General features: G+C 39.2%; 2 protein-coding genes across 15 annotated transcripts; both read left to right on the forward strand.

Moving 5' to 3' along the window:
• Positions 1 to 5,049: 5,049 nt before the first annotated feature.
• On the forward strand, positions 5,050 to 18,833 carry eif4h (eukaryotic translation initiation factor 4h). Of its 4 annotated transcripts, none has more exons than XM_079608868.1 (8): positions 5,050 to 5,207; positions 11,558 to 11,748; positions 12,039 to 12,103; positions 12,326 to 12,425; positions 14,147 to 14,236; positions 15,150 to 15,299; positions 17,077 to 17,192; positions 18,339 to 18,833. In XM_079608868.1, exons 1-8 carry the CDS (start codon positions 5,143 to 5,145, stop codon positions 18,342 to 18,344), a joined length of 783 nt encoding a protein of 260 aa, XP_079464994.1. In that variant the 5' UTR covers positions 5,050 to 5,142; the 3' UTR covers positions 18,345 to 18,833. The 4 variants fall into 4 exon arrangements, with proteins under 4 accessions (XP_079464994.1, XP_079464996.1, XP_079464993.1 ...); XM_079608870.1 differs by having other exon boundaries at positions 14,147 to 14,218; XM_079608867.1 differs by lacking the exon at positions 18,339 to 18,833 and having other exon boundaries at positions 17,077 to 17,231.
• A 2,933-nt stretch (positions 18,834 to 21,766) lies between these two features.
• rffl (ring finger and FYVE-like domain containing E3 ubiquitin protein ligase) lies at positions 21,767 to 49,394 on the forward strand. Of its 11 annotated transcripts, none has more exons than XM_079609647.1 (8): positions 21,836 to 21,970; positions 22,612 to 22,668; positions 38,163 to 38,351; positions 41,636 to 42,019; positions 42,815 to 42,880; positions 46,123 to 46,333; positions 46,519 to 46,542; positions 46,855 to 49,394. In XM_079609647.1, the coding sequence occupies exons 3-8, from the start codon at positions 38,175 to 38,177 to the stop codon at positions 47,034 to 47,036; spliced, it is 1,044 nt and encodes a 347-aa protein (XP_079465773.1). In that variant the 5' UTR covers positions 21,836 to 21,970; positions 22,612 to 22,668; positions 38,163 to 38,174; the 3' UTR covers positions 47,037 to 49,394. The 11 variants fall into 11 exon arrangements, with proteins under 11 accessions (XP_079465767.1, XP_079465774.1, XP_079465775.1 ...); XM_079609646.1 differs by having other exon boundaries at positions 38,166 to 38,351; XM_079609644.1 differs by having other exon boundaries at positions 21,853 to 21,970; positions 22,601 to 22,668.
• The last annotated feature ends 5,696 nt before the right edge of the window (positions 49,395 to 55,090 follow it).

The following is a 55,090-nucleotide window of genomic DNA, read 5'->3' on the forward strand; positions in this document are numbered from 1 at the left end:
TGATATCACCCTAGATAGATAGATAGATAGATAGATAGATAGATAGATAGATAGATAGATAGATAGAATATAGCCTGCAATAGAAATGTTATATAGATAATATAGATAATGATAATAACACCACCATATAAAATTCAACATCAATATAGTATTCAAAGCTAGTTTAATTAAACATTTAAATTCAAATGTGACAGACCTAGTAGCTAATTAGCATCAATATGCATAGTTACACATTCTAGTAATAATATAATTTTTCACTTCCAGTTTCTCTAAACTTTTTAGGAGTCCAGGATTCAGCATTGGAAACAAGCCTGAGCTTCTCTTACACGGGCTCTTCTCAAGCACGACTCTCTTTAGCATTCTCTGCTCGGTGCTGTTAGCTTGTCCCTCATCAATCTCAAACATTCAAAGGCTGTGAAAGGCTTTCAGCGCTATAAAGTGCCCTGTTTCCACGTCAATCAATCACACATCTCCAGTGCATACTAATGAAACGCTCAGCTCACACACAGGAGTGTTTTACTATCCGTTATCACTGCGGAGGACACAACACATCACTGAACTCTCTATGAGACTTGTCTTTGGCAGCTATAGCATTAAAGACAAACAACAACCGCATCCTCCCACATCTCTAACGCTTGCACGCCCTTTAAATACAGAGTCAAGAGTTTCCCCCTCCCCCTCTGGAGTGGATTTGTGCTGTAATTCAGTAACTGTCGATGTAAAAAGAGGTTACGGGTCCAGAAGATCATGATGTGGGAGGAAAAGCAGTTTTGCTCCACCCAACGCATGTGAAGTTTGCTTTAGCCTGGCGTGTCTGAGCTTTCGAACATCACATCGGACTCTGTCTCCATCCAGTGGAGGTTTACTGCAAATCATAACCGTGTATGATATTTTTTCATGTCTGTCCACTAGTGTGCTTAAAATTACATTGGTTTTGCAGTTTTCAAATCAATAATATGTGTGTGTGTGTGTGTGTGTGTGTGTGTGTGTGTGTGTGTGTGTGTGTGTGTGTGTGTGTGTGTGTGTGTGTGTGTGTGTGTGACCCTGGACCACAAAACCAGTCACATGGGTCATTTTTTAAAATATTTATACATAATCCAAAGTTGATTAAATAAGCTTTCCATTGATGTATGGTTTGTTAGGATAGGATAATATTTGGCCGACATACAACTATTTGAAAATCTGGAATCTGAGGGCGCAAAACACATTGAGAAAATCGCCTGTAAAGTTGTGCATTTATGTTCACGATTGTGCTGCATCCACTCACAAAAATAAATGTTTTATATATTTACGGTAGGAAATGTACAAAATATCTTCATGGGACATGATCTTTACTTAATATCCTAATGATTTTTGGCATAAAAGAAAAATCGATAATTTGGACCCAATGTATTGTTGGCTATTGCCACAAATATCCCCGTGCGACTTGTGACTGGTTTTGTGATCCAGGGTCACATATATATTGGGACACCCCTCCAAATAATTGAATTCAGGTCTTCTAATTAGGGATGCATAACGATTAATCGCGTTTGCAGAATAAAAGTTTTTGTTTACCTCATATATGTGTGTGTACTGTGTATAATAATGATGTATATATAAATACACAAACATGCATGTAGAATTTTAAGAATTTATATATAGAAGTATTTATAATTATATATAATATAAATTATATTTAAATATAAAAATGTATATAAACATGTAAATATTTTTTTAAAATATATACATGCATGTGTGTGTATTTATAAATACATCATTATTTTACACAGTACACACACATATATGAGGTAAACAAAAACTTTGATTCTGTAAACGATTAATTGCGATTAATCGTTATGCATCCCTACTTCTAATCCCTTCCATGGCCACAGTTGTATATAATCCAGCAAATAAAGGCATGCAGACTCTTCTACAAACATTTGTGGAAGAATGGGTCGCTCTCAGGAGCTCAGTGAATTCAAGCGTGGTAGGTTGCCACCTGTGCAATAAGTCCATTCGTGAAATTTCCTCACTACTAAATATTCCACAGTCAACGGTTAGTGGTATTATAACAAAGTAGAAGCAATTGGGAATAACAGCAACTCAGTCATGAAGTGGTAGGCCACGTAAAAGCACAGAGCGGGGTCGCACAGTATAAGTCGCCAACTTTCTGCAGAGTCAACAGCTACAGACCTCCAAGCTTTGTGTGGCCTTCAGCTTAGCTCACGAACAGTGCGTAGAGGAACAAAAAACGGGTCCCAGGCACTCAGTGGTCTTCAACAAGTGGTCTTTCTCAGGGCAAGGTAACGATGTAACAAGGTAACAGTGCGTAGAGCTTGAATGGATTGCCATGGCCGAGCTGCATCCAAACCTTACATCACCCAGTACAATGTGTCGGATGCAGTGGTGTAAAGCAGCCGCCACTGGACTCTAGAGCAGTGGAGAGTGAGACGTGTTCTCTGGAGTGACGAATCACGCTTCTCTGTCTGGCAACCCGATGGACGAGTCTGGGTTTGGCGGTTGCCAGGAGAACGGCACTTGCCTGACTGCATTGTGCCTAGGGGTGTAAATCAGACAGTTCATCATCACGATACAATATAATATTCTCTCAGCCAGCGATACGATATTTGCCGATGCCTAAAAAAATCTGCGATACGATTACGATTCGATTCAGGGCTATATCGATTGATTTAACGATATTTAGATATTATGTGCAAAGTTTACACAACCAGTTACATTTTTGTTAACTCACAAATGCTACCAAAATATATGACATGAAAATTTAATTAAACTCTTTGAAAAATGCACACCATTTCCGAGTCCATTTGCAAAAACAGATAACTCCGTTCTTGTTCATTTTCATAAATCATGTTTTTTTTTTTATTATTATTGTGTTTTATTTATTGTGTTTTATTATTGAACGAATGTTTTGAATGAATGATTCAATGACAAATCAATTTTTAACAGTCACTTGTTGCCACGACGCCACCTACTGGTGTAACAATGAAATTGTTAGAATCAATATTTGAAGTGTTACGAGCAAAATCAAGGACAGTGACGTCGCCCCACCCTGGAGCCAGGCGAGCCAGCGCCTCCCGTGGGCCACCACCTGTAGGAGGGACCGTAAGGGGCCGGTGCATAGTGGATTGGGCGGCAGTCGAAGGCGGGGGCCTCGACAACCTGATCCCTGGACACTGAAACTAGCTTTAGGGACATGGAACGTCACCTCGCTGGTGGGGAAGGAGCCTGAGATTGTGCGTGCGGTTGAGAGGTACTGACTAGAGATGGTAAATGGTAAATTGACTGCATTTATATAGCGCTTTTAACAGACCCATGGCCACCAAAGCGCTTTACATATTGCCTCATTGCTCATGGACACCGTGACACTTGGTCAAGTGGAACCGGGGATAGAACCACGAGAGATAGTCGGGATCACCTCCACGGGCCGAACGGCAGTGCAGAGTACCCGGCCCTCTTGCGTCTCTGGGAGGGGTGCTGGAAAGTGCTCCAACTGGGGACTCTGTCGTTCTACTGGAGGACTTCAACGCCCACGTGGGCAGAGACAGTGACACCTGGAGGGGTGTGATCAGGAGGAACGATCCCCCCCCTGATCTGAACCCGAGCGGTGTTCAGTTATTGGACTTCTGTGCTAGTCACAGTTTGCCCATAACGAACACCATGTTCGAGCATAAGGGTTTCCATCAGTACACGTGGCACCAGAACACCCTAGGCCGGAGGTCGATGATCGACTTTGTGGTCGTTTCATCCGACCTCCGGCCGTATGTCTTGGTCATTTGGGTGAAGAGAGGGGCGGAGCTGTCAACTGATCACCAGCTGGTGGTGAGTTGGATCCGATGGCGGAGGAGGAAGCTGGACAGACTCGGCAGACCCACACGTACTGTGAGAGTCTGTTGGGAACGTTTGTCCGAGTCTCCTGTCAGAGAGATCTTCAACTCCCACCTCCGGCGGAGCTTCGACCGGATCCCGAGGGAGGCTGGAGATATTGAGTCCGAGTGGACCATGTTCTCCACCTCCATTGTTGCGCGGCCGCTCGGAACATTCTCCGCAGTCCGAGTCCGAACTCAGTTCAATGTGGTGACTCGAGAACTACTGCCATCGGTTCAGTGTTATTATATTACCAATTTGATACTTTGTTATACATTCTTTTGCTCAGAAAAAGACATTATAAAAACACAAATCGCATGCCCGTCACTGAAAGAGTCAAGAGTATTTAATAGTAGCCTACTCGTTGTGCACTGAACATTTATTCGCTGACCGACAGAACAAAAATGTCGTTCATTAGTTCTTCATCAGTCTCGTTGGAGACAGGATGAGGAAGAATTGTGAATGTATTAGAAATAACTGATGGCCATAAACATTCTTGAAATGACAGAAGTAGATTATTGAAATGCATAATTTAAAGGGTTAGTTCACCGCAAACATTCTATACCTCTATAACACTTTTAGTTTGTTAAAGTTTGTAGCTGTCTATAGAGGGATAGAGAGTTTGCGTATTTTATCAAAAAGGTCTTCATGTGTGTCATAATTTTAATTTTGGGGTAAACTAATCTTTTAACACTCTTTCTGGAGTTTATTTTTGCCCGCAAATGTTAACAAGACTTATTTAGGTTGCAATCGACTTTTAACGAAGCCGGTAGAGTGAAGGATACAATTACTCGTGTGCACATTTTTCGCTAACTTACCACCGTAAAAGAAATGAACTGTTTTCATCAGTCTCTGAACGAATTATTATTATTATTAATATTGTGTGAGCAATATTAATAATAATCGATAATAATAATCGAACAAGCGAAACATCAATGCATTTTAGATGCATTGATGTGTCCCACCTCTGGTTACACCAAAACAATAAGCGGGTAGATCCACGTTAGATCGCATCTCGAGTCTACTCGCCGTTGCCAAATCGAAAAATCGTCCAAAATCCTTATTAAAAATCTGTATTTGGATATATCCTCCAAAACCAATATACACACGTCTCATTTTAATATTTCTGACCTATATAATCTATCATTATTCAAATATGTTTTATAAAATGTCAAGTGTCATGTTTCAGGCACACCGTGGACAGCTAAGCCTCGCAGCCGTATATTTTGGGGTCCTTCAGCGTCAGACTGCTGCTTTCTCTGGACAGCATCTTCGGCAATGGCGGATTACGATAACTACGATGACCGGGATCGGGCTTACGGGAGCTTCGGCGGAGGAAGAGGGTAAGAAACCCGCATCTGAGCAGCGGTAGAGCTTGCGTGAGAGCGTATATGACAGGAGGAAGCGGGTCTGTGCGTGTGAGCGCAGTTCTGCGGGAGCTCGAGCGAGTGTAGGCCACGCAGCCCCGCTATGATGAATGGAGGCCGGGCACGAAACTCAGCCCACATGGGCTTCATGTCTCGCGGCAGACTCCGCATTTCACTGTCCGTGGACGTTATGTGAAGCATTCCTGCTCACTTATCTCCATTGAATATGATTATTGATATCATAATTGTATTGTTTTAGCAGTGCGACAGCGTGTTTTAGCACGATCTGCACTGGGCCTTGAAGAGGGGTCTGACTGACTCCCCTCTATATATATCACTCCCGGTTCGCACGGTGCGTTGCTGTTTACGAGGAGTGTTATTCCTGAAAGATACCCTGGTACTTTCACCTTTTTGGACATGCACTATGGTTCTCTTCAAAATACTTTGGAGAATCGTATAAATGCCACGAAAGTGACATGAAAAACGTTACAGACATGTGCATTTTGTTTTAGTTCCCGCTCACGTTGTTCTCGGATCAGCAGCACAAGTCCATGTCCAGTGTAATAAACACTTGTTTATTGTGTTTTCCCTCCATCAGATCAACCTGACGGCATGCAGATGTCTTTACTTTCATACGTGCACGCTGCCTTTCACAGACATACGTGACATTTACCAGTTATTGAATATAGAAACAGAAAGCAAGTGCCTGTTTGATGCATGCAAACCTGTCAAAATGGGTTCTTTACCTTTTGGTTTCCCTGATCATGCTACGATATTGATTGTTTATTTATATATATATATATATATATATATATATATATATATATATATATATGAACAATAACGTAGCATGATCAGGGAAACCAAAAGGTAAAGAACCTTATATCTATATAACGCCCACCTAGAGGGGAAAAAAGCCTTTCTCTGCTGACTGCCAGTTATTTAAGTATATATAGTATAACATAACTACTAAAATGATGATTACCAAATTCACGATCATTACTGATGATGCACACTGTATAATACAGGCAAGCAGATTCGCCCAGAACATGAACGCAACATCCTAACTTGCACTCTAAACATTTTCCCATAGAAAACCACTAATGAAAATGCTTAATGCATCAAAACATTGATATTGGAGGACCAAGTTCAGTTAAACATACTCCGTACTAGGTGTGTGAATCGTCTCATGATTCAATTCAATTACGATTTATTATCATGTCAATGATTCGATTTGATATCGAAATGCGTTGCAATATTACTGCACATGGCTACATTTTCATCAATGAATACAAGCAGTCAGTCAGATATATGAACTCCCTCATTTTATCTGCTACTAGAAAGTACACTTTCTGAATGTAGTCAAACAAAACTTAAGTCTGACAGGAGCTAGAACTAATAAATGCTAAAAAAATGAATGAAACCGTCAAGTAGTGACTTAAGTTACAACAATGCTCACACACACTCTGTACATTATAAAAGAGTGGGTGCATTTTTAATTACTCGCTTTTGCGTTTTGCCTCCCGCCATTTTATGCTAGTGAGACAAGCGCGTATCCGTCGAATGACGTCAGAGAAACATATGTCGGCTATAACGGTCTATTATTGCATCGATACAGAATTGTCCACGTTTGTATCACGATGCTTCATAGAAATTATTCATTTCAACGCCCCTACTCCGTACTGACAAGCAGATGCTCCCAGAATATGAACGCAAAGTGAAAAGTTTCATATAAATAAATATATATATATATATATAAATAACGCTTATCGTTCGGTTTAGTGCATTGCTTTCACATTCTGGGCTCATCTGCTGGCTTGTTATATAGTCATCATCAGTAGGTTGTCCTGAGTTTGATCGTTTAACATCACGGTCTTAGGCCCTGTTTACATCTGGCATTAATGTGTTTTTGTCGATTGGATCACAAGTAGATGAGGGAGACACGTTCCCGTTTACACCTGGTGTTTTAGTCTGTCGTTTTTGTCCACTTTCAACCACATGAGCGTCGGCGTGGGAATCTCTAGGCACCTCACGATTCGATTGCGATTCAGAGGGCAGCGCGATGCTTTATTTACAATATATTTTAATAATAAAACAAATGGAAGTGATTTGGCAAGTCAAGTGTAAGGTTACATTTGCCAGCATATGTCCCAACATTGCAAAGAACCAGCAGGAAAATAAATGTGTGCCAGTGCTAGCAGCATACGTGTAGTCAATGAATACAAACTTCAGCATATCTCTGAATCTCTAATTAGGGATGCTCCGATCCACCTTTTTTGTTTCCGATACCTGCAATTCAATATCGGCCGATACCGAGTACCGATCCGATACCAGGGCAGTTTTTTTTTTTAATCAAGTAGAATTTCTATAACTCTGTGTGTTGAACTGATAATCACTCTTTTGTGTGTTAAACACAATCTACTTAATACAGACAACTTCATTACAAAAAAAAAAAAAAAAAAAAGACCATAATCTATGACAAAAAATGCTATTATAAACTAGAATAGTGGATAATTAAGCAGTAAAATTTAGTCTAGAAAAATCACAAGTGCTCAATAATTGTATTAAATCTGAACATAAAAAAACATTTAGGTGGGAACAAATATGAGAATAAGTAACACTAAATCTGGTAAAACGTTACACATTGCTCTTTGTATTGTTGTAAAATACATTCATGAAAAACAAGATAACAAAAATCAAAAAGATTAATTATTTTATAGCCTACTATAAAATTGAGACATGTTTTAAATGTATAGCACAGCGGTTTAATGAGGCAGCAACATGATGGATAGTACAGAACTATACAGAACAGTCTATACAGAACTAGTCGCTGTATTGATATGAAAAGCGGCGCACAACGCGTATGCGCATCCCGAGCGCAGAACGATGCTCTTGAAGCAACGCGAGTCACAGCGCGCAGCGCGTCGAGTCCACATTGAAGATTTCAAAGCACGAAGGAAAGACATATTGATGCGTAGAGTATTATACAGTATCTATCTAAGCAATAGTTTATTTATTATTTTCTTTTAACAGTTTTAAATGTCATTTACTGTGCGCGTGAAGAACAGTTAGCTGCTATAGTGCTCTGACTCCAGTGTTGTGACTCGTGAGAGACAGACACCCGGTAGAAAGTAGTTAAGGTACAGCAATAAAGTCCGGCAAGATAAAGTTGTTTAATGCAAAACCATAGAGCTTTATCTACAGATCAAGTATAATTATAGTAACATTGAATCATCTTGGAGAGAGTTGTTCATCGTGTTGACTCGTAACCGAACGCGACGCTGCTTGATGCTGAATGGAGAATGACTGACAGCCGCAGCGGAGGGAAAAATGTACGTGATCTTGAATTTAATGACTTAAATATTAATTTATATCTCACATTATACTATATAATGGCTTCAGAACACTTATAATATAGTGCAGGACAACTTTATGGTGCTTTATAATGTTTTTGTGCCTTTTGTGGGGCTTAACAATAGCACAGAATAGTATCCGCACAATATCGGATTTGGATCGGCCTCGTCTGACCGATACCCGATCCAGCAAAAATGTCAGTATCGGAGCCGATACCGATACTGAATATCGGATCGGTGCATCCCTATCTCTAATATAAAATAATAGACTTCTATCCAACATCCTTATGTTATTGTGAAATGAGCAATATAATCCTTCAGACGAAAATGAAATAAACATTTTGCTGTAGCAAAATCACAAACGGCTTTCATACAAAACAGATAAATATGTACCAGCAGCTCTCATACATAAATAATGATTGTGGACTTGAGCATATTCTGAATAATTAGTAACATACAAAGCTGCTCTTGTACACAAATAAATAATAAAGAGTCTTAAGACTTGACTTGAAATTGTTGCTGTATACCACAATCTAAAAAAATAAATAAAAGTAAATGAGAGCACAGTCAAAGTGTAGCTTTTTGTGACTGGCATTGCACTAATACACACTAAAGATGTAAACATGCGTATAACGTGTGTGTAACAGATCTATTTACAGCATAAACAGATTGATGTGAAAACTAAACGATACAGAAAGCAGCTCTCATACAAAAATACAAAATGGGCCACAATGAAATTATGCCAATTTTCCATACGTTAGCTTTTAGCGAAAATAGTTCACACCATAACTACAGTAATTTAGAAGAGATTGAAACCTGTGGCGTTATATTAGGAGTGGTTCGTAACTCGAATTTATTGGCGACAATATCAACGTCGAAATGAATCTGCAGCAGTCAGGCTTTATTATTTCTTTATTATTATTCTAATGTTATGTGCTTTGAGACATGAGGTTGTTTAAAACCTTCTCTCGTCTTGTGACGCTTTGAAAACTGCTGTACACGTTCATGTGTTTTGAAGGAGGCGTGGCTTTAGAGAATCTGAAGGGAAAGGGGGAATCTCATGCTTTCAAAGCTAACTTGCTAATGCTAACCGCTCTGAAAATTGCCTACCCTACCTTTAATAGCAGGTTCAAACTGGGCCTCAATGCTTTGACACTTTAAGTGTTTTAGACCATCAGTTCTATGGATGTTTTGCCCTCCTTCTGTCAATCTGCCAATTTTACACCGCTATCATATGATCTCTCCAAGCTTGATTTATTGTCTGTCATAAGTAAATGGGTCAGGGTACCATGGTACTCCCATCTGGCCACTGAGCCAATGCACCACCACAGTACTTAAAGGTTTTGATGTCAGATGTGTTCTTGGGGGTTGACGATGATGATGATTTCTGTGAGTACCCAGTCACAGTAATCTATCATTAGCCGAGGACGGCACAGATCTGGAAACCTCCGACGTGCTGGGCTAAGGTGGAGCGGAGAAGTCACACTATATGCTTGTTTCGGGCCTGACACCAGAGGAATGTCTCTGGCATACTGGATCCCAGCGGAAGCTCGCACAGATTTGCTTCGCATGGAATTGAATCTACGGTTACAGAAAGTAAATGAACACACACTGTTAAGATACATTTTGTTCAAAGCACTTTCCATCTGTCCGATAGCTATTGCGTTTGTCACTTTTTTCACCAGTGATAGACCGGCATGCGGGCCGAGCCAATATGACATTTGGCCATTTTGAGAGTATTGGACTCCGCTGGTAACTGTCCACTATGTAGACTAACAGAAGTGTTGGTACACCCTCATGCCAGTTTCAAAATAAACACAAGCCTGGTCAACAGATATTGTTTCAGTAATTCCTCTTTCCAGCACTGTGATTACTCGAATACTTAAATGTTGGTTTGATTTCAGCCTTTTTCATTTTCTATCATTAAAGTGGACTAATGCTTTTTTTCAACTTTGAAAAGGGGCTGGAAAGTTACAAAGCACACAGTCACTCCTCAGGGAGTTCATTCTCTACATCAGTGTCAAACTGTTTCTGAACTCCCTGAAAACACTTCCATTATAGTCTTGATTATTCCTTGAGATTAAAGTCTTCCAGGAACGAACGTCACAATATTCCTCATTTAAATAATTTTCACCCAAGGCATGCACCAAATAAAGGTGTGTGTGACTGTGAGGACTGGTTAAGTTGCATTGGTAGTGTGTTTCCAAAACAACAAGTTCATAGCGGTTGACCAATTACATCACGCTGTTCGAGCCGACCAATCACAGCACACGGTGCTTTTCGGAAGGAGGGGCTTCACAGAGACCGGAACTAAACAGACACAAATAAACCAAATCAAGACTTTGTAAATGTACAGTTACCTTTGAAGATCATTTTGCTGATTTATTTTGATTAGTAATGGCTTATAGTGTTTTATTATTGTAATTTAAATAAAATATTATTATGCATACATCTAATATGAAGGTTAGACTTCATGTCTAATATGAAGGTATACACTTATGAATTAAAAAATGCCAATGGAAATCTGTTTTAAGGGTCAATAATGCTTCTTAATTGAAAATTAGTTTCTGTCACTGATGTAAAGATGTATAATATCATTGAAAGTATATGCCGTTGGAAAAAAAAATCTACTGGTCAACTATTAAATGTTAAAGAAATGTGTATCCGAACAGAAGCAAGGTTTTTGTACCACAGATTATTGTGAGCTCACTTAATATAGCAGCACACATGTCTGATTCAGACCTTCAGGAGAAGTGCAGGATGCTCCTCAGGGAAAACACCCATCCACCACTGCGGTTCAGCTTGACTCATTCCTGTTCATGTGTATGTGAGGCTTTTGTGTCATGTATAATGCAGAATCACTGGATGAAGGATCAACCGATGATTCACGTTTATAGATCAATAATTGAGCCGTATTCCTGTTGTTTCTGGAAGATGTGGTGTTGACCAAGCTGTTTGTTTTTGGGCTTGCAGACCCCGAGGCGGCGGCGGTGGCCAAGGCGGACCCCGAAAGCAGAAGGAACTTCCCTCAGAGCCTCCATACACAGCGTACGTCGGCAACCTGCCCTTCAACACAGTGCAAGGAGACATAGATGCCATTTTCAAAGACCTCTGCGTCAGGAGCGTCCGACTAGTCCGAGACAAAGAGACAGACAAGTTCAAAGGTGGGCTGATCTATGCATGCATGGTTAATGTGGGACCGTGCTTGCTTTCTTTCTACTCATACTTGGTTTTAGGAAAGCATTCAACTTTGTGCTGCCGACATGGATTGCACCTCACAATGTGTGGCTACTAGTTTATCTTGCTTTTGCACAATGGGAAGGATGTGGCTCAAGCAATGGCCAAGGGTTTGATCCTAAGGGGAAGCACATGCTGTTAAAACATATTTTAATGAATCGAACATCAATTTGAATAAAGGCATTTTGCTAAATGGTCAATTGTTTCCTTGCTCCAGGTTTCTGTTATGTAGAGTTTGATGACTTGGAATCTCTAAAAGAGGCTTTGACGTATGATGGCGCTGTAAGTCACTTAATTACACTATTTGTTCAGTTGTTTATCATGTAATGCAGAAGTCATGAATGCACCGTTCAATAGTTTGAGGTCAGTGATCAGTGAAGCACCACTGCTGTAGAAATGTGAACACAGCTTTATATTCCCCCTAAAAACTTAAAACCGACCCCAAACTTTTGAACGGCGCTGTGCTGTGTGATATATTGTGTGTTCCTGATTGCTCTTTTACAGCTACTAGGCGACCGATCTTTGAGGGTGGATATCGCTGAGGGCCGAAAGCAAGAACGCGGCGCCGGAGGATTCGGCTTCCGGAAAGACGACAGAGGAGGAGGTACTGTGTGTGTGTGTGTGTGTGTGTGTCGAATACTTCTGCCAGTTATTCTTCTGTTCGTGCGGTTTAATCACATTGTAACATGCTTTTCTGTTGATATTTGTTGCATGTTGCAAGATGTTTTTCGTTTAAATATATTGTTTTTGAGTCTCAGAAAAATGAGCAATGCTGGTGGTCTGGTGTTATTTACAGTAGAATTGAAGCGTTCCTGTCACACTCTGTATAGACAGTGTAAATAGTGTTTTTCATTAAAATATGATGATAAATTGCATCACCCAGTCTTCAACTCATCACATTTATTAGTAATAGTCTGCATGAAATGGCTTTTCACCCTATGGACCCTTTTCACACACTGTGATGATGCGTTTCCTCAGTTACTAACATCGTTAAATCTTGCAAATTTTTATTAACATGTAATGTCATAACTCAATATTTCGATGAAAATTACAGATTTTTGTCTGCTGGCAAATGCAACTGTTTTTGCCATGATGAAGTAATCCTCATATGGCATTAAAAATCTATATTACTACTACTGACATGTAGCAGATCATTTAGTTCGGTTAAATTTCGACTGCAAACTCTCATTCACTCTACTTCTATTCCTCATAATGCTATTATAATGGGATTTTGGCAATATTTTGATGAAACTTTACCTCATGTATACAATACTTTGATCAACCGAATGCAGTTAAGCTCATAATCGCATCAACCGTAAACGCAATAAACGGGCGTGTAACACCTTAATCACATTATTACTGCTCTGACCAAAGTGCGCGTGTGCTCGGACGTACACGGATGACGTGTTCACACAACTTTGTAAATGAACTGTGACGTTATTCTGAAGTATTGCCTCCACTCTGAATCGCTGAACTGTCAACATAACTCTGGTCGGATAAACTAGCAACACAACGCACTACTTTGCTCATCTTCATCCTGAGACGGTCGGAAGAACACAAGCGTAGGCGACCCCAGTTACAGCGGCACCGAATAATATCCTATACGTCCATAGAAATGTTTGCCATTTGACGCAAGTTGATTAAAACCGGTGGCCAGTAATGTAAAAATAACCACACTTCTTAACGAATTATCAGAATAATAAAAATGGCTTGTAAACGGGAGCAGTTTTGCTCGTGTCATGTAAACATCTTACTGTGATTTAAGTCCTTATTCTCATTATTGTAAGAAATCGCATTATTGGTGGTGCAAATCATAACATGGTTTTACTCTTATTGCGAATATAAATTTTTCACAGTTGCTAAAAAACTGACCTAGAATTGATTTGATAGCATGTGCATATGTTTACAACGTGCATGGCTTGTTTGATTTTTTTTTTTTGACCACCAGTCCCTTAATGCTCAGTAATACTTTGTGTGTTCTGTCTCTTATTCTGAACTGTTCTGCTTGGTTTCCTCGCTGCTAATACTACACAAACTGCATTTCTTCAGCTGGGCTTCTCACATTCATTGTTCATTTTCATCTTTAGATCTTTTTGTTCTCTTCTGTTTTTCACCCCTCGATAGACAAACTCTTTCTAGCTGCTTTTCCTTCCCCTCTAACAAACGGAGGGCTTTCTGATAGGCCAGCCGGTGTCTTCCTGTACGCAGTCTTGGCTGATGATCTGATTGGTTCAGTAGACGCGTTATCTGGGTGGGCCTCTCTTTCACCCTGATCTCGCCTTTGAATTGTTGCCCCTATTAAACAGCCCCCCCTGTCCCTTTCAGGCCGTGGTGGCTCACGTGGGGCCCGAGGAGGGGGACGTGACCCCAGAGACGACTTCGACCAGTCTGGAGGAGGTGCGGAGAGTGAAATGGGCAAGAATTCGATCCTTTTGGGCTTTGGCTCTACATACAATTATTTTTTCTATTTTTTTTTTATAGCAGGAATCTGAGGACACATCTGTTGTAAAGCTTTTACCACGGATAATTCAGAAGTGTTCCTCGTTTGTGAAAATGCTCTTAAAACATGTTGACGAATAAATATACTCAACGAACGCCTAGTAAGCAAAGGGAGCGCGAGGAACATTACGCCTTCGATTTATGAATGATATTTTAGGACAAGATTTTGGCTAAGCTGTGTTTTTTTTTTTTTTATGAAAATTTATGACAAAATCATTATTATTGTGACATTTTTATTACAATTACGCACTGTAATGTGAGTGCAGTAATGAATGTCTTGTCTGTGCACTTTATTATTATTTAACAACGTTAATAATCAGCATACATTCAGTACAACGTGCACTTTATTCCACATTACGACATTATGTATTTGTTTTTGGGGTGAAAAATAATTGACATTGTTTTTGCGATTTTTCACCCTTTTACAGAAAACATGGTTAACTCTCGTTTACAAATTAAGGGAGTCAAAAAGAAAACATAAACCTCATAACCCCGAATATTTCCCAGAAATACATGTAACTGACCCACGGGACTTGCATTACCAGCAGGGTACTTGGTATTGTTTTGTTAATGGCTTTTTCATAGTTAATTTCACATTGATCTCAGGGACTCCATCTCATTGCCATCAGTCATGTTGTCAGCGGAGTCAAATTTCCTCCCTAATTGAAGTTGTCTATAAATACTGATCTAGGATCAGGCTTTCCCACAGGTCTTAACTTCTTGCCCAGAGCCTTTCCTGGATCAGTATTTTTGGCACAACTTTGCAGCGGATTGGGAGAGTGATGCACCAGTTACTCATGCATTTCCTTTCCGCTTCCTTTTCCCACAGGATTTCGAGATGATGACTTCATGGGTGGGAGGAGTCGAGGAGGCGGGCGCCCGGCGGACAGAAGGGGGGGCGCCAGCATGGGACGCTTCAGAGAGGGGGGCGGACCTCCTCCCCGCGGAGGCTCGACAGACTTCAGAGAACCTTCTGACGGTCTCGCAGATTTATTCATTCTCATGAGCGCAGATACACTTATATGTGTGCTTTAAAGTCAACATGAAATCAATATGGACCCCATTTACTCCATCAACAGCAGGAACATGTGAAGTCTTTTAGCAAAATGCTCTGATTTTCAGCTGTACACCAATCTATACCAATTTATTAATATAAATAGCTAATGTTACCTTGACACACAATATACCTGTACCGGATCTCGAGTACTTTTTGATTTAATATTAACTTTGACACCTAATCTTTACTTAAAGTTAATCCTTTAAAAAAAAGTTCAACAAAATATATAGCAAATGTAAAGTTTTTATGTCTAAATTTGTAGATTTAAAGTTGTTTGTTTTATAACTAAGGCAAAATAGTATAAAATTATTGGTGTAACATTACAATAAGGTTTAATTGGAGCATTATGAGCGATGAGTAATACATTTGTTTCAGTATTTATTCATCTTTGTTGATGTTAGTTAATAAAAATACTCTCATTCATTGTTTGTTCATGTTCGTTCACAGTACATTATCTAATGTTAACATACAACATTTGATTTTAATAATGTATTAGTAAATGTTTAAATTACATTGACTAATATTAATAAATGCCGTAGAAGTATTGTTGATTATTTGTTCGTTAACTAATATTGTTAACTAATGAAACCTAATTGTAAAGTTTTACCAATTAAATTATATTAGCCATTTATCAGTTATTGAAAATATCAGAAATCAGAATTTTTATATTTCTGCATCCACAATGTCGTTTGTTCAATTGTAATGGAAAATAATGGGATTTTAAAAAGCTGCATTTTATCCTAAAATAATCCTATTGGTTTAGGATATATTGCAGCTTTTCTAAAATCTTAATTCATTATTGAATTAATTTTTTATTTAATGCCAATAACCTTTATACAGTTGAAAGTTTGTAGTTTCCAGCAAGTGGAGGCTCAAATAAATATGGCCTCTTTTTTTTTTTTCATCCACTCTACAATTGACTTCACAAACTCTCATTCACATTGGCCAATGCCTACTTGTAATGATCCAGTCAATTGACCCTTTGCATGGAGTTTGATTGACAGGTGATCTGACCAATCATACTTCGCCATCCGCCATTTTGTCCGACAAAGCGGTTAGGAGAGTTAGTAGATTAACATGGGAGGATTTGAACTTGAGAAATGGAGTGTACTGACGCCTTTCCACGGTTACAACAACATTACTTCTTATGTTCATTCATGTTTATTTGATGCTATAAATGAACTAGAAGGAAGAGATGATCGGTTCACGAGCAGCTTTAACTGAGGCTCTACAGCGATCTGTCAGACACATTAAAGAGCCACAAAACTGTATTTATTGTTTACATTTCTTTAAAAAAATTACCAAATTTGAAAGGTGAGACTTAATATATCAAACCTAATATAAAGAGTAACCTAAAAGTAAGCTGGTCTGTCCTGTCTGTCGGCGTGTTGTCAGTCTCCTCTGCTCTGTGATGTATTTTTCACTGTGTGAGAACATGGTGTGTGTGAGAGCGGCGTAGCTTGTCGGACATAGCAACAGTAACTAAATGGGGCGGGTCTTTGCGAACGGTCAATTCCCACTGAATCAAATCGTTTTGCCTAACTTTTCCCTTTTTTATATGCTGTTCACTCAAATCTTTCTGCTGAAGTTAAATGGGTTGCAGATGCCATTTCATGTTGAACTCAAGTTAAGTTATTGACACTACCTAAGTTACTCAACAACAGCATCTAATGTCTCAATTATGTTGTTTTTTCCACAGAGGAAAGAGCGCAGAGACCAAAGCTACAGCTGAAGCCGCGTACAGTGGCAGGTCCCCTTAACCAAGTGGCCAACCCCAACTCGGCCATCTTTGGGGGTGCCAAACCCCGGGAGGAGGTAATTCCCAAAGACATTCCCTAAGAGACTGCAGCCTCCCTCACCGCTCCAAAAGGAAGGAAGGAAAGAAGGGAGGGATAGAGAAAGAAGGGGAGGGGTATACGGGGAGGGTACAGGGACAACGACGACAGGAACACACACGTATCATGCCAACGGGAATGCGATAAGGCCTCTATCATTCCTATGAACGGAGTCACTACTTCTGATCGTGCGACTTTATATTTATTCAACGGAAACAAATACACGAAACCACGCCTACATCGATCGATCGATCGTCATGACACCGGCGCACACCAACGAGCAGCTCGTGAATGCATGGCCAAACACTGGTTTTATGTCCACCTTTGCTTCCCTGTAATTGGTGCCTGCTCTGTCCTGTAGTTTTCGTCGGGGGAAAGTTCTTTCACATCCTTGGTGAGATTCGAAAGTGTTTTTTTTTTTTGAGCTGTTCTCTTAAATGGAATGGAAACTGGTTTTAAATGTTTGTTTTTGGGCTTGTTTTATAGACGTAGACTAAACTACACACGCCGAGCCTTTTTATCGTGCGATTAACGCCGCCGTTTTGGTTTGTGCGCTTTTATTGCGGGGCAGCTAGCTAACGTTTCCATGGTTGACATTCAATTTATATTAGCGTTCGCGAAAAGCAGTATTAGGTTTGTTGGATTGACCAACCATTTTGTTTTGCATTTTTGTTCTTTGGATTTTTACTGGACTGCACCTTTACAAGTTTTTTTGTTTGTTTGTTTTTGATGTGGTTTAAAAAAAAAAAACGGCACGAGCTCCTTCGCGATTTCAGACGACTTTTCCGAAACGCGCACGCAAAACCTTCGACCGCACACTGGAATGTACATGTGGTGCTTGTCCTCTTCCCTAGTCCTTAGCGTGTCTGTATAAATTGGCGTGCCAAAGCACAACGTAGTCCAGTTGTACAGTCAGTGTTCGGTTTCGTAGCCGTGCATCTTACGATGTTAATCGGTAGATCTACACAAGTTCGACCCACCGCATTCTTCATGTTAGTGTTGAACTGATTCTAATATTGCTTTGTCAAAATGTTCATGTGCAAATGTCAACTTTTCACCCTCTCCTACAATGGACCCTGTGTAACCACTCTGTTCTTGTTTTGTTTTATGTTTCCGTTCTCCTAAGAATTAATATCTGTGTCAGTGTGGCTGCATTATTCCGGAAGGCTATACTGGATTCTACTGGCTTTGATCACCATAAAATCTTTCAAAGACTTCTCCCAGTGACACGCAGGCAGGGGCACGAGGTGCTGGTCTCCTCTCGAATCCAAACGAGCCCTCATCCGATTGGCTTAAAAAAGGCATGTGGAGGTGGGGGCTCTAGAAAGGGGGCGGGGCATAGTCTTAACTCCGCCTCTGCCTGTCCTCGCTGACTCCTCCCACACGCCTCAAAGAACCCAAACTTGGAGGACAACATCTCCTGGTCGATTTCCATTGTGTTTAAGGACTTCAAAATATCTCTCTCCCTCTCCAAAGTATCTTTGTGTTCCGAATTTGTAGACACGCGGACGTAATTGCAGCCGTGTGCTTTTTATATTTTGCTCTTTAAAATTTCTTTACTGTATTTGAAAATTAAAACGTTGAGCTTGATTCTTAATTAAACCATTTCACAGTGAAGAGCTTTTTTTGAATCTGTTTGAATTCTTGCGTTGTCTTTCCGAAAGATTTTCCGAACCTGACCAAATCTGGCTCATCCAGAGCTTTCAGGAACAATGTGCCACATGTATTTCATTCACTTAGAAGAGCAACATGCATGCATGATAGGTTTGGTTGGTGACACATGGGTCTACAGCGACATCCACAGCTTGACGGCATTGTATTTCTTTCCAGGACAAAAAAAAAAAAAAAAAAAGTAGAAACTATGATCCATAACACCATCAGTACTGCCTTTCCATATGAAGCGTATTGAACTGCTCGCACATTTCCAGACACGCCGGTGACGCCGGCCGCTGTACTTTCATCTCCTAGTGGATCGAGTGTAGAGTCCTCATGGGAAATCCATGTCGCAACCCTTCTCTTCACATTTTACTGGATTATGAGGAAGTTCAAAATTGTTTTCCTACTGTACTATAGAGGTCGGCTGTTTTTATTCTCTTGTTTTTCTTTTCATTTTCCTACACTGTTTATGGCAATAAATTGTATCATCTTACAGTGTTTGAAATGAATGTTTTGACATAGGATAATGGGATGAATTTATTCTGTGTCCTGTGAAGCTATATGGTGTTTGAGTCATTTAAAGGAAAAAAGTTATTTTACCCAAATTTCACCTGGTAGTTGGTTTTATCACAGCAGCTTCAAGTTTTGGGAAGTGTGTCGTATGCCTCAAGAACAAGGTAACTTACAAGACACAAAGTCTTATCTTCGTTGGGTCGGGAATGGTCTATACACTGAGTCAAACACAGGAAGTCTTTATTTTCAACATAGGAGACACGTGATGAGTGATTGTTTTGCATATGTAAAGAATAAAAGATTTGAAGAGGAGACTGGGTTTGGGGTGTCATGTGATCTAAATCCAAAGAAATACGGGGAAACAATGCTCTGTTGGGTGATTCTCACTTAAGAAATGTCTTGCTTATATTTCACCGTAAAGAAGAAAAAAATCCTTAAAAAAAAAAGAGTTAAGGTTAGTTGAAGGACCATGGTGATAACATTTTTTTTTTAGGAACTATACTTGTATGATAGTGCCATATTTAATTTTTGACGAGTGAAAACAACTGAGGGAGGTCATATACAATACTCTACGTGCGAGTTGTTCTGCTGACAAAACATATTTCCAAAACTACTCAATTGACAATATGAAACAGTTTGAAAGCTGTGAGATTTGAAAATGACGTGATCTAGTACCGTTCGTAGCGTCACAGCGGAGTACAATCCAATATGGCGTCTGCCCTGACTAGACCCACAGCAGCGCCATCTTTGATTTTTAACGGGAACGAAATCGAGGCTGTGTGAGAGACAGGCATCTCTTCAGTGGGTTATACTGTTATTTACTGTGTTTTTGTATTGGAAATATCTTTCCGAGAAATTTCAGTGGACAATACCCCAAACAATGTGCTCTAGCTAGGGGATTTAAGCCTGCTTTTTACAGCATCGATATAGAAAATACGGCAAGTCTACAGCCTCACTTGCATAGGCTACCTGTCATATGGCGCGCTCTTATAAGGTCTATTACTGAATTGTGAAAATGTATTTAATACAATTTTACATAACTTAAGATAACAAATTCTGCCTAGATGTAAAAATATTTGTATTTGAAATAATAGGCCTACGATTTTTATTATTATTATTATTACAATGATAGCCATGAACATAATGTCAATGCAAATTGAGTTGTGCAAAATAGAATTTCTACTTAAAAAATAGATACATATATTTGGTGCTATGACCTGGACAGGTTTTGCCAGATGCATTGTTGGATATGCTTTTCTTTACCTGTACGGTGACTCGTGAAGATAATATCTAATATATCAATTTTGACACATGAACAACAACATGCCTGTGGTCAAAATATCTGCATCACACAACTCTTGGGAAAATCAAAATTGTTTTATTGTAAATGATTAGTCCAGATTATAAAATGTGTATCGAAAAAAAATGCACATTCATTTTTATGTGTGGTGATTAATGGAGTCGCATATAGGCTTTAGGTTATTTAATCAGTAATATTTAAAGTTTAGGAGTAAACGAGGGCCAATCTCCAGTCAATCTTCCATACAGTTTTCACTTTCTATTTGATTTCAGCAGAGGTCGCTGCCTTCTGCCTAATGTAGCCCAGATCGTAGGAAATTAACAATGTCGACAATGAGTTCGGTGTTGTATTTAAGCTATCATTAAGGATAGACTTTCATGAATATACTCTGGTCATTCTCAAACACTGCAACGTTTATAATTATAAGTTGATTATTTAAAAAGTTGATTGTTTGCTATAGCCTATACTTCACATTTGTAATTTTATATTACTTCCTGGTAACTGTTAGGAATATCATAGATGACTAATTATATATGACTAATCAAGATGGAAAGTAGCTTATTATTTAAGATACAAGAAAATCTAAAAGATTACCAATTTAAATAATAAAGTGAGAAATTAAAACTTGTATGACGTCCATTCTTTTAAATGTACATCTAATTTTAAAACATCTAGGATAGAGCCAATTTGTTGGGTACAATGTTTATAATTAAACTGATATTAAAGTTTTCCAGGTATAAATCCAGAGACGGGATAAATTGTGATGTAGTTTTCTCAGCGCTGGCCAGAATGGACCAATCACAGTCATTTGCGGTTAACCGGTACTTGAGAGGTAGGTAGTATTTCCAATTGTTGGTCAGGTACCAATTCGTTGAATAATATATTATTTAATAGATTCGTTTTAGTGTTAGAATATCTCAAATAAAGAAAAAAAAACATATTTTTTTTAAACGGCAGGTGCTCCCTAGAGAAAGTCTCACAGATTATTATTTTTTACAAAGAATTCCCAACAACAACAACAACAAAAATCATATTAAACCGACCTTATTTATTTTATATTTAATGGTCAGTGGCTCGTAATGGGTGCGTCAAACTAGTCGATGAACGACGTGCGCGTTCTCGTGTTTTGAAAGAAGACGACGTGCGGTGCACGCGCTCCAGTACCTCACTATACCAGAGAGTCACTAACGAACTTTGCGTAATTCGAAACACCAAAAGTGTGTGAGTTCTTTAAAAAAATAAGGAGTTTTCAACGGCTGCGGGTTTCGAGCGCCTTCGTTTAATTTGAGGTAAGTTTAATAACGTCCTCGAGAGCAAGTTAGATATGAAACAAACTCTGCTCTCTTTCACTTTTACTCACATTAATATATCTCTTGAATGTTTTGAACGATGTAACAGTTAGCTGCTAATATAAACGTCTTCCCTGTACTTTTCCCCTTTAAGTTAAACTCTTTAACGTTAGTCTTTTTTTCTGCGCTCGTGACCGTGTCGCATGATAACTATGTTACTTCAAAAAATATATATAAAACTAACGCTAGTCTAAAGTTCTGATACTCTAACGTTACTAACGTATAAGTTAGCCTACTAATACTGTGAGGTGGTGAAAGTTTGTTTTAGTGACTATAGCTTGAACTATTATAATCCTGATTATAGTGCTTAGTATACACACTTTGAGTAAGTGTAACGTTACATACTATATCATTCTAATACTCTACGTAACGTTAGTGTGTAAATGTGTATATGCTCTTTATACTTTTCTACGGCACCATTTGGACTTGGTGAACAAAAGTTTTCCTGTTTTAAAGAGGAAGCTTCTGTGTGATCTGACACACGGATGTTTGAGGTTGCCAAGTCATTGTGTGTGTGTGTGTGTGTGTGTGTGTGTGTGTGTGTGTGTGTGTGTGTGTGTGTGTGTTGAGTTGCGAGGTAGATTTGCAAACAGAGAGGAAGGTGTGATCCAGATCCTCCATTGCTTCCTGCGTAAAAGGTGAAGGTGTACCAGCAAATCCAGTAAATGTTACTCATAAACTTGTGTTACTGTGTCCTTTTTCTCTTTATAAATGTCAATGGCTTGGGTTATATATCACTGAACGTCAGAGGATACACACCACTTACTCCTTTTCAAGGTATGAACAGTAATTCAACGTTTTATCCTGAAAGTACATTAAAAGTGCTATTCATACATGCAATTACTTGAATACACCTTTTTGTTTAAAAGACAATGGTTTCATTTGCTGAATTTAAAATAATTAAACTATGAAATTCTTCAAAAGAAAACCACATGGCATAATATTTTATTATGATTCATTATATTATATACAGAAATATTGGAAATTATATAATGGAGAGGATCCCTGCAGCCCCTCATGACTCAATAACTTAATTTTTTTAAATATCAGATAATTTTACCTCTAGCTACGGTATATGAGAAGGCAAGTTTAGTTCAAACCAAGGTATAATTATAATATCACTTAAAATGGTTTGACTCCTCAAAAACATTATTGTGTTTTTGAATTAATAATTTGATATTTAAAAAATATATATTTTTATGTTGAAAAAATAATAATACGGTAGTAATAATAATGTGTAAGAGATAGTGATGCACCGACCGATTCTTCTTCTTCTTTTTAACAAGCAAATTGCAATTTTTTCCTTTAAGCAAAAGTTGTTGTTTATTTGCTCCAGGCCAAACTGACCTAAATATATTTAACCATTTGAAAATTAGAGGCAAACACTGAATTTAATCATGATCCAAACAAAGATGCTACACACATGTAGCATGAGCAGTTTACTTTTTAATTATTATTATTATATTGTATGATTTTAAGGGTCATGAACCGCTAAAACACATTAGTGAGATGTGAACAGATGCAGTATGGGCTACTATACAGCACATCGCTGAAAACACTCAAAGCATTCATGTGATCAACAAGTGGAAATTGGTTATTTTTGCATTTTTCAGAGCAATTTGGTTTTGAAGCATTGTCAGGGAATGCGAGTGATTGGCTGCCGGTGTTGCGAGCTTACGTGAATATTCATGAGTTTCCCGGACATGCGTGTGTGGGACTGAGAATTTTTGTCCTCTTCGTATTTTACGGATTGTTTTAATAATAAGTTATTATTGCAAGTTTAATGGATTATAAAAAATAAAATAAAAAAGTAAATAGTTTCAATTAGTGCTGTGTTGAAAAAATCGATTCACCAATTCTAAATCGATTTTCATATTAATTTCTAAAGATCGATCCGTAACTCAGAGGATCGATTTAATAACAGGCCTACATTTTCCCCATAAACACACTGAGACACGGCGACCGGCGGCGCTGCTAATGCGGTGGCTCTGAATCCACTTGTTGATAAGAAAGGAGGAATGAATCGTTCACATAGCGCGTTTCTTGCGCGTGCAAATTCGTTTTCTAGGCAATGGTTGCATAGCAACGGCAGACGCAAAGGGAAAGCACGCGCTTGTTGAGAGGAGAAAGCGGTGCAAACTCGTGCAAACTGCGCTCTCCATGATGACGAGGAAGTATCATCAAATAATTAATTGATTTCTAGCCCTTGCATTAGCTTTACTACTAGATATATTCATTGAGATGAGAAATAAAAAGCCGCCCTGTACAGCCATCAGCTGTTCGGCCGAGCTTTCCATGTTGTTACGGAAAGACCGCTGGTTTTTGTCACATGACCTGTTGAGATGCATTGAAGTGCTTCTCACTGAATTTGCACGCGCATAAAACGCGATATGTGAACGGCCCCTAAAGTGGTAAATAGTTTAAAAGGCCTTTTAAATATGAACGCAGTTTTGGATTAAATAAAAGGACAGTCAATTAAGTCAAATAAAACGTTTTATCTCCTGTTTAGTTGGTAACACTACATTAAGACACCATTCATTAACATTAATGCCTTATCTAACATCAATACATTGAGTGAACAATACATTTTTACAACATTAATGTATGTTTGTGAATGTTATTTAATACAAACACTTGATTGTTCATAAACAGTTAAAACTTTTGATTTTAAAAATATAAGATCGGATCAGATCGGATCGAATCGAATCGAATAATGATAATCGATTCAAGATCTTGAGAATCGGAATCGAATCGATTCTTGAAATTTGAATCGATACCCAGCACTAGTTTCAATGTCGTGCAAACTTATCCATAAACTTTCATTGTTTATATCGTTTCATAACCGCTTATGTTTTTATTAGTTTGCATGTTTTGTGCATTCGTCTGTGACTTCACTTTGTTTATAGGATAAATCACTGCAAACTTCAACTTGTATAGATTATACACCTTTATACCTTCAGATGCTTTAAAATTAGTGTCTGTTACTAATTATTATCATTTGTTGAATATAATAGCTGAAATTAACCTGCATATTTATCTGTGGACTAACAGGTTTTTTTAGTATAATAGGCCTATCCTGGTGTGATTGTTCTTAAACCCGTGTTAATTTTGTAAATACATGCCGAATAACATAAGACCGCACACAAGCATGAATGCGTTGCTTACTTGCTTTAATACAATTTTGATGATACAAAATTGTATCTAAAGTGTAAAAATGACATTTGATACAACTAGGCTACTGTAAATGAGGAAAATTTTTGGTCCCACTTTATATTAAGTGGCCCTAATACCTGTGAACTTACATGGTAACTACATGTGTACATAGTATGTAACTACAGTGTAAGTACACATTAGTACATAGTATCTACAGCTGTAACATTTGCGTAACTACACATATGTAACAACCCTCAGAATGGTATGTGTAAGTACAAATGTGTAACAGGACATTGGTAACAACATTTTTTCACTTCAGTAAGTACACATGTGTAACAGTAATTATGTAACTACATTTTGTAACAACTATATGTAGCCTATTTGTTGTTCCACTTCCAAATGCAGTTTTAGATACTGCAGTTACAAGTTGGAATACATGTATTTATGACTGGCAGGACTAATGTTGAATTACAACTAAAGTTTCACCTTGTGATACCAGTGTTACATGGTAACTCCTCAGGAACTGTCCACTTAATATAAAGTGTAATTGTTAAGGTAATTGTTGTGTACATCAGTGTCGTTACATGATAATTCCATAGGAACTGTCCACTTGTTGGAAATTAAATAAATGTATACCCAAACTGGTAACTGCAGTATCTAAGACTGCATGAGGAAGTGGAACAACAAATAGGCTACATACTGTTGTTACAAAATGTAGTTACATAATTCCTGTTACACATGTGTACTTACTAATGTGAAAAAAAGTGTTGTTACCAATGTCCTGTTGCACATTTGTACTTACACATACCATTACGTGGGTTGTTACATACGTGTGGTTACACTAATAATACTGTTGTAGATACTATGTACCAATGTGTACTTAAACTGTAGTTACATACTATGTACACATGTAGTTACCATGTAAGTTCACAGGTATTAGGGCCACTTAATATAAAGTGGGACCAAATTTTTTATTTTACAGAACAGAATAAGCAACCAATTTGATGTTCACAAAAAAGTATATTTACAAATAGCCTATGCATACTGGCAAAATAATGTAACAGATATATATTTTTAAATCGGTCAATACTGTTCAAAAGTTTGGGACTAGTACGGTTCTTTATGGTCACCAAGACTGCGTTTATCTGATTAAAAAAACACACAATATTGTGAAATATTTTTACCAAACAGTTTTCTATTTAAACATTGTTTTCTTGTGATGGCAGGGCTCATACTCCAGACTTCAGTGTCACATGACCCTTCAGAAATCATTCTAATTTACTTATTTGCTGCTCAAGAAACATTTACATTTCTGATTATTATCACAGTTGAACATGGTCGTGCTGCTTAATGAAGTGTGGGAGTCATTATACAGCATCTACTTTCAGGATTCTTTATTTAATAGCAAGTTAAAAGTCAAAAGAACAGCATTTATTTGAAATGGAATTACAGTCATGGCCAAAATTGTTGGCACCCCTGGTAAATATGATCAAAACTGGCTGTAAAAAAATAAATCTGCATTGTTTATCCTTTTGATCTTTCATTCAAAAAATTGCCAAAATTCTAACCTTTCATTGAAGCAAGAGAATTGAAAGTGGGGCTAAATCACATTATGAGATAAATGTTTTTCTCCAAAACACGTTGGCCACAATTATTGGCACCCTTTTATTAAATACTTTTTGCAACCTCCTTTTGCCAAGATAACAGCTCTGAGTTTTCTCTTATAATGCCGGATGAGTTTGGAGAACACCTGACAAGAGATCAGAGACCATTCCTCCATACAGAATCTCTCCAGATCCTGCAGATTCCCAGATCCATGTTGGTGCTTCTTCTCTTCAGTTCAGCCCACTCATTTTCTATAGGGTTCAGGCCAGGGACTGGGATGGCCATTGCAGATCTTGGTTTTGTGCTCAGTGACCCATTTTTGTTTTGATTTTGATATTTGTTTTTGGATCACTGTCCTGTTGGAAGATCCAAACATGGCCTGTTATAAGATTTTGCTGCCAAAAAAGCTATTTTTTTGGTTCCTCTGTCCATAGAACGTTTGAAAAGTACCTGACACAACTGGCACTTCAAACGGGACGGGTTCTATGGTCAGATGAAACAAAAAAATTGCTTTTTTGGCAGCAAACACTTAAGATGGGTTTGGTGCACACAGGGATAAAAAAGTACCCCATGTGTAAAATGAAATACTCTGCTGTATCTTTACTGCTGTGGGCCTAATTTTCTGCCAGAGGTCCTGGACATCTTGTTCAGATGGCATCATGGATTGGATCAAATACCAACAGATAAAAAATCTAAACCTAACAGCCGGGGCTAGAAATCTTATAACGGGCCATGTTTGGATCTTCCAACAGAACAGTGATCCAAAAACAAATATCAAAATCAAAACAAAAATGGGTCACTGAGCACAAAACCAAGATCTGCAATGGCCATCCCAGTCCCTGGCCTGAACACTATAGAAAATGAGTGGGCTGAACTGAAGAGAAGAAGCACCAACATGGATCTGGGAATCTGCAGGATCTGGAGAGATTCTGTATGGAGGAATGGTCTCTGATCTCTTGTCAGGTGTTCTCCAAACTCATCCGGCATTATAAGAGAAAACTCAGAGCTGTTATCTTGGCAAAAGGAGGTTGCAAAAAGTATTTAATAAAAGGGTGCCAATAATTGTGGCCAACGTGTTTTGGAGAAAAACATTTATCTCATAATGTGATTTAGCCCCACTTTCAATTCTCTTGCTTCAATGAAAGGTTAGAATTTTGGCAATTTTTTGAATGAAAGATCAAAAGGATAAACCATGCAGATTTATTTTTTACAGCCAGTTTTGATCATATTTACCAGGGGTGCCAACAATTTTGGCCATGACTGTAATTTGTAACATTATAAATGTCTTTACTGTCATTTTTGATCAATTTAATGCATCCTTGCTTTCTATAAAAGTATACATTTCTTAAATCATAGTGATTCCAAACTATTGTCAAATCTTAAGTGATGAAAATGATCCAACAAAGTATAAATGTTTTATGTTAAGTCAAAAGTGCCTCTATTTGAAGCCCAGTTCATAACATGCATGTTTATGACACTTTATGACTTGTAAAGAAATGTTGACCGAGTGTTTGTGCAACAAAATAGATCATCATTTGTATCAATGATCATCGTTGCGTATCATCCAACACACGGTGAAAGCAAGAACACATGACCGAGAGAAACATCAGGTTGCAAAATGTTTATTAGGCCACTGACTGATATGGTTGTGGACTTTATTTCAGTCTAAAATTCTCAGTCCCACACGCATGTCCAGGAAACTCATGAATATTCATGTGAGCTCCGCCCACTGACACCGAAAATCTGGTAACACCGGCGCGATTCGACGTCAGCCGGTTCTCAGTCTATTTCTAGGGCAGTGGTTCTCAACTGGGTTGACCATGGGACCCACATCCTCCCAATGGTCAATTAAATCGCGACCCAATTTTTTTTATGGATAATTTATATAGTCTAAACATAAAATTGCCTTTTTTATTTATTAGCCTATTAAACTGGTTTACTGAACAATTTGTGTTTGTTCTTAAATTAATCCAGTTATAATTAAAAGTTTCTTAAGGATAAAAAAATCTCTGCTAATGCAGTAAACAATATAGGAGCCCTTACTTGTACATTAATAACTATAAGGTGAACAACAGAGCCCAAACTATTAGCCTAAATTCAGTTGCTATTTGTTTTTATAATAGGCTAATTAACACTCAAATAACAAATTGTATTCAAACATGTAAACTAGGGCTTTGACTTTTGCCCAAAAATCATATTCGAAGTTCGTTTGTTTATTATTATTAATATTCAAATATTTATTAATAATATTTTGATCATTAAATGCCGCTATGGCTGGGCTAAGGGGGCTTAAGCCCCGAATGTTTAGTAAAGCCCTGAATATTTTGTTGCCTTGTCTTTCTCATAGAGCAAAACAATTAATCAGAAAAACAAATGTGAGTAAGATTACAGCTGCCGCGATTACCTAATCATGAGAAGTGCATATTACAGTTTTATTAATATTTTCCCCTTTGCATTAAAGGTACTTGCAACGTGCTTTTGCAGCCAATCACAGACATGTGTTGAACGCATTGGCCAATCAGAGGCGTTTAAATGAGTCGCTGTCACATCTGAAGATGTGTTTTGCACGAGCTCACCGAGTTCTACACTTTTTCGCAAACCTGTCATTATTATTGACAATAAACTTGAGATGCAAATAAGAGATTCACGGCAGTGTATTTGATATTATTGATCTTGATGCTGCTCTGACTCGCTCCATTACGCACCCACGCTCTGTGTGTTGTTATGATGACTAAAAGTTGAGCGGTCTCTAGCTCATCAATGTCAGAATGATTAAAGAAGCCGGGGCTTACCGTTCACAGGAGGATGTTAACAGTGAACGAATACACCTGGTCAAATTTAAGTAGATAAACATTTAATATTTGACAACTGTTTTACAATAGAAATGTTCAACTACCGACAGTATCCGGTGACGCAAATGACTCAACTTTTTTTTTATTTGTTAAATTTAGCCTTTTTGAATTGAAAATATGCTAGAATTTCCTTGATTCATGTAGAGAGAATGTATGCATACTATAAAAATACAGTATTATTTGCAAATACTTTTATTTCACTGATAGAATAAGCCTTTCTTTTTCTTTATTCTCATCAGTTTTATAATTAATGAATCCCTTTAAATGAAAATACCCAATTTTAGTTTGGGCTAAAGCCCCGAATATCCACTGACCTTAGAACCGCCCCATATTGGTATCAAACATAAGTTGTAGTATAATATGCTCTGTCCACCAGTGCATCAATCCATGCAATGATGTTTTCAGAAGAAAAAAGACTTTGTTCTTACTCAGGATTTTTCCCTGTTTCTTTGGGAACCCAAAGTAGCGCCACACATTGCTTTTCAAATTGTCTGGAGTGTAGATTTCGAACGTCAGGCGTGGGTGTTGTTAGGCGTTGGCGCGGCCATTGTTTTGATATACAAAATAGGCGCTAACCAGGACGCTAACGTCACCTACAGCCTTCAGGAGCCCAGGTGACCAATAATTGCGCCAAGCCTCGGAATCTGAATTGAAAACAAAGTTTACAAGCAAAACACATTTACAAAAAATAATCCCCATAACAGGTTCGAATATTAAAGGCTGCCTAATATTCGTTCGAATATCGAATATATTTTTTTAAATATTCTAATTATATTCGTTTGCCGCTGCACAGAAAGCACGCGTTTATAAACTACTTTATAAGGCATTACACGGAGGTAAGAGCCAAGAGGAAAGGAAAATGCCATCAAAACTTTTCTGAAGACAGTCAGTCCCCTTCAGAAATACATTATAAACCCTAAATTCAAAACGTATGTTTTTCTTCTTCCAGTATTTCGAGCATTGCGGACAACAAGCTTGTTGTGCTTTGCTGTTACGTATCACTCTGTTCTCCTCTTTTCGTCCGTCTTCAGCGTGTCCCGTCTCTGGCCTGTCTTCACGTCCTGTGATTATTACAGACTTTATAATATTTCCACACAAATAACATTTTGGAGAATGATTGCAATGCAGTCTGGAATAGAGATCTCTTTCTCTGTGCCCTCGGCTCCTCTGGATGTTTTTACTGTTGTTAACAGATACTGTTAAAGTATCTGTTGTTAATACCGCAACAGATACTTTATGCTACACTTTAACTTCTTCTTTAGACAATATCTGCCCTATCTCCTCCAGGCCAGCACGTACTACTCCCTCTAACCCCTGGTTATCTGAGGTTCTTCGTGATCACCGGACTAAACTCAGGGCAACAGAGAGGAAATGGCGCAAATCAAAAGACACAACTGACCTTAGTATGTATCAATCTCTGCTCTCTTCCTTTTCTGCTGATGTTCATGCTGCAAAATCTTCTTATTTTCACAACAAGATCAACAGCACCGCTAACACACGAACTCTTTTCAAGACATTCAACTCTCTCCTCTGTCCACCTCCACCACCACCCACCTCCTCTTTAACTGCTGATGATTTTGCCAACTTTTTCACCAACAAAACAACAACCATCAGCAGTCAGTTCTCAACTCCACACACACAGGAACCCAGTCCAACCCCTCCCACTCCGAAACACCTTCTCTCCTCATTCTCTCCACTGACCGAGGAAGAAGTATCTAAACTTCTCCTCTCCAGTCACCCCACCACCTGCCCTCTAGATCCCATCCCCTCACACCTTCTACAAGCCATTTCTCCCACACTTCTACCAGCACTCACACACATCATCAACTCATCGCTCCACACTGGCACTTTTCCTACAGCATTCAAGCAGGCTCGGGTAACTCCACTGCTTAAGAAACCCACATTAAACACATCACTCTTAGAGAATTACAGACCTGTCTCTCTCCTACCGTTCATTGCGAAAACACTTGAACGAGTTGCCTTCAACCAAGTAACATCCTTCCTCTCTCTGACCAACCAACTAGACGTAAACCAATCTGGCTTCAAGAAAGGGCATTCAACCGAGACTGCATTGCTGTCAGTCACAGAAGCCCTACGGATCGCAAAAGCTGCCTCCAAATCATCAGTTCTCATTCTCCTGGATCTGTCTGCTGCCTTCGACACTGTGAATCATCAGATCCTCCTGTCCACCCTCTCATCACTGGGCATCACAGGAACTCCTCTCCACTGGTTTGAGTCCTATCTCACAGGTAGGTCCTTCAGGGTCGCATGGAGTGGCAAGGTATCCAAAGAACATCAACTGACTACAGGGGTTCCTCAGGGTTCAGTTCTTGGACCGCTCCTCTTCTCCATTTACACCACATCACTGGGACCCATCATACAGGCACATGGCTTCTCTTACCATTGCTATGCTGATGACACCCAGCTCTACCTCTCATTTCCACCTGATGATCCCACAGTAGCTGCACGTATCTCAAGCTGCCTGGCGGACATCTTGGCATGGATGAAGGAACATCACCTGCAGCTCAACCTGGCAAAGACTGAGCTTCTCGTCCTCCCTGCCAATCCGTCCCTACAGCACGACTTCACTATCCAGCTAGATTCAACCTTAATCACCCCATCAAGGTCGGTCCGAAACCTTGGAGTAACATTTGATGAGCATCTGACCTTCACAGACCACATCACAAAGACAGCTCGATCATGCAGGTTTGCACTGCACAACATCAGGAAGATCAGGCCCTTCCTAACTGAGCATGCAACACAACTTCTCGCCCAGGCCTTGGTTATCTCTAGGCTTGATTACTGCAATGCTCTTCTGGCTGGTCTTCCATCATGTGCAATTAAACCTCTACAAATGATCCAGAATGCTGCAGCCCGTCTTGTCTTCAACGAGCCCAAAAGGGCCCACGTCACTCCTCTGTTCATCTCTCTGCACTGGCTACCACTCGCTGCTCGCATCAAGTTCAAGGCATTGACGCTTGCTTACAGATCGACCACAGGCTCAGCTCCCTCCTACTTTCACTCGCTCCTACGAGTCTACATCCCTACCAGAAGCCTGCGATCGGTCAATGAGCGACGGCTCGTGGTACCATCACAGAGAGCCACAAAATCACTCTCCAGAACATTCTCATTCACGGTTCCTTGCTGGTGGAATGATCTCCCTACCCTCGTCCGGAATGCAGAATCCCTGACCACATTCAAAAGACAACTGAAAACTCATCTCTTCCGTGAGCACTTGACATTAAAAAAAAAAAAAAAAAAAAAAAAAAAAAAACCTCTCCTTTACCCTCCCTTGTTTTGGCTTATGCTACTCTGAGCAATTCCAGAACTTTGTATTTTGAGCACTTCTTGCGTTATTTTTGCTTCTTCACGATGACTCGCTTGTTGTAGTCCTCAGCTGTAAGTCGCTTTGGATAAAGGCGTCTGCTAAATGACTAAATGTAAATGTAAATGTACTCTTTTGCTGTCTTGCCAGCGCTGGTATTTCTCTCAGAACATGCAAATCTAGTTTGTTTTTACGCAGCAGTGCTAGTACGTCCTGGCTTATGTGCGGGTTGGTTACTTTACTTATGGGGCGAGTCTCAGATGCTGAACTTGAAATGACTAATAAACCCTTGGTCAAATAAAGAGCTAAACCCAGATTCAACATTCAAACACATTATAGCATTTCTATTTAAAAATTGTGCATTAACACAATTCCCACCGGACACTCCAGCTCTGGAAGTGTGTAACATCTACACAGGTTTGTATAGACCTGCATGCACCAATAACTTTAGCTTTAAACTGTTCAAAATATTCCCATCCTTCCCATATTTCAAATTCTTTCTCTGTGGTGGTCAAACCTAATGGGTCATTTATAAGTCCACTCTGCCCTTAACCATGTGACCTGTCACCGGTAACTCCAGGCATTACAAGCATCCTCCGTGTGTGTGTGTGTGTGTGTGTGCACTTGTTTATGTGATTTATGAGGACACACATTTGTATAATGATGTGTATTACACAGGTATTACAACTTAAACGTGGTTTATGAGGACATTTCTAGGTCCTCGTAATTCAAATAGCTTAAAAAACATTTAAAAAAACAATGTTTTATTAAAAATGTAAAAATGCAGAATGTTTCCTGTATGGGTTTAGGGATAGGGGCAGTGTAAGGGGATAGATATACAGTTTGTACAGTATAAAAACCATTACGCCTATGGAGAGTCCTCATAGTGTGTGTGTGTGTGTGTGTGTGTGTGTGTGTGTGTGTGTGTGTGTGAGTGTGTGTGTGTGTGTGTGTGTTTAGCCACAGTGCAGCTATTGTTGGTCTGTTACTAGGGAGCGTTTGGGTGTACTGACACTCCAGGCCTGAGGGGTTAAAGGGGGGCTGGGGTGTTTTATGACAGCCCAGCAGTAACAATGTCCAGTCAGCTGGTCAGTGGGGACTGTGAGAGCATTTGTTGTTTTGAACTTTGCACATGCTGCCATGTTTGCTGACACCAAGTAATGTGTATTGTTTGTTTGGTTTTGGGGATTTTTTTTTGTCTTTTTCAACATGGATGCAAGTTTTGGTTTCCTGTTTAAAAGTGGAAGGAATCCATAAGGTTTTTAAACTCATAGTATGTGTTTTAGAATTAAGTGTGTATAGTATTATTGTGTATGGTGCTATTGTGGTAAGGGCCAATGACAAGCTTAAAAAAAAAATCTGTTAGGCCGTGTGTCCACCAAAGCTTTTTTTCACGCGGTTGGCGTGTTTTTTTTTAATGGGAGCGTCGCGCTTTTTAAAACGCCATTAGCGTAACGAGGCGCTGAACGTCTTTTTCACGCTGAAACGCTGAACGCTCGCAGTTTTTTACAGGTCGCCGAGAGTTGAAGAGTGTTCAACTTTGGGTAAAACGCAGCGCTCATCACTGTCACTTCTTATCCAACTGTCCAATCACAGTGGAGTAGGGGCGGGACTACCACACGGACCAACAGATATTCTGTATCATAGCAACGAAGCGTCTCAACTGAAAACAAACTGCACTGCCAAAACGCTCTTAAGCGCACATAGCTCGGCGTTTTCAGTAGAGCGCCTGGTGTTTTGGTGGACACACGGCCTTAGAATCTAGTATATCCGAGCTGGGTTGACCATATAATCCTATTTTTAATCAAGCTTCATTGAAATGGAATAAATTCTTAAGTCAAGATTCAATCTTTTGCCAGTTGATGTGTGTACCAAACCATTCGAGCAGCACGATCGTCTTTTCCCCTTTACTTGTAGTTATGTCACAAAATTAACATGAATGTTGAAATAGTAACACTTACTGAAATCAAGTAATCGCTGTCAATTAAGAGACGTCAATAAAACAGCTTGTAAACCGTGTCGCATAACGTATTTATCTCAGGAAAGCCATTCAGTAACCATAAAAAATAAAAATTACTCTAGAGAGGTACACTTTGTTTTCTTAAATAACCAGTTTTGTCTCATTTATTGTACATTTGAATAAACCTCATGAATACAAGTAATGACAGCAAGTCAGCAACCATTTATACTTCTGCAACTAATTAGAAGTAGAGACCTAATTACCGGTAGGCTATATAATTATAAAGTTGATATTCTCTTCTTGTGCAATTTGATTTGATAAATAGGCTAGCAATTGAATTTGAACTCTGTTATTAATATTAACCCGGTCCCTTAATATTAGTTAATGGAGGACTCAACAGTGCGAGCATTTCACTCGCATTTGCGGCTAAAAATATATGTGTGCGAACAACTGTAAAATGTATTTTATGATTATGTGTGCGAATAAAAAGTAAGTCCCTGCAGGTCTTCAAAAAGTCCGTTTTGTCACGTTTAAGGTTATAAAAAGTCTTAAATATCTTAAATGATACAATGGTTTTAATTATCAATATAATAGCCTAGGTCTTAAATTTGAGGCTGTTGTTGTGCCGAATTTTAACCCCCACCAGACTTTATATTTTTCCATATTCCGGTTTAATTATGGATTCCGGCTTTTTTCTGTAAATTTTTTTGCACTCCATTTTAATGGTTAAACTAAATTTGAATAATCAAAAAGCATGTCTAATTAATTGAATTCATGAAAACAACTTTTAATATACTTATTCTTTCTGTGAAATTGTGATTATTCCTTAAAGTTTTACATTTATTATTATTATTATTATTATTAGTGTTAATTATTACATTGAAACAGCAAAATTCTACTGTGCAACAGTAATATATTTCTGTCACAATTTCTTCAAGTTAAACCGATTAGCGTTTTAAAATGCGTTCTTTTTTAAACAAATGAAATATGTGTAGGTCTATATATATTTTTTGGTCCTTTTTTAAATCTCACCTAAATGTTTGCTCGCTCATTGTAGCCTATTTGTGTTTTTACAATGGGGTAATTTTGTTGCTCAAGAGTTTACACAACACAAGGAAGCTTCTTGATTTCAATCTTTTAATTACAATTAAAAAAGTAGCACATAAATACAATAGAATAAAGATACAAATGAAATAAAGAGGAACATTTTTGGGTAGCTAACACTAGTATTCATAAATGCTACAGAAACTGTAAATATAGTAAACAAATGTAAAATAACACTAGATAGTCTTTTAGTCCTGTATAAATTAAATGCATGGGCTATTAATCCTGATTCCTTACCATTAAAGCTAGGCTATATTTAGTTGTTTTATCAAAGTAACAGACGTCAGTGTCTGTCGTTAATGTTAAGACCTAGTGCATGGATCCTTGTTACGTTTTCCTTATCAACTGCTTCTGTTTATTTAAGGCCGAGTGTTTACGAGGATACTCGCCAAGACCAGAATTTGGACATAATTGTGTGTGTTTTTGACTGTTAAAGTGCTATAATCTGTGAAAAAGTACTCGCAAGCTTTTTGTGAGGCGGCTTTACTGTATTGACAACACCATCAGCTGTCCCGACTCCCGAAGAGCGAGAGATATCGCCGCCTGGAGCGCGCTTGATGCTTGCCTTATGCAGATGCAATGTGCTGGTAAAAAATTGTATGACCGTCGCGTAAATCATAGGGCCCTACCTTAATTGCTTTTTCCTTTAGTGCCAGGAGAATCTTGTTTGGTGACTCTGACAGTGTCTGTATAGTGGCACAGGTGACACCACTGCAGGCCCTGAATAGAGCACAACAGGGGAGTCCGGACAGTCCTGCTGGGTGACATGACTGACTTGTTATTTGACATCTCCGTTTGCTTTCTTTTATTGTCACTTCATGATTCTTGACATTTGTGACTTTTGCAGTGTGGCGTTGTTTGCAGCGGATCCGTCTATCTGTGGATATATTAGGGATCTGCTGATAGACGCCTGCTTTCAAACGCTCCCGTGTGTATCTGTGCAAGCGCTCGGTGAAGACATGTTTGAAATGTGTTGATCACTGAAGCCGAATAACACCCTGGCCAACCAGAGGCGTTTAAGAATCCGTTAAACGGCGCTCAAAATGCTAGAGGGAAATGCAGGTATCCTCAATATATATATATAGGCCTGGATATTTAAATTTTAGTATCGACTTTGTACCGAGGTCTGTACTTTTGACAACACTATAGCCAATACTGGTATATTGTCACTCCCAAATATCATAGTTATCGTTAATACTGGGTTTTACACCCCACATTTTTGAGTCTTGAGATCTTGTTATTGAGACCAATTTTTTAACCTTTTTATTTTGGTAATAATATGAACTTTTATAGAGGAATAGCAGTTTTAAATAAAAAAACGTTGCAAAATATCAAGTCATTTCAATAATCAAGTAATGTATAGCTTTGATGAAAGATTATAAAGCCAAACATTTTGAAGAATATCCTTTGATTAGCCTAATCCTTGCACCGGGAAAAGAAACTGTCAATTTTGTTGTAATTTTGACTAACTACTTTATAGTGTCAATTCTGGTCATACAGGTTTTTAATTTTAATACTTTTTTGCATGTGAATTTTAGTCAAGACTCTCTTATACCAGTGCATCTTAATGAAGTAAAAATACTGAGGGTTATCATGGTAATACGCCTTGGACAATGGTGATGGGAAGGAGTTACCCAATTCCTTTTTCTTTTCTTTTTCTTTTGTAAACTATTTTGAGTGATTAAAGTAATCAGTTGATGCAACACACAATGGGCCCAAATGGTGAGAGACATTACCATGGTAGTGATACTGGATCAGACACCCTTTATTTGGCTTTGAGTGAGATAGGGAGCGAGAGAGAGAGAGATACAGTGTCATCCTAGTAGGAGTATTGCACAGCTCCTGTGCTTTAGTCTGCACACAGCCTTTGAATAAATGATGGAAGTCCTAGTTCTTCAGCTAAATGACTCCAGCTGAGCGCTTATCATCAGCCACCCGACTGACGCTGGAAGAACTTTTCCACGTCGCTAATTCACTACCAAGGGTATTGATTCAAGAAGACCGATCTACTTTTTTTTTTTTTAAAGTGCATCCGTTGTCTTCTAGGACTAAGGTGGTTTGATTCTATTAGAAGACTGAGCAGATTTAATTTCTGGTGATTACGTGTAACTTCAGCGTCTCTTGCTCTCGCAGTAGGTGTGGAGTATGTGGGCCAGCTGCTGCAGCTGGTTCGGTCTGGATGATTCCACTGTGGACGGCACCAGAAGTAGCACACAACATCAGACCTTCACAAACTCCGGCTTCAGCAGTTACCCATCGCCCCCTGCTCCAGAAAACACGTGCAAGGCCTGTGGAGGTCGCTTTGAAAGCCTCGCCAGGAAGGTAATCGTATGACTAATTTTCACACATCTGACTTACAAATCCACCTTGTAATGTTCAGCTTTAGCAGTGGTATACAGTTATTAGGTGTCAAGCACTGTAGTTCTTGTACATGTACATAATTTATTGGTGTCTTTTGGAGTCCTCCTGTTGATGCTTTGCATTTAACGTCATCCTCATGTCACTGACAGATAAGGGAAAGGCTCAAGCTATAGTTTATAGCCACCATACAAGTTGAGCTAGTGACTGGAGTCATTGTGTGGAGCGTCCTCCTCCAGCGTGACTACCCTGCTCGCCTCACGAGGGGAGTGGTCCAGAATGCACTTTGTAAACTGTGGCTCCAATGACAGTACAATGGCGCGTATCGATGTCATGGCCATTGCTGCTATTGTCACTTCACGTTCATGGAATTCCTGCACATGCTCCTTACATAAGAGTAACTACAGAGTAACATTGGGATCAGGTTTCCAGTTTTTTCTTTTTTAATTGGATTGAACATTTTTGATGTTTGAAAGCAAGCAGTTTATAGACTTACTAGTGGCTAAGACATCTACAAAGTACATCCAGTATCGTTCTCTGAATAGAGCTCAATAGTGACAACTAGGGTTGTGCCAATAGATGATAGTATCATGTAACGCAATAGTCATAGATATGTTATGTGACATCCCCACATAACCACACTTCACACGTAAGCATACTTTCATTAAGGTATGCTCCACTGGATAAATATTAAGCCAGGACATTAAGATTTGATGTTGAGGCGGATTAATCTCTCGTCGTCTCTGGGAGAATGTGCTAAGTTTTTGCTTTCACTTTCAGGGAATAATTGATTGTGGTTTGAGACTCCTTCACTGGCATAACTCTCGTGTAAAGTTTGCAAATTGCATAATATCCACGGGCTGGCCTTTTGGGTGAAATATTTATGCGACGTGACATTTCTCTTCATCACCAACTCGAAACTAGAAAACATAACTTCATTTTATAATCGTGGAGAATGATTAATTAAATAAATGAGTAAATAAGTAAATGATCAAATAAGTAAAATATTGTACACCCCCGCCCCGCACGGCTGACGATCGTACAATATGACTATGGAGAATATCGCTCAACACTAGTGACCGCTCAGTATTATCAGAAGCTTAATCTTTGATACATATTGCAAAAAAAAATTCTAAGCCTTGAATCAAACCAATTATAGCACCATAAATAATAAATATTTTAAAAAATATATATTTAAGACAAAAAAAAAGTATTTGAAAATCATTAAATGAATGAAGTACTCATCCTATGACACAATTATGACACAGAAAATGTTGTTGTTGTATTTTCTTTTCAACATCCCATATTAACCAATGTTGGATAGATGCTATATAGCATTTCCCAGCTCACCTCCACTCGCCTGCAAAAGCTTGCCACTGTGGGTAGTGTTATGCTTCACCAGTAATTACCAGTAACCAGTAAAAAAAACAGTTTCTTATAAATTAAGCTGAAATTTCATTGATGTATTGCTTCTGCAGAAGCATGTACCAGCCTCAGACGTCCTAAAAACGTTTAGCCATGACACACTAAACCAACATCAAAGAACAAGTGGCTTTTATTGCGTCACCTGTTCAAGCTGCTGACGGGGGTCTAACCAGTGCTGAGGGTGGGAGCAAACTGGAAAAACTAGGTCACCTTGTGTCACGGCCTTAAAGTCTGTGTGAACCGAAAGTTGAGCCCGCCTTTAGTATCCACCTTGTTTAGTAATGCTATTTTTTGAAATGCGTGGGTGGGTGTTATGGCCCAAAACCAACTTTAGCTCATTTAAACCGTTCAAAAAGGCAAGGACCGATCATATATGATAGATTAGTTTTGACACTGTAAAGTTTTAATACAAAGAAAATCCAACAAGCAACAATTGATACAAATTCACACACATAATATAATAAACAAAAGATTAACGAAAATAATAGTAAGCAGGTAGGGCAGCTCAACATAACAAACCCCTGACTACACCTAATCACCGTGGAGGATAAAAACAGGTGAGTCGTACGTGCAGCTGCTTACCTCGCTGATCTAACTAAATAACACAACGTGAACTAAGAAAAACAAATCCACTGGTCACCATATAGTCAAAAACTGTATCGCTCCAGCAAGCAGAAGAGAGCCGGCATCAACGCCCTCGCAGTTTAAATAGTAGAAATCCCTGATGACATCACTCCACTTTCAAGGATCAGGGAAATCCCTTCTCACTCCTACATACTAAAATGAATAAATCACACACAGGGAACAATTCCTCTACACCCACGTAACAGTGGGACTTTCAATTCATTATTGGCTACTATGGTAAATAACTAGTACAGTGCAGTAAATGGTAAAACAATTTGCAATACAAACCAGTGACGAATACCAATTTGCAATACAAACCAGTGACGAATACCAATTTGCAATCAAGCAGTGTAATCTACTTTTGTGTACAGGTAATAACAGGGTCCCTGTCGGTCCTTAAAAAGTATTAAATTCAGTTCTATCATATTTTAAGGCAATTAAAAAGTCTTTAATATCTTTAATGGTAGAAGGAGAAAAAAGTATTATTTAAATTTGGGGACAGAAAAGCAGGAATCGGGATATGCTTAATGTGATTTATAAAACTTCAAAAGGTGACGACTCAATGAAATTTAAATGATTCTAAATATAAGCATTTATAATTTCGACGACTCCCTTTTCTGAAGTGAAATAAAGGCTGAAATGTGAGTATAACACGGTTCAGGCACGGAGGAGCTCAACGTAATTTTAATGACCAAAATAAACAACAAAACAAAAGTAAAGTGGCAGTCCCTCACATAGATGTCCCAGACCTGGTCCTCTCTCGTCCTTCACTACTTTATTGTACAGTAATGTGTATCGTAGACCGGAAAGTAGGCGGAGGGAAATGAGATCGGGACATGAGCCAAAAGCTCTTGCACAACCTGAGCGTGTGCATTGAGCCACAGCTCTGACTGAATGGCATTGTGACTTCCAGAACACTACGGTCAAGTTATGTTAGTCATGTGTTTATATTCCCTGAAGAAACTTCCCAGACTGCTTTGGCATTATCCGGTACAGCTCAGTGTTTATCAGATGTAATGACACAAACAGTAGCTCTGCTTAGAATGAGGCAAATGAGTGTAGCTTTTGACCCAGTTCTTACACCCGTTAATGCCAACTGCCAAATTCTTAAAGGTGTTACACACTCCTCAAATAAGATTTGAGATTGTGTTCCAGTCTTAACCTGGCTTTAAAGTGCACACTCCCATTGTTCATTGCAGCACATGTGCATGGACTGCAAGAAAAGCTACTGCAGCCAGTGCTCCACTCAGCAGGACCTCCTGCCGTGGCTGTGCCACACTTGCCAGCGTTTCCGCGGGATCCTGTACGAGCGAGCCGAGCTGATGAGGCTGAAGGTGAAGGACCTGAGGGAGTATCTTCACCTGCACGGGGTCCCCACACAGATGTGCCGAGAGAAGGAGGAGCTGGTCGAGCTGGTCCTCGGCCAACAGACCCCTCCGGCTGACACACACATTCCTCCCCCGATAACCACGCGCTTGGACCCGCTGGAAGACCCTTACACTCCAGTCAACACAGCAAGCCTGCCGCAGGACAACAGCACCACAGAACTGGGGCCTCAGGCTCCAACAACAGAAGATGCACAGGTACAAGTCCCAAACTGTCCTGTTCAAAAGTGTTGTGATGTTTTTGAAAGAAGTCTTTTATGCTCACCAGGGCTGCATTTATTTGATCAAAAACAGTAAAAAGTCAAATTGTGAGACACTTCAATCTAAAATAACTGTTCTGTTTGAATATCTTTTAAAATGTAATGTATTCCTGTGATGTGAAAGTTGAATTTTCAGCATCATTACTCCAGTCTTCAGTGTCACATGATCCTTCAGAAATCATTCTAATATGCTGATATTAGACACAAAAGTATTAAGCAGCTAAACGGTGTTCAACATTAATGATAAAAAAGTATCTTGACCAGCAGATGCATGTGACACTGAAGACTCAAATTCAGCTTTGACATACAGGAAAAAATCATTAAAAAAAATATTCAAATGAATGTTATTTTAAATTGTAATAATAATTTACAATATATTTTTTACTGAATTTGATCAATTCAGCCTTTCAACTTGTGACTGATAGTTTACTTCAGGAAGTCAACCTGCAAAGGGTTTGCCTGTAATTGTCTCTACACATTAGACTAGGTTAGGAGAAATTATTTTCAAACCGAAAGAAAGAAAACCTTTCATGTGCTTCGATAAAATGAATCCATCTCACAGTCCCTTGCATGTGCTTCACTTCTCGGTTTGGTTCACACGGCACTGTAAAGCACAGCTTCATGATGAAGTGACTCATGTGACTCAGTCTCTTAAGCACACTAGGGAGTGTGTGAAATATAAGTTAGAGAGCACAGCTGTGTTAAACTGTTGGCTGCGACCTTTGACCCTTAGAGCTTGGCTGAGGCGACAGCTGAGAGTGAAATGGACGATGAGCAGCAGGTGGAGCAGGAGATGCAGGTACCTCCTGAAACTCCTCACCTCTCCTCTTCTTCTTTCTGCGGCGCCGTCCGGGCCGTTACAAAGAGCAAAGATCAGTGGCCCGTCGCCCTTTACAATGCCTGGGAGTCTTTCTGTCAGTCTTTTGCAATGAGAAGATCTGGCCTCTTGATGATTTATGCCGTCCTCAGTAGAGTCCGTTTAAAGAGTGTCTTGCATGTGTGTGCCTTGTGCGTGGGAAAAGACTTGGCTACAGGCTGGGATGAATCACTGCTTCTTTAAAAGTCTGTTTTCATGTCCCACTCTGTCACGCCAATCCGTCTTAAAGGGATAGTTCATGGATAAATGAGGATACTGTCATTTACTCGCCCTCAGACCAGTTTTGTGAACCAGATCGATCGATCAAAACATGAAATTGGTTATTTTTTAGCTTTTATTATACAGTGGTTTACTGAGCAAACTATTAGGTCATGTGTCCACCAAAGCGCTTTTTTTCCCCCCGGAGGCTAGTGTATTTATCTAATTGTTTTCAAAGGGAGCGCCACGTTTTTAAACCGGGAGCAGTGACTTTTAGTGCTGCGTTTCATCTAAAGTTCAGCATTGTTCACTGTCACTTTTTAATCAGCTTTTTACCACCGTGAAGGAGGTGTGGGCCAAATACCCCACCGACCAACCGCCACATCCTGCTGAGAATACGGCAACAGCAATGGGACAAAATCATTGAAAAATAAGAGCCAAAGCAGATACTTTAGTTTCATATTGACATTTAATATTGTAACTCTCTGGGAAATTCGATACTAGTTTACAGTTCAGTGGATATTTTGTATGTAGCAAATATAGCTTTTCTCTCAACTGAAAAAAACAAAACACAAGCGGCCGCAGCAAAGGTGTTTACTCTTTTTTTTTTTTTTTTTTTTTTTTTTTTTTTAAGTCTGTCATTACTGCTGCAACACACTCTTCATACTGCAGTTTATTGTAATTGCAGAATTATTGTGCTATACTTCACTGAATGCCGCGCATCTAACTCTGACGTGAAAACAGAACCGTGTGTTTATCGTTACAACATGGAAGAAATCACAGAAACAGGGAATTCAGGGCAGGATAAGGACTAAAAAAAGTATAATATCGGTAGTTTTTGGATACAAGCGAGATGATGTATCACAGAGCCAGGGAATTTGCAAGACCGGTCAAACTATTGTCGCGGAAAAACAGAGTAGGGGTCATTTACACAGAACGTGTTTTCATTTAACTTTCACACCAGTCATAATTGATTTGGTCAATTAGCTCCTCATAACTGTGCAGGGCCCCCCCCCCCGCCCCCATCTTAAATTTGGTTAATTTTGTTGGTATTTTTTTGTTCCAAGCCCCCGTTAGTTTCCGTCCTTGAAAACACCCTTAAAGTCACAATGGAACAAAAGTAGCAACAGATCCTTCATTCCTTATTGTGAAAATGTGCTTTTTTTTAATGCAAGCTCGCTTTTCACTTTTGCTTTCAAATCCGCGATTACACGTACTCTGTTTATAGTGACCGCACATTTTATGATATATATTTGTCAATGACGCTCAGGATCTGTTGCTCATCAATTCCCTGACATCTTCTCAGTAATCTCTTCACGTGATCAGTGAAATCTGACACTGCTGCATGGAGCAGAGCAGATGCTTTCAGTTTATAATTGTAGCGTCTGTTGTCCAACTGAACTAAATGTTTTTTATTTCTATAAAAAAGTCAGTGCCGCCGCGGTGGGAAAGTAATGTAATCGGTGTATGGCTGAACACCATGTAACACTGACTACCGCAGCAAGCATAATTGAGATGCACGTTCGAGTGTAACGGATTATCAAAAAGAAAAAGAAATAAGTAGGACAGGGACTTGGTCCTATCCATCAGTTGTTGATTGGATTTTGAGATGTGGGTGTTTCACTCAAACTTGAATGTGACTGTCTTGACTAAATGATTGGAGAAGTCTGGCAGAAAGAAGTCATTTTCACCAGAAGATTGTGACATACAAAGTGGAAAAATTAAACCTAAACATGGATGAATAGTCTAGTTCACAATAAGATTACATTAATTTACAAAATTAGATAAAGTGAATTTTCATTTCATGCCAACTTAAATCTTTTTGGATGGTGGATGACTGGTGATAAAATCCCGTAAACGTACATTATTGGACTCAGCTCTTTTGACTTTTCACCATCCGTTGTAATTGTTGTGCATATGGCTCCCCTTTTTATTTTTACATATAGGACTATATTTACTAAACAGGGTAAATTAGTGTGAGAGCGCAAACTGAGCACCGATGGTGAACACACGCAGCCGGATCATTTCCATAATGACCAACACAATCTACCAAGAGCAGCGTTAATGTCTGGTTTAAGATCTATAATGGTGCAAATACCAGTACATTGACTAGTGGAAGCCTTAGTAAATCACCTTGATTTAAAAACTCTCCTCCCATAAATGTTGTGTCTGAAAGGTAAACTCCTACAAATGCATATGCAATAAGGTCAGCAAAAATAACTGTCCATGACTTTCCAGCGCTTTTTTTGTGTCTTGAGTAAATCCTGACAGTAGTTTAACACCTGAAGAGGGTTTGCGCTGGCACAAGCTGTTAGTAAATCTGGCCCATAGTGTCTCTTTACATAAAGTCTCTCTGTTGGTCAAACATGGATGCTCATCTGCCCTTCAGGTGCTATATTAAGTGCAGTGTTTGCCATGTGGTGGAAGGCCGACATTAACACACAGTACCACTCCTTAGCTTAATAAAAAGGCTGAAGTTTAGAAGTTATCTGCACAGGACCTTTAAACTGTAGATGTTAATGAACCACTCAGCGTGTTATCTCTACCCTAGCATTAGCATATAGTGTTTGCATAGTAGCAGGATGTGGAGTTGAACAAACTTGCAGCAATGCTTGTGTGTTTCTGCAATCTCTCATCTATCTTAGCATGGCACATGTTCTGTTTGTGTTGTGTCTGTCGGTGTTTATGTTGGCCAATCTTTTTCTGGCTAACCTGATCTAGACCACAGCTCTAGATTGTGTTGTTGTTGTTGTTGGGGTCTTTAGGTGGCGTTGAACATGTTTCTAAATCAGTAAAGTGAAAGTCAAATGTTTTCTGACACTTTAATTTTCTAGAATTTGCCCTTGATTTGCCAGGTTCTCTTTCTCTAAAGTTGGCTTTGACTCTGGAATGATGTGTTTGGTATGTCAAGAGGTCAGCCCAAGAAAAAACATTGTTTTCTCACTCACTGTCTGTTGTTCTGTCAGTCTTCAGACTCTGAAGAAGTGTTGGCTCCGGGGCGACGGGCGTCCCTCTCAGACCTCAGAACAGTGGATGATATTGAGGCGCTGAGTGTCCGGCAGTGTAAGGAGATTCTGGCCAGGAACTTCGTCGACTACAAGGGCTGCTGTGAGAAATGGGAACTGATGGAGCGAGTCACGCGTCTCTACCACGACCAGAAGGACCTGCAGAACATGGGTAAAGAGTTTCATGTGGTTGGATGGACAATAGGATGAAGCCTCAGCTTCTTTCTGTTATCTAACATGTAGTTGGGTATTGATCAGTGGTATTTTAGTTGTTCCTCATTTTCTAAAGTAAATGTAAAAGTGTAATGTATCTTTTCTCTTGATTACATTAACGTGGCCTGTCTTTTATTTTTACAGTGTCTACCGCCATAGAAGGCACAGGTGCGTTTATTTCTTATGACTTCAAAAGTTAGGAATCATTTTTGTTAATATTTTAAGACTTTTTATGTGAGTTATGTCCATTTTATTTTATTGTGAAACTATGAATAATTTAATCAGTCAACGGTTCACATAATTTGTAAGGATTTGACAAATATGCACATATGACTGTTTAAATGAATCAGTGAATTTTATTTTGGTCAATGACAAATTAGTGTTCAAGTTTAAGAAAAGGAAAAATCGTATTAAAAATCGAGTTTGTAATGCACATGCCAAATTCCTAAAAAAAAAAATATATATTTTTCTTTCCCACAGACCCAGGATCTGGGACGGCGGTGGAGGACACCCTGTGTAAGATCTGTATGGACTCGCCCATCGACTGCGTCCTGTTGGAGTGCGGGCACATGGTCACATGCACAAAGTGCGGCAAACGCATGAGCGAATGTCCCATCTGCCGACAGTATGTGGTGCGGGCAGTGCACGTGTTCAGATCCTGAGGGACACTTCCATTTACACGGTCCTTCCCTCAAACAACGACACTGAATAAAACCGGCAGGTGGCCTTTTAATTCTTGAACATTTATCTTGCGGCACTTTAAACAATAGCGAATTAAGATCGCGCAAATCTCCAAGCAATAACTGTACTGGTTTCAGTTTCATTTTCTTAAAAGTGTGCCTTCTGGATGTTTAAAAGAGGAAGCTTTATTTTTGTGATCATGTGATCCTGTCACATGACTCAAATCAATGCAGCATAAAGTGGCCATTTCTGCCTCCGCCCCTATTAATAAACACTGAGAGGATCATGTGAACGCACACGTGCTGCGTTGCTTCTTCTGAATGTGCCTCGAACGTCACTGCCCTGCTGCTTTTCACACACCTGTTGCTTTTGTACTCCTCCTTTTTAAATAACCTCTTCTTTTGGTTTGATCTGAGATCCAACATCCAAGCTGGCGCTGTACAAACAAGAATTAGACTCGTCACACAAGTCTTGTGAGATCTTAAATCTGTCGGTTCATCCCGCACGAGTGACAGCGAATAGTCTGAATCGCCGACTACACACAAACACACACGAGTGGAACCTAGAAAGAGTCGCTTGATCAAACCGGTTCTCATTCTGACTTTGTCTTGATGAAGTCTCACAAAAACTGAACCCGATCAAAATCACAAGGAAAGAAACCGTCTGCAGAAAAATCTTAATGGCCTTCATTTTCTTTATTAAAAATATAAATAAAGTCTCGCACACTGACACAATAGTAGACCAATAGAGCTGTAAGCTATCCGGTCTCCGTCGGGTATTCGAAATTTTTAAATGGAGCAGTGTGCTTTACTTTAGTTCCTAAAGTTTCAGTCTGAACCCCCTCCTGATGGATGCTTTCGATTATGGAGCAAACATCCCATTTGAGCAGTCGGTGTGCGTCAGCTCTCGCTGTTGAGGAAGCCTCTCTGGTATGACGTCAAACTGCTGTTGTCCTGATGGGCCTAAGAGAGTCATGTGTGTTCCAGCGCAGTGCTGGATTCAGCATTCGGGAGCCGCACAGTGGTTTGAGGGAGATCTCTTGCAGGAATTCGATCAGCAGCACTTTAGCCGTCGACAGAGGAAACATCAGACGAGCATGCCTCAACGCTCCTGCTGTTGGTGTCTCGCAGGTCACAGGACAAGTAAAGGCCTGCTCACACACTCTTCACATTCAGTTAGCATCGACTCGCGCTATTCTTAGGAAGCCGTGTGGAAACAACAGCGCAAAGGAATGCAGGACTTCAGCTTCAGAAGTCACTCAGATATAATCCTTTTGCCACTTATTCACCCTCATCTCATGTCTTTCCAACCTTTTCTGGTTGTATGTACTATTAGTCTCCACAAAACAACACGAGGGGTCATACTTCTCTTTCGGAGTTCACAAATCTGTATTCATACTTTAAATTCCAGAAAGGGTGTCGCTAGATGCGTCACACCGGGTCTGACATCATGTCGTGTCCAGTCACATGGGAAGTTTCGCTGTGGTGGATTGTTGGGTATTTTGTGACCAATCACATTGGATGTTTTGATATGACTGCAAATGGGATTCCCAAAATGGGAAAATCCTATGGCTTCAGACGACTTTGAATATATCACATACTATTCAGTCATATGGACCACAGTAACACAAGTATGGTGTGTTTGTTCTTTTGTGGAGCTTGGCCGTATACATCAGCAGTGACTGTAATTGTATGGAAACAGATTGAACACTCTTCCAAACATGTACTTTTGGTCTCTAGCTGAAGAAAGAGAATAACACAGGGTTGGTACATCATTAGGGTTAATGAATAACATCAATTTTACATTTTTGGAGAACTACTCATTTAAATAGAAAGGCACAAATGGTTGCAAATTCATTTTTTCTGAATGTAAGGCTTGCCAACTGTTAAATGTTTTATTGCCAGGATTGCCTTAAGGTTTCCTTTCGACAGGAATCACTGTCCAAAGAGAAAGGTGATATAAATGTATAAAGTCATACAAATAATAAATAAAAGCATCTGCATTCAACTCTCAAGACGAGCTAATACAAAATAGTGTCGTTCAAAGCAACTGTGGATGACTTAACTTGATTTCCTACCACTGTGAAGTAATAAGAGAATAATCGTTCCTAAGGACCAGGTTTGGATCAATAATGTTGTCATGAGATAGATGTGTAAATATAAAGAGGCAACACTTTCATTTTCATTACAAATGTGTTTTAATGGTAATGGTGTGAAGCAGATGACTTGATTTCTTAATATGAGCTGATAAGGTATATTTTAAAAACGTACTAAGCCACCAAAGTAGATGTTTGTGTGTTGGTTCGTTGAAGAGTTTTGTATTAAAATATATTTCCAACATGTTTTGTCTGCTTGTTTTGATTTTCCAAGTATAGTGTCATAATGGATCAAAGCTGGCGCGAGGCGAGCGGAACTAGTTCTGCCGGTTTGCGTGTTCACGCCGCCGGCTCGTGCTGCTCACCCAGGTAGACCAATCAGACGTGCAGAGAGCACAGTATCCGCACGAGGAGGGTGGAGGATTGTTATTGAGTTACAGGACAGGTTATTGTTAGCGCTTTCTTCAGACTGTGTCCCTCCTGAGGTTACACACGTAACGAAGCCAACGAGCTGCGTTATAAAGCAAATGAACATTTCACGTAGAAGCATTACAGAGATATTTGACAACGGGGATTACACTTAGACTACATTTATCGTTTAAAATATACGTGTGTGTATATATACACACACATACATACATACATAGAACAGGGCTTGTTGGTTTGTTTGAACAGCGTATCTGATGTTTCAGTCATTAAGTTTCGTTTTTGTCTTACAATAAAAACAGTTTCAAAAATAATAATTTACATTGAAGCGATAACACAGACAAGTTGAAATGGAATAATACAATCAGCAAATCATTTAAAATATCAGCACTTGTAATATAAGGGTAAAACCGGAACTAAGTGTTGAATAATTCATCTACATATTGCATTATTTGTGTGTGTGGGGGGGGGGGGGGGGGGACTGTATTTCACAAGCATCTTGTCAGATTTGGTTGCTTATGTAGACAAGTTTTCAATGGTAACTGGGTTTTACCTTTTGCACTACATCTTAATTTGTAGAAGTTGCAACATTTTATGATTATTATTATTTTTATTATTACACTTTACCACGCATTTTGAGAAGCCACATCTGAGGTCTGTGGCGCACAGTTGAGGTTATTTTTTTATTAACCAAAACAAATGCTGTTTTGACTCAACACAAGTTTTATTTTTAAAACTTTATATTAGCATACAGTATAATGGCACCAGACCAGATTCTGAATGAGAAAGACTTGATGAGCTTCATGACACACAGCGACCCCTTGTGGATAAAAGGGAAAGTGTGTTTCGAGTGAGTAGACTAAATAAATAATTAGAAATTACAAATCAGCTCTAACAAAAAGCTCTAATTTTGCCCTTTGCACCCATTTATCTCTTTTGATATATTTGGGGGGGAAGAAAAAAGTGTTTACCTTTTTGTGTTTCAGAGAATAATGAAAGTCATACTGGTTTGCAGTGACATGAGATTGAGTAAATTAACCGGTTTTTGAGTTATGATGAGGTGATGAGAAATATATGTTATAAGAAAATTACTTCTGGTTTATGCATAATAAACACCAATTAAAAACAAGAACGGACACATTTTAAACATAACTGAGTCAGAGAAAGAGATTGCTTTCATTGTGGGAATTAGAAAAGACAAAGACGGCATGTCAAAGAGTTTGGTTGGAGAGCAGAGAACAGCATGATCTTTCTGTTCTCCAGGAACAACTCAAGATGAGTGTAGTGTGTGCTGTAAATACTCACTGGTGTGATCGCAGAAGATACAGTAATGGTGTAGGCCTACCATCAGTCGTTTCTGCCTGACAAATGAAATGTCGTTTAATTTCAATTCCATTCATCATCGCTGTGACCATGCAATTGAACATCACTGTAAAGTCACTGTCTGCTTTTGTCTGTGTCAGTGAAGTAATGCGTTACAATATTGCTTTACTCCCTAAAAAGTAATTAATCGTGTTAATTAGGCTAGTTACTTTTTATGGAAAGTAATACATTTAGGCTACTTTTGTGTTATTTTTTCTCTTCTGGGCTATAGGCTTGTTTGTTTTTAAATAATAATAATAATAATGATACAAACACTTATTTTTGGCAACTATAAAGGCCGTTTCACACCAAAAGTGCAAATGCAAATCCACGGCTGTACAGTAGAGGGCGCTGCTCAAACAAACCTCAGTCCTCAGGACGCAGGAGAAGAAAGCTCAACACTTTACGCCAGCAAATGTGATAACGTCATTTTTCCTTAGTATGGTTGAACTCCCTTACATATACTCTCTATGGTTGAACTGGATCAACGAAGGTCAGCAGCAAAACTATTGGTTAATTAACGTATTATAAAGGTCAATAAAGGTTTTATAAACGTGCCTTAGAAAAAAAAAAAACATTACTGTTGTGCATCTTGAGAAAAAAACAATGGCACTGACATATTTTAAGATATGTCAGTCCAATGTAATTTCAGTCAAACATGCAATTTAGTCTGGGACTAGCTTAAGCCTAGCCTGGGAAAACCCAGACCACTTCCGGCAAATTTAGATTTGCTCTGCAAGTGGGTCTGGCAAAGAGCCCATTGAAACCCATTTCCAATCCGCCGAAATCGCGGCACCAATCAGAAACGTTTTACACGATGACGACAGAGCAGAGACGGTGACGCAGATTTTGCACATTACAGACATGGATGCCGCCGTGGAACATCACAACATCACTCGTTCGAATCAGCTATCGCGTCTGTTTCAAGCGATTTAAAATGGTCATTTTCGTTAACACAAACAGAGAATTGCTGAGAGTCTCGAGATGTTTCTCCGTCGCTCTGCATACGTCATGTCATTCATCGCTCTGATTGGTTTTAGATCTTTCCGACGTCCGTTGGTGACGCCCCTGTGGAAATGAATTGTCTATGGAGCTTTGCCAGACCCTTACTCAGTTACAACTGAGAGGGTCTGGGTTTTCCCAGGCTAGCTTAAGCCTTGTCTGTTGGGAAAGTATATTGTTATTATTTCACATACTTATTGCAGGTTTGCATAATATTCAGTTTGCTTTTCATGGTTTTTATTCATTTTGAGGAATACTAAATGTGTGTTTGTACAAGTGAAATAAGTAAATGCATGCTCACATTAGCCGAGAGATCTACAATAATCTTCATTGTTCACACAGCAGCACCATCTGCACTTACACACGATTCCTACATCTCTATAGGCCACGATCAGCGACTAGTCAGAAACTTTTGCTGACTCAATCCGGTCAGCAAGCGGTATATAGGCCTATCTGAATACCGTCAGCATAACAGTGATAATGAAAACCATGGAGGCGATAATGTTAATAATGAATAGTAAAGGTCCGAGAACTGAGCCCTGGGGAACACCCTGTTTGAGTAAAACAGGGGGGTATTTATAATTGTGCATTGCAATGTAGTAGGCCTATTATTTTGTTGTAAATTCAAAAGTAATGTTTTTCTTTACTAATTACTTGCGGAAAGTAATCTGATTACATAACTTGTGTAACTTACTTGTAACACTGACAAGCACTGCATATGTGAGAGTGCTGCAGTTGCCCAAGACACACATTTTGGAAGTGTGTACGTACTTTCATCCTCTTACTTTCTCTGTCAGGTCATCATAACCAATCCATTTCAGCATTTTAAGAGCCCTGCAATCTACTATAATACGATTAAATAGTTCTGGTGTAAAGCACTATGCATAAGTCTACTAAGCTACGTTAGACGATAAACAAAAATATTCGCTTTGTCGACATGAAACGGAAGTTGGGAAAGTGTTTTCTTCCCTATTGCAATGTATATATATATATATCCGAGTGAAACGGCTTCTCGGACAAGAAAAAAAATAGATTTTGTCAAGCAATGAAGAATTGAGGTTTGCTATTGGTGGATCTCATGTGAGTGACAGGTTGCCCCGCCCTCACGCCAGTAAACACATCATCAGAGAAGAGAAGAGATGCAAGAGAGAGGCAAAGCTATTTTGATATATGATTACGAGCAAACATAACATAAAAAATAATGATGTGCATGGATAAATAAAAAAAATTGACTTGTCAATTTTGATTTCATGGTGACTAAGTTTTAAAAAAAAGTTGTTATCTTGAACAAGGAGTTCTGCAACAAATGGTATGACCCACACATCGTCGTTTAACAGGCTAGTTTGCAGAAAAATGCATCTTTGCCATGCTGAAGTGGCACAGAAGCTGCATCTGAAGTTGCATTTATATCAGACCTGGCATAGTCATTCACAGGTGGGTTTGTTTATAGGCTATGCCTCTATATTTGCATATATGGCAGTATGTTGCAGTTGATTAGGACTGGTAATGTAGTACACACACTGTTGTACAGATGTGTTTTGGCTCATCTCACTTCCTCTCTTTATCGCTGCTGGGTAACAGTAGCATGAACTGTAAAGTTATTGCACCTGCACAATAACGTTATTTAAGAGTTGGGTTAATGTAGGTTCAGACTCAGAGGTTACTTATCTTTCTTGCCTTTCAGAACTCACATAAAAATACCATCAAATCCACACTTAATCTCACAGGTTGTGTTTAGGGCACTTCAAGACCAACTTTATGATCAATCTGTGGCGTTTTTGTGTCCTTTTTGAAGCTTGATGCTTCAGTGCCCATTCACTGAAACTGTATCTTTAAAATGTCGTCTTTTGTGTTTCACAGCAGACAAAGTCATGGGGATTTGGACTGGAATGACATGAGGGTGTGTAAATGATGACAAAACTGTGATTTCGGAGTGAACTATTCCTTTAACTCGCCCTTTTTTTTGCTGATGTGTTGGTGGATGGAGGTTTATGCTCAAACTGGATGGGCAGGAGTGTCAAGTCCCAGTCAAGTCTAGTCAGAGGACAGACGTGTCACCGGGCTAAATAACAGATATCCCACAAAGAACATGAGTTTAGTTGCATGTATCATCTTAAACGGATAGTTCATCCAATAATGAAAATTATCCTACAATTTACTCACCCTCAAGCCATTTTGTATATGACTTTCTTCTTTCAGACGTTTACAATCAGAGTTGTATTAAAAAATATCGTGGCTCTTCCCAGCTTTATAATGGTAGTGAATGGGAGATTTTGAAGCCCAAAAAAAGCACATCCATCCATCAAAGAAGTAATCCAACTCCAGTGGGTTAATAAAGGCCTTCTGAAGCGAATCGATGCGTTTTAGTAAGAAAAATGTCCATATTTATAACTATATAAACTATAAACTGGCTTCCATTAACGCCCGTACCCGACGCATCTTGCATTTATCTCAAAGTTGACTAAGGATTAAGGCTTCATCATCATGACGGCTCATTCTCACTCACACAGGAGTCATCATAGATCAGCATCACAATGCAGACTGAGCAAATAGCATAAATAAAACGTGTGCAGTAATCAGTGCATAGGGAAATATATAACATTTTATATTTAATGATGCTGTTTTTACGAGTTCTGTTATTCATTCAATCATTCATTGCTTCGCCATGTATGACTGGTTGGTTCAATTTTAATAATAGAACAATAATTGGTAATTTCATTGACTAAAGTTAATAAAGTAGGACATGTAACATTCGTCACAGTTCTGCTCTGATGGGAGTTTATGGCACGTCGTTTTAGCATTTAATACCCCAAGCTCTACTAATCGTAATTTAGTTCTGACTTGTCTGATGGGGCCAGCACGACAACATCATCTGCAAGACGCAGAGACGTGTGGTCCCCAAACCGGACACCCTCCGGCCCCTGGCTGTGCCTAGAAATCCTGTCCATAAAAATGATGAACAGAACCGGTGACACAGGGCAGCCCTGCCGGAGTCCAACATGCACCGGGAACAAGTCTGACTTATAGCCGGCAATGCGAATCAAGCTCCTGCTCCGGTCGTACAGGGACCGGACTGCCCTTCGCAAAGGACCCCGGACCACATACTCCCGGAGCACCCTCCACAGGCCGCCTCGAGGGACACAGTCGAAT

This window comes from Phoxinus phoxinus (assembly GCF_949152265.1).
Source record: "Phoxinus phoxinus genome assembly, chromosome: 4".
NCBI classification, from domain to species: domain Eukaryota; kingdom Metazoa; phylum Chordata; class Actinopteri; order Cypriniformes; family Leuciscidae; genus Phoxinus; species Phoxinus phoxinus.

Coding starts and splice junctions, on each gene's coding strand:
- rffl (XM_079609641.1), top strand. CDS start 38,175: ATGTGGGCCAGCTGCTGCAGCTGGTTCGGTCTGGATGATTCCACTGTG. Junction 46,334..46,518: donor GAAGGACCTGCAGAACATGG/GTAAAGAGTTTC, acceptor TTATTTTTACAG/TGTCTACCGCCATAGAAGGC. Junction 46,543..46,854: donor TACCGCCATAGAAGGCACAG/GTGCGTTTATTT, acceptor TCTTTCCCACAG/ACCCAGGATCTGGGACGGCG.
- eif4h (XM_079608867.1), top strand. CDS start 5,143: ATGGCGGATTACGATAACTACGATGACCGGGATCGGGCTTACGGGAGC. Junction 5,208..11,557: donor AGCTTCGGCGGAGGAAGAGG/GTAAGAAACCCG, acceptor TTGGGCTTGCAG/ACCCCGAGGCGGCGGCGGTG. Junction 12,426..14,146: donor GAAAGACGACAGAGGAGGAG/GTACTGTGTGTG, acceptor TGTCCCTTTCAG/GCCGTGGTGGCTCACGTGGG.